Source organism: Choristoneura fumiferana, chromosome Z (assembly GCF_025370935.1).
Source record: "Choristoneura fumiferana chromosome Z, NRCan_CFum_1, whole genome shotgun sequence".
NCBI lineage: Eukaryota > Metazoa > Arthropoda > Insecta > Lepidoptera > Tortricidae > Choristoneura > Choristoneura fumiferana.
The window spans coordinates 40,276,448-40,340,206 of NC_133472.1; the positions used below are offsets into that span (position 1 = coordinate 40,276,448).

Consider the following 63,759-nt stretch of genomic DNA (forward strand, 5'->3'; position numbering starts at 1 on the left):
TTTGTTAGTAATTTTTTTTCCGCTGAAACCATACATTTTTCATAAAATTTTAAATGGTCAGCCTGTAGAACATTATAGGTTACGTTAGGTTTGTTTTTGAACAATTCTGAAAAATAAATGGTCTCAGAGAAAAAAAAGAATTATGTCAAACATTATGACAAATATTACATTATGACTAACAATTTTCGACCAGTCGATATAGACCCCTTTTAGCCCTCATTGTGCTTTCCTATCTGGCAGCTAGCTAGAGTAGACCGCTTAGGAGATCGTTACCAATTTAAATACTTCGTGATTTCCAAGTTGTGTTCGGAAAGACTCGAGTCAAGAGCCCTTTTTAGAGCTAAGTTGACGGAAAAGGCTTGCTAAGAGCTATTCATTTTAAAAGGCTAATGTTTTTAAAAAAGACTCAATCCTTTTTTAAAGCTCAAGCCTTTTATTTAAGACTAGCGTTTTAATAATTTTTGTTTACTACATTCGATCCAAAAGTTTGACCTCCTAAGGGCAAAATTACACCCGAGACCATATTTTGTGTCAAAATTGTATTCTTCTCTTTTATCCTTCGTTTTGGTCTTAGAGTCTAAGGCTAAAAGGATTGGAAGGTAGAAATAGACTTTAATATGCCTCAACATTTTTGCAAAAGACTTGAGCCTTTTATAGCGTAGACCTTTATTTCGCCTAGTAAGTTTTAAAGTTAAGGTTAGACCACGTTGAGTTTCTTGCCGGACAACAAAGGTTTTTCCGAATCATTGGTAGATATTTTTTGACGATCATGTCATAAGGCCTAAATTGAATAAATATATTTTGACTTTGACTTAAAGGCTCTTAAATAAAATTTGATTTGAGATCGAATGGGCGTTTTAGCCTTCTCGGAGTCAAGTACCAAGGCAAGCCTTTAACCGGCTCGAGTCTTTTATAACACAAAATCTTAGTCTATCAGGTGCTGTTTGTATACGATTCTTTATCATCAATCATTTTGTTAACCAGTTTCGCTAATCGTCAGATTATTCATTTACCAGCGTTCTCCGTAAGACTCATCTATTGTAAGATTTCTTGTCGTCAAATTCTTTACAAGTTTTGTCGTAAAACAAACCTAGCAAAATCGAATAATCTGAGGATTAAATGCACAATTTACGTTGTTATCTTACATTATCGTGTCTTATTTCCTGATGGAACTAAGGTTTATACAGTACAGATGCTTTTCTGGTGCAAAGGTTGTATATCGCGGTTCAACGCGGCAAGTCTATTGGGCACCTTCGCCGTATGACGAAGCGATTTATTTGTCTATATTTTATGCTGCATTTATCTGACCTTAAAAAAACTGGTAAACAAGTTGTATTACCTAACGCTGTTAGTTTTGTACTGTTCATAGATTTCCTGGAACATGTCCCGGCAATTCATCTTGATCTTCATTTTGGAGCAGAGAAGGAATACCCCGGATAGTTTGCGGTGCAGCGAGTAAATTTCCTCGGGCGGCGGGCAGAGACGGTGGCTCAGAATCGTTGGTACTAGTGCCTGAAGTTATGAGAATTCTTTAATGGTACAGTCGGTTAGCCGAGACATTTTGGGCATTATGGGACTTTTTAGAGCAAGTATTTGATGAAACGTAAGAACTAGTATAATCTTTCCTTCATGTTTTGCCTTACGTGATACATACGCGATGTTTTGCAACTGAGCAGGCAGCGGTAGTATTGCCATGAGAGTAGGCAGCGCTAGTGCTGTAATGAACGTAGACAGCGCTAGTATTGCCATGAGGGTAGGCAGCGCTAGTGTTGCCATGAGGGTAGACAGCGCTAGTATTGCCATGAGGGTAGACAGCGCTAGCATTGCCATGAGGGTAGACAGCGTTAGTATTGCCATGAGGGTAGACAGCGCTAGTATTGCCATGAGGGTAGACAGCGCTAGTGTTGCCATGAGGGTAGACAGCGCTAGTGTTGCCATGAGGGTAGACAGCGCTAGTGTTGCCATGAGGGTAGACAGCGCTAGTATTGCCATGAGGGTAGACAGCGCTAGTATTGCCATGAGGGTAGACAGCGCTAGTATTGCCATGAGGGTAGACAGCGCTAGTATTGCCATGAGGGTAGACAGCGCTAGTATTGCCATGAGGGTAGACAGCGCTAGTATTGCCATGAGGGTAGACAGCGCTAGTGTTGCCGTGAGGGTAGGCAGCGCTAGTATTTCCATGAGGGTAGGCAGCGCTAGTATTTCTATGAGGGTAGGCAGCGCTAGTGCTGCAATGAACGTAGATAGCGCTAGTATTGCCATGAGGGTAGTAGACAGCGCTAGTATTGCCATGAGGGTAGGCAGCGCTAGTGTTGCCATGAGAGTAGAAGGCGGGTGCGTGCAAATGCAAGCTACTGGCGCTGTCTACCTTCGCTTCACACCACTTGAGTTGAACTTTGCCACAGCACCGATAACAATAAAGCTCAACAGCCGCTGAGCTATGAAACGTACCTGAATACGCCTCGTGGTGCGCTGCGTCCCGAAGTCGAACTCGCCGCTCGTGTTGGTGAACACCTCGCCCATTATCATCACTGTATCCACGTGCGTTTCCTCCATGATCTAAACGAATTTGATCAATTTGATCATCAACTCCTGGATTATGAAAATATAGACACACAGTCAATGTTTAGCGAAGAGTAAGACAAATTCGATTGGATTTAGTGTTTTTTTGATCTTTAAATCTCTCTTTTAAACACTATTTCTCTATGCTGCAATACCGCTACTTGCACGTGACGTCACATGCAAGTATGTCTTTCACTGTCTAATCTTGAATTTCAAACCTTTATAACTATGCTATTATGTAAAGCAAGCTTCAAAAATGTTAATGACATTGTAAATCTGTTTTAAAAAAAATATACCTTGTTGGGTTTCTTACCGGATTCTTCTCAACGGAGGTTGATACTCTTATTCTGAATCGTTCGCCCTTTTCGCGGTGCTCCTATTCCGCATGGCGGAGGCGCTTCCGGCTTTGACACAACTCTAACCCAACCTATGTTTCTCCAACCCAAACAGTTTAGGTTAAGAGACTAAGCTATATCAATAGATTAACGGGGATGCGAACAAACAAGGAATCGATTTAGACGAACGGGGAACTAAACGAAACAGACCTCGAAAAAGGAATCGATTCATTAGAGTCTAATGAATCGATTTAGACGTATAGGGAACTAGACGAAACAGACCTCGAAAAAGGAATCGATTCATTAGAGTCTAATGAATCGATTTAACGTATAGGGAACTAGACGAAACAGACCTTAACCATCACTCACTTTAGACTCGTAGCCGGTGAGGAACTTCATTTCCTTGGACATGCGCAGTATGGCGGCGCGGTCGCCGTCCGACGCGGCCTTTATTATCTCGATGTACTGGTCCATGAACTCTTTAGAGTACTCGCGCGTCGCGCCAAAGTCCAGGAGTATTACCTGAGAAAAAAAGTAAAGGTGAGAAACAAGGGCGTCGCCAGGGGGAGCAGGGAGGGGCAGCTGCCCCAACCCTAGAGATTATAAAAAGTTGCCAAATGTAAAGCAACCAAACCAGTCCTAAGTCTTTGACTTGACTTGCTTGATCCATCATTCCTGTACGTTGAAACCGAAACTCGAATGATATTCACCAATTCCAATAAATAACTACAATTCATACTTTTTCTCCATATCAACTTGCCCTAAAAAAAGCCAATTTATATATATAAATGGTCATTTCAAGAAGCGGTCATTTTAAAAATTTGTTATTTCAAGAAGTGGTCATTTTAAGAATTGGTCATTTCAAGAAGTGGTAATTTCAAGAATTGGTTATTTCAAGATGGGTCATATCAAGAAACTTGCACGACGCAACGTAAGAACTCGCAAATTGATTCGCTTCGCGCATTCTTGCGATGTTATGTTACATCTTTTTCCTGTATATTTGTAGCAATAACCGAATGCGCACTTCTATTTAAGATCCATGTCACGACCTAGTTTACAAAAGACGTTCAGTACGTTTGACGGTCATCGATAGAATGGTCACCCGAATCGTGGAAGGGAGACAGACGCCTTGCTGCACGAAATCGCATCGCAGCAATTCGTGTCGCAGTTTTCTGCGTTGCGAATTTGCATCGCTAGCTAGCGTAGACCCTAAGCTACGGGTATGTAATGTTCGTCATTACAACGATTTGCAGATTTTCATTTCTCATAACACAAATATCAGAATTTCAATCTGTCGAAATATTGAGAATGTTTAAAAACAAAATTGCCGAATTTTTCAAATCACATTATTCACTTTTCATAATTGCCTTATACATATTAAAGTACCGTATAGTAATATTAATAATAAACAATTTTTATACAAACACATTGAGGATAATGATCGAAAAGTACAAACGCCTGGCAACAATCCAACAGCAAAGATCATTTGTGAAGCAATATTATCCGGGCTATAAAAAAAAACCTAACATCGAACCTAACCTACCCGAGTCGCTTCTGCTCCGAACGGTCTTGCTCGCTCGCACAAATCAAATTTTTTTTTTTTACATTTGGCACGCATGATTTTATACCGTCTAGGCGTCGAATCATTATTCTAAATGTTGTTATAGATTTTAATCATTATATGGATAACCGGATATTCGAAATGAAATTATTTAATGTTTATAAGCATTATAGCAATTGTTGTTATAACTAATGAAAGTTATATTATTTAAAGCTTATGCTCTGTTAAAATATGAAATTATTTTTTGAGCATCTCTAAAAAAGTTTGTACATTTGATTTGCGACTCCGATTTGGGTAAAAATTTGCAGGTAGATTTAAATAACATAGTCTACCGAAATGTCCCAATTAATTTGTATGGAAAATTTCCATACAAACCAATTGGGACATTTTGAGAGACTATGTTATTACGACTCAGTATCGTTCACTCTACATACCTGCAAATTTTTATCCAAATCGGAATCGCAAATCAAATGTACAAACTTTTTTAGAAATGCTCTTTTATACTAAATGAATATTATTATTTTTGAACATAGTAACATGAAATTATGCTAAAAGTTTGTATGACGATTGAACGGCACCCTAAGCTACCTGTTTGGTGTTGGGGTTGTAGAAGAAGTTTGCCCAGTTGGGATCTGTCTGCATGCAGCGCAGCACGAACATCTCTCGCAGGCACAGCTGCATTATCTTATAGGCGATGTCGTGCCGTGTCCCATACGGCGCGTCGAAAAACTTGTCGAGAGGCACGCCGTCAATCAGCTCCGTGGTTATCACTTCTTGGGCGCAGAGCTCGTCTGGGGATTGGCAAATAAAACCAACTAATATCATAAATGTAAAAGTTTGTGAGTGAGTGAGTGAGTGAGTGAGTATGTTTGTTACTTGTTTCGACTTCTTCTTCTGACGGATTTGGATATTTGGCAAAAAGTTAGTTTATAACCTGGATGAAAACATAGGATAGCTTTTATCCCGATATTCCCACGGGATAGGGATAAAATCTCTAAATAACAACCGCTGGCCGTAGAGTCATGAAATTTGGTATGTAGATAGCTGGACATCTGGAATAAAAAATAGCCTACTTTTTATTCCGATATTCCCACGGGATAGGGATAAAATCTGTCAAACAAGAGTCATGAAATTTGACCATGATTGTTTTTTATATTATTTGTATCGAAAAGTAAGAGACAACGCCCACTAGCAAGTTTCGTAACCAAACCGACGCCATGACGGCATGATACGGTGTAGTGGGTTAGAGACCTTAAGCACGTTGGTAGCGTATATTATAACTAATTACAAGTAGCAGTTTTTTTTAAGAAACTCTGTCCCACTGCTGGGCACAGGCCTTCTCTCGGGATGAGAGGGCTTGGGCCGTAGTTCCCATGCGGGGCCAGTGCCGATTGTAAACTTTACAAACAAAATCGAATTACTTCGCAGGTCTGTACGATGTTTTCCTCCACCGTAAAGCTCGTGGCAAATATCAAATGTAATTTCGCACATGAGTTTCGAAAAACACAGAATGCTAGCCGGGGTCTGAACCCATGATCCTCTGCTTGAGAGGCCACAGGTCAAAGTTGCACACTGTTATGCAATAGTGTGTCAACCCTGGTTAATTCTACAAATACAATGTCAACCCTTAGGCACTTGTCCCACCGCCGACGATGAGCGAGAAGCGAGCAGAGCGAGTAACTAGAAACGAGTGGGCGAGCAGTGAAAAGCGAGTGTTCGAGCACGACGGGCGATTACTCGCTCCACTCGCTCGAGCCGGGCGGCCGCCAAGCTAATAGCGATGAGCGAGTTTTATAGCTCTTGTCGCTGCGACAAAAGATGTAAAGCGAGTTCTCGCCGGCAGTGTGAACCGCCAGCGATCAACTATTAATATATATGTCTCTTTTACTCACACAGGATCTTATATCTTTTGTTCGTTTCTTGAGCGAGAAAATAGTCGATAGCCAATCGTTTCCTCGCCGGCGGTGAGACAACTGATTTAGGAAATAATTTTAACAGTTGACATTGTATTGCAAAATGACAGTGAGTTGACTCAGTATTAGGTACAAAACAGCGTCCAGTTGGGACTTAAGAGGCTACAACTTACCAATGACGTCAGGCACAAAGTACTCAGGATATGGCGCCAGGAGCTGCTTGAACTTCTTGGTGCACTCGGCCTCCCGGAAGTAGTCTACTTCCCACGATAACTCCTTCTTTGCGACCTCCACTATGTTGTCCACGAACATGCCTTTGGGGAACACGTTCCACACCTAGACAAACAAAACCGGTCAAGAGCATGTCGGGCCGTGCTCAGTGTAGGGTTCCGTAGTTCCCGACCTTGCCTTAACTTAACTTTGCCTTAGAAATCATTTTTTACAAAAAGTTAAAAACTGCTAAACGGATTAACTTGAAAATAATTTTCCTAGAAAGTTTTTATTAAGCTTAACTTCCGTGATTTTTTTTATATTTTTTAGACGTGCGATTCAAAAGTTAGAGGGGGAGGGAAATTTTTTTGAACTTTCGGTCGGAGTGAATATCCCCGAAAATATTCACTATCAAAAAATGGTTTTTGGAAACCCTTATTCATTTTTAAATACCTATCCAACGATACCCCACAACATAGGGTGGAAGTGAAAAATCATCCCCACTCAACGTGTATGGGAGGTACATACCTTACCCTAAAAAAATATTTTTATTTTCTTTATTTTACCACTTCATCGGCGTGACTGATATGTATATTACACGCCAAATTCCAGCTTTCTAGTACTAACGGTCTCGGTCTCTGAGCTTAGCCACAGACAGACAGAGATACAGACGGACAGACATGGCGAAACTATAAGGGTGCCTAGTTGACTACGGAACCCTAAAAAGGGGGCAATAAGTTATAGTCCTAGAAATTTTTAGACAGATTATCAGAACATGTATTTTTTTTGTCAATTACCCTCTTCACCGCCACAAAACAAACGAAGTGACATGCTCTGTACGCCACAGAAAAACCAGAGACAACTCAACTTGATTTTTAATTGACAAGATTTCATTTTTTTAACATCTTTTAATTACTACAGGAATCGAAAGAGTTTTGCCTCCTGAACATGGGAAAATATTTATTATAATTGATTTCTCCATATTAAAAAAAAAATACGAAAAAATTTAAAAAATATGTCTGAATTTGCCAACACTACAACAGAATAGATATGTTTCCTTTGCCTTTATCACCAGAAAAAGGAGCTGTCATCATTTTGATATTGTCTCTATGCAACGTCTACGTCAGATTTACGTGATCTTTTTTTTAAGAGACTAGACAAAAGTAATAGATCTATTGTGTCGTAGTTTTGGAGTTATGCCCTTTTAGAATAAGCAAATCTTAAAAAAAAAAAAAAAAAAAATAGTTGTAGCGAAATTTTAAAAATATCAGCGTTTTTCTCTTTCCAAAATACAGAGAACGAATCAAATTATAGTCTTAGAAATATGAAATCTTGTCAATTCCATTGCAGAAGGATTAATTTCAAGTTGAATGTTGGTCATGTATACGACAGTGGCGGGACCTGGGGCGGTTAAAACAAAAAAAATATGAACATTTATCTGTCATATCTAGAAGTCAGGCCTTAAATATTTGACATGTAAAATTTTTAATTTTATGAATAAACGAATATGAATATGAATATACCACGAAGTGCAAAACTCGAACTTCGTATGTTGCCGTCCCGCTGACGCTTATGTCATTTAATACGCGAGTGAAAGGGACGGTGCGATACGAACTTCGATTTGCGAGTTCCGTAGTAGCCCAGCAGGACGCACATGTGCGTTTGCAGCATCTGACGATGTCTGGGAACATCAAGCGATGTTTATAAATTACCTTCAACACTCCGACGAGATTGTCAATGTCGCTGTTGATGCCTTTCGCGACACCGGGGTATTGCACCTTCATTGCTACCTCTGTGCCGTTATGGAGCGTCGCCAAGTGGACCTGACCTGAGAATACCATAGAAAACCATCACCATCGTGCCGTAAAAGCCGTGGTGGCCGAGTGGTTTGCCCTATGGCCTCTCAAGCAGAGGATCGTGGGTTCAAACCCCGGCTAAATTCAATGTGCGGTAATAAATTTGAAATTTACCACGAGCTTTACGGTGAAGGAGAACATCGTGAGGAAACCTGCACAAACCTGCGAAGCAATTCAATGGTGTGTGTGAAGTTCCCAATCCGCACTGGGCCCGCGTGGGAACTACGGCCCTTCTGAGAGGAGGCCTGTGCCCAGCAGTGGGACGTATATAGGCTGGGATGATGATGATGCTGTTTCACCACCCATTGATTAATAGGGATGTTGACACCATTAAAAATAATTCGAAGACACGACTCCAGTAAAAAAACACTTTATTTTAGCCCTGAAAACCAGATTAATTTTCGATTAACTGCAAAATTGGATTTTTTGTTGCTTTAAAACAAATAAATAGTTGATTGAGTGTGCGAACAAGTGACGTCATAAGTTGCTATTTTCATTCAAACTTTATGGGAGAATTGTGTTTTGACAGCTCATAAAAAGTACGTCAATTGATTGGTGGTGTCAACATCCCGGGTGACACTCTTTCCCGGCCCGGATAATACCGGGATGGAAATACCGACCCTGTTTTTCGTGTACACGCCCATAGAAGCTCCTGTCAGTTTCTATGGGCGTGTACACAAAAATAGGGCCGGTATTTCCAATTGTCGGTGTTATCCGGGCCAGGAAAGATTGTCACCCAACATCCCTATTTTATTTGACGGATAAATATGTGATGCCGTCTCTGTCTATTCGAACAAAACAAACAGAGACGGCATCACATTCATCCGTCAAATAAATTTAACAAATGGATGGTGAAACAGAGGGTAAATTAAATATACAAAAAAATAGTTTTCATTAATTAAACAGATCCTGTTTAATTCGGATCTTTGACTATGAGCATAAAAGCTCGGCGAACCTGTACGAACTTTCTCTCGCTCTCGCGTCTCTCTTTCCTTTCATAGTTCACGCAAGCGAAATAATGGCTAGTTATTTAAGTACCTATGGACGCAGCGGCAAAAGGCCTCTCCTCAAAATGGTTCACTTTGCCGCGCCAGTCCGGGCCGAGCTGCGCCACGAGCACCTGCTGGACTTGCCAGGACGGCATGAAGTCCGCGGACTGGCGGACGCGCTCGAAGATACGCTGGAGCTCAGGAGATATCACCGTCTCGTCCTGGATACTTAGAAGCTGGCCTAGCTTCAACGCCGCACCTGGAATTTGGTATTTGTGAATCTAGGCTCTTCAATAGTTATTTGTGCAACAAGAGAGCTGAGTTTTTTCTGCGAGTGTTGATTTTGAATCTCGAGTAAGCGAATAGCGAGTGATTCATAGTTAGAATACAGAGCGCAGCGAGGGATTCAAACACAAGAGATGCAAAAAATATGTACACCTTTTCACCTCAGCAGCAAAAACATATTATAGGTAAAAAAATACAGCATGGTAAAAATAAAAACACAAACTTATCAAAAAAAAATAAAACAAACAATATCAAAAAATATATATAATTGGATTATTAAGAAAATAATTATAATAATCACATTTAGAACCTTTACAGATGATTTGCAACTTTTTTGTTAACTGGTAAACGCCTGTGCTACAAACTGACCTTTCCGTCACTTTTATTTACATGCAAAAGTGCAAAAGAGAAACCACTATACCAACTCTTCATCATAGACAGTGTATACCAAAGCCCTGGAAACAAAACAAGTGAAGCAAGTGTCATCTCTTACCTCTAACTTTGCAGAGTGTGTCCACGATTCGTTCAGCATTTGCTGGCGATAGGAACGCATTAGGTGCTTCCTCGCGGCCCGTGACGGACTGGAGTGTGTTACGGGCGTATTGGGCGACCGTACCCACGCCCAAGCCGGCGGCGAGGGAGCCGAAAGAGAACATGCGCCCGAGTCGGGACGAAGGCACTACACGAGCCTTCGAGTTCTCGCTTAGCTGTAAAACGGAATTTCGTACAGGATGGCGTTTCGAGGAAAATAATATCTTAGTAATTATTATCATTACTGTATCCGTGCCGGTCAAACTCAATGATAGGAGTAGGTAAATCTTTTGTTTTTTGCTTGAACGTAATAGCGATATCATACCCAAACAGTTCAAGAGCGTAATAAACAATTTTTATATATTTATTTCGGGGATCTCAAAACAATTCCAATGATTTTCATGAAATTAGTTATGTGGAGGTTGTCAGGGGCGAACAATCAATTAATATCTTTGTCTTATCTCTGGGAAACCTCGTGTATGCGAGTTTTAGCCCGAACAAAACTATGGTACCCAGGTACTTAAATACAACTACAACTACCTACTTTGTAGGTAAACAAATGAAAATAAAAAATACTTACTGATACTCTGATCTTTTTCTTTGCAACTGGCTTCGGAACTGCTGTGGGACCAGGGGCTGGTCTGGGAACAATGTCTTCCACTGTCGTAGTGACATTCGGGATACTTCCACTCTCAACCTTCCGCATAGATTCCACTACTCTCTCAAGAGGTGCTTCAGCATTGAGCACAGAAGGAATTTCTTTACTCTGAGACTTCTCCAAACTTTCAAATGTCCTGTTAAATTCTCTATTGAGCTCCTCGATTTCTTCCTTCATCCGCGGATCCATGTCTGCTTTTGTTTCTGATTCAGTGTTAAAATTGGGCACGTTCATTACAGCGTATTGTCTAAAGCCGTGTGCGACCACTAGAGCTCGGTCAAGCAGCTCTTTACCGAAGTCGGGGTTTGGTTTGTAGTTAGCTACGGGGTTAGTCGGACAGTTTTGTGCAAAAGCCTTGATGCTGGAGTTATTCCATATTAATCGAGAGCTCTCTTGCTGAAGCTTGGCTCCAGCCTCCACAACCAATCTCAGGCCCCTGACTATACCGATTAAGTCGTTAATGTGAGACATTGCCTGCAATTAGTTGATTAATACGTTATTTACTTACACATATTGGCATAGTAATTGGTTAAATAAAATATAGTGTAAATGTATGACAATGTCATGGAGTAGGATGGCACATTATTTAGATCAGTACTAGCAAGTTTATATTAGACTATTAGAACTATTAGATTCGGCAGTTGATAGTGAAATAAACAGGATAGCTCGTCATTAATTGAGTTTAGCATGACATATATAAATAAATAAATAAATAAATATCATGGGACACTTGACACCAATTGACCTAGTCCCAAACTAAGCAAAGCTTGTACTATGGATACCAGGCAACGGATAAACATACTTATATAGATAAATACATACTTAAATACATATTAAACACCCAAGACCCGAGAACAAACATTCGAATTATTCATACAAATATCTGCCCCGGCCGGGAATCGAACCCAAATATATATTATATATTATACTTTTTCTTCCTTCTTCCTTTAATTTCATCATAACCACACTAAATACCCAGCACAAAGCGGGACTTTTCTGCTCTAGAGCCGGAAAAATGTATGAAAATCCTTTATTGCATTGTTTTAGTTTTTAGAAACTAATGTGAACTATTATTTCCGTAGTCATTATTGCAGCTGTAATGCTGATATTTTTATGAGATTCACAACTTTTTAATTTTTTTGGCTATGGGTACAAAGCTTTTCAGCCAGGAGAATAAACAGTTTGTCAGTCCAAAAGAATGCAAAGCTAATTACCTGTTTGCCTTAGGAACACCTTGTATAAAATTCATAACTCATGGCTTAATTGCACATGCATGTAGGCGGTTAAAGAACGTTGCAAACCATCAAGGCCTTATGATCTCACGGACAGGTTATTGCATAATATTATAAAAAAATAACATAACAATGTTATAAAACTATTTCTTTTAACAGATCATAAATTAATATAATATACTACATACATCAAATAACCCTGGTTTTAGAGAAAAATGCCTGTTAGAAATAGCAGGTGTGACTGGTTTTAACGAAAGTAAATGAAACGAAACTCACCGGCGATTTATTCTCCTATTTTATATGATACAGTATTTAAAATGTTTCACAAAACTGAGGCTTCTTCCAAGTTAATGATTAACATAATTTGTAATTTGTTTACTCAAGACGAAAGTTTGAGAAATCGGTAAATTCCTCCCTCTGAACACTTCAAGTGTTTTGAGTTTGTTTGACATTGACAGATTTGACAGAAGGTCGACTGTTTTTTTATTTAATTTTTTCCAGATGGAAAAGCTAAGGAGCTAGTTCATACTAAGTACCTCAACTTTTCCAGAAGAGTTGAAATCGTGTTCAAATAGTATTACTACTTATAGAGAAAGTCGTGTTTCAAGTTTCAAACACGGACTTCATATAAACATTCATATGATGTCTGTGGTTTCAACGATATAAATAACTTGCAAAAAGTAATTATCCAAAACATAACGATTGTATCATTCTCTTTCTTTGGTGTTACTTATAATTACGACGCCCGTGATGAAAAGTGATATCGTTCGGAAGAGCTGTAGTGTCGCTCATTTACGTGTTATTGTCCCGTACCAGGCATGACGCACTCCGAATTTTAGGTATGAAGCTACAGGTATTCGGCCTCATCGTGTGGACGGACTAACTTCACAGGGCTGCCGCGCTAGTCGGATCCCCCGTTTCTTGGTGGTCATACTTGCATATCACGCCAACTAATATTTCCAGTGAGAATCGCTTATATTAGTGGTCATATTATTTTATCAGTCGCATATATTTTTAGCAGCATTTGGCAACCTACGCCTTGTTCTTAGTGGCATCTGAAGACACCTAACGAACATTATACCTATTAATGTGTAATTATATTTAGAGGGACAAAAATAAGTACAACCAGAACCACCAATACAAGCGATTCTCAGTGGTCATATATAAATTAGTGTGCCATGCCAGTATGACCACCATGAAACAGCTGTCGGATCACTGTTGTCAGTTGCTTAATAAGAAATGGGTGCAATAAAAATACTTTGGCATTTATTTTATTCTTCTTAAACCACTTTAATAAATAAATTTCCATAACCCTAATTAAAGACAACATATTTCATGAATTTAAACAATTTGTATATAATCTAATTCTGCAACCAAGCAGTAACATCGATTTAATTTAATTTATAAACTCTCAAACATTAATTTGTGAGAATCCATTCAAAGCACATACACAAGTAAATGCAAAGGGAATACAAATACCTATAATAAAACGTATAGAAAGATGACCTGCATAAATTACTGTTTGTATATCCAGACATGACAACTTTTTGTGACTCATGCTCATTGCATTGCATTAGGGCAGGGATGGGGAAACTGCGGCCCGCGGGCCATCTCCGGCCCGCGAAGGCTTGAAATCCGGCCCGCGACCATCAAACAAAAATCAAGAGAAGATTTCGTATTGTTACAAAATTTCATTCTCATTGGCAATGGCCAAATTAGTGTTTCAGAAAATACAAATCAATATTTTTATTTCAGTAAATAACATAGACAAAAATGCAACAACTTGGCCCGCCATATATTTCGTTAGTATATATTGGCACGCGAAGGAAAGTTTCCCCATCCCTGCATTAGGGCTTACGCTGGCTGACGCGGTTTGCACGGCGCGGGTGGCCGCCTGTTGAACAATAGTGTGAGCAGCGCTAACTGCGCGCGTCGCGTGCATAAGATTGTACCAGCACCCGCCCCGCAAGCGTGCGCCCGCGCCAGAGGGCCTACTCCGAAATTCGAAGTTAGTATCGCACCGTCCCTCTCACTCTCGTATTAAATAGTATAAAGGCGCGGCCCCATGCAGTCGCTCGGCGCTCGTTTCCAGCGATAAATCTGGTCACGTGACCCCATTTTGAATTTCCCGCGACTCAAATCGGTAATCGCTAGTCGCTCGTTTGCAGCGACCAATCTGGTCACGTGATCCTATTTCGAATTTCCCGCGACTCAATAAAGTAGTGTCAAGTCGCCGCGTCGAACAGCAGCGTCAACATGGCGGCCGCTCGAACAAAGAAATTACAGTGTTTGTTTGGAAATTGACGAAATGTCGTTTGTTTACAAGTACCAAAAATGGGTTTATCAATGTCAACACATTACATTGCTGCTTCCCATTTTGAAGCTCAACATTTTCAGCTTTATACCACGTGACCAGATTTGTAGCGACGAGCGATTGCATACAGCAGTAGCTCAATATTTTCAGCTTTATCGCTATATGTCACGTGACCGGATTTATCGCTGGAAACGAGCGTCGAGCAACTTGCATGAGGCCGCGCCTTAAGTGTCAAATGGACGGGAGGACACGAACTTCGATTTTCGAATGCCCCGCAGCTTGCGCAGGCCCTGGCTAGCTACTACGAAACTCGAAGTTCGTATCGTACCGTCCCTCTCGCTCTCGTATTAAATAGTATAAGTGTGAGAGGGACCGCACAGCACGAACTTCGAGTTTCGAGTTTCGTAGTAGCCCTGCTGATACCTCTACAATTTTCTGAAAAGATGGTCAGGGTCTAATGTTTATACATAAGTATCAAAATATCTTTGTCGTCGACAGTACCCAAATGTAGTATTGTAAGTATGACTGTACCACAATTGTACTTTCTCTTAGACTTTGAGGAAAATCTTCATAATAAAAACAATGTTCCATCCAGTCATTTTGTGTTTCGAATCAATAGATACTTTTTGTATTCTTTCAAGTACAGTCAGCTAAATAACTCGTTTATCTATTTTTAAACATCCTATCAAATGAGTTGAAAGTCTCTTTGACTTGGACACGAACAAGATGCCAATTATCGGAGACTTAAAATAAATATCTATCGTAAGATGCGATAAATCGAATGTCGTTCCATGGAATATCGCAATCGAGATATCGTCACTACTTTGAAAAAAGCTCGTATCTCAAAATAGATAATTTTACTGAGTGAACTTTATGAACATTCATTCAAGAGACAATTTTGTTTGCGCATTGATTTGATACGAGTTTTTTTTTAAGTAGTGACGATATATCTCGATGACACCGAGACCGGCTGGTCTAGTGGCGATCAGCGCAAGTCTCATTAACGCTTGTTGTATGCCACTATCTTAAATCTAGTAGCGTACAATTAAAAACGTTAATTTATATGTAACGTCCAATAAATGCTTATACCAATACAATTAAAAAGTTAACACACACCAATGTAATACATTCAAACAATTTATAATTATAAAGTCTGACACTACACTCCTGTCAAGTCTTTTTGTTAGGCGAGAAGAAGACGTACAGTCAAGGGCAAAGATATCGACACGGCCAAAGTTGCAAAAATATGTATACACGGCCTTAATGTTAAGTGCATAAAGTCGTGTGTACATATTTTTGTAACTTTGGCCGTGTCGATATCTTTGCCCTTGACTGTACAGTCGAGTTCATAAACTTGTGAGCAAAATTTGGATCAAAAATATCTGAACACGAGGCGTAGAAGCGTGTTCAGATATTTTTGATCAAATTTTTGCTCACAAGTGTATGAACTCGACTGTACGTGAAGCCTTCGCCTTAGTGAGAATAAGACGAGCATAACTCATGACAAACTCATTATTTTTTCAACGACTAACTGCAATTAAGGTTAGCTATAGATTGCGGGGCTACCGAAGAAGATAACCATGTGATAGATGATAGATCATTCAAACTCCGCAATGTATGCCATTCAACTCAGCGTAAGTATCGAAGATCTAATGAACAGAGAAATCAAGACAAAGTAGCAACGTATTTACAATCAATTTCTACCTTATACAGATTCGGCAAAAATTAATGTATAATGCGAGTGCGAGCAGTGCTTTTGACAACGCGTAAAGTTTCACGACTTGGCTGAAGTGAGAGTCAGAATACACCAATATGTACCTACTTATTTTATTTACATCAATAGTCAATTAATAGAACCGGTGCTATAAGTAAGTGTGCAAATTATTACATGAAGACCGCATTCGACCAATGAATTCTAACTTAGAACAGCTTAAAGATTCTGCATCTCGCTGGAACACATTTAGGACATCGTTTTCTATCTTTTCTGTTGTTTGTTGGGAAAGGGTTAGAACGTTTTGCGAATGCGAATTAGAAAACGGTACAATTTAGGAACGGAGCATTTGGCGAAGGGGACATTCTGCGAAAGGAACATTCTGTGAAAAGACCGTTCTGCAAAAATAATTCTGCGAACGAGGCCTTTTGGCTCAATACATTTACAATTTCTTATTTAACGTGAGACGTCATTTTATTAATTGATTTAGAGACGCTTCGTAATTTGTGGCGTCGAAATAGCAAATGTACCAGATCACTTGTGGTTTTTAGTTCTTAGCCTGCGTGTGGTGGCTACTGTTTCATGAAATTGAGCAAAATATTTAATTAGTTTATTATACACAAAGTCTCTCTGGCTTATGGATAAAGATTACCAATAGAGTTTCAGACCAACAGCGTTATGTTCAAAATATTATAACGATTTGCCTGTCTAAATAGCAAATGGTTTTAATTTTAACCTACGTTGTCCATATGCTAAGGACATGTTGTAGTGCAGCCAACGTCAAATATAAGCTGCCGAGTTGCTCAGGAATATCGTACCACATCACTGTTCTCAAGGAAGTGTAGTCCTACATATTTTAAAACACAGCCACTTTACATTTGACGTAACTACAAAAACGTACACAAATGCCAAAGCCGCTCAATAATGCATTTCAATAAAAACACAATAAAAAAAAGAGAACAACACAAGCTTTTAATAAATAGCCCAAAAGGAAAATACGCTAGATAACTCTACCGATAACCGAATAAGCTCTTTGTCACTGCACTGAGCGTCAGCCGGGCCATCACGCGTCACCTCACTTGTCGAAGATGACGCTGCCTTTGATCACGACGAGGATGTACTGCTAATATTTCGCAGTCAGATTGGTCAGGATCGCGTCAAAGTGGTCCTCGGGGAGGGGGGTGCAGTGGCTGGATCTATAGTCGCGCATGTACTTTGAGATCTGAAAGTTGACGTTTAAATTAAGCAATAGGCTTATGGAGACGTTAACTTACCAATGGACTTCTAGTAAATAATCATCAACGTCATATAAGCCTAATATGAAATCCATTGTTGCACATGCCTCCCCCATAGACTTGCAGTTGGTCCGGTTGGGAGTACATTGTACAATAACAAAAAATACTTTCAAGGGTTTTGCAGATGGTTCCAATTTTTTGTTATTTTATTTTTTTGGATTAGGTTTTACTTTTTTGTTAAAAAATTTCTTTATTTCTCACTTTTTAGTGATTCGTAGCCAAGGTACAACGATTCTCACAACGATTCCATTAAGCCCAAACACGGCTTAGTTACGTTGTTTTATAACAGAGTTCCGTTGCCTACCTTCCGGCTTCAGTTCGGAAGAATCATTAATTTAAAGCTTCTTCTTAGTCGCTTATCTAGGTATAATCTTATCATGATCGTTTATGGACGAGCGAGCATTACTTAGCTTTGACGAGTTCCATTGGTCATCTAAGGTCTTCTTCATCAAGTCCAGTTTACCAAATGATACTTTCTGAATGTAAATGCTTATATTAATGCTAAAAATGCCAAAATCGCCATAGGTGTGCCTATAAAATTTGAGGTTTTCCCTCGATTTCCCTAGGATCCCATCATCAGATCTTGACTTGGTGACAATGGGACCACCTCAGAAGAGTACTTTAGAATGAAAAAATTAAATTTTGAAAATTGGTCCACAATTGACTGAGTGAACGTCGAACATACATAAAAAAATACAAACATTGGAACATAGAACCTCCTCCTTTTTTGAAGTCGGTTAAAAAGAGCATACAACGCGCCTTTACTAGAGGCGTTACATTCACCCGGGCCGCAGGCGAGAGTTGATAGTTAAGTCGAGGATCAAAGGGTTGTTATGAACCATTCATGTATGTTTTTCACTTTGAATTAATTATAAATAAATAAAAATTCATTACATAACTATAACATATTATTTGTCGTCTATTGCTAATGATAATGTTGATGACATGGCCATTTTTATCAAGTCATGACCATGACTAATTAGAATTATCTAGTTTCATTTATTTATTAATATTAAGTAATATAAAAATAGAATAAAAAAATCAACTTTCACTGTTTATGGCTATTAGCGCCCGATTGCCTTAGTCTTAGGCGAAGATTTTACTTCAAAAGTTGTTTTGTCTCTTACACCCAAAATACGAATCTTACGAACAAGAGAACTAAAAAAATAGTTATTTGTGTCACAAGGGAGCAAAATGGTGTATTTACGGCGAGGGCGTACATTGAATCCCATTGTAGCCCATTGGCCCATTGTAGCGAGGGATTCTAAAGTAGAATCCTGAGCGTAATGAGGGATTCAAGTGTTAACGCCCAAGATGAAAATAATTTTGCTCCTGAGTGGCTCATACAACTTTTCAAACCGAGCATTAAGAAACTTGAAAAAAATATCTAAATATTATTAAAGAACAACCAGGATAGAAAATGGCGTGGCTATACAATTATCAAGTTAAAAAATGGCATTTGCAACACTTAGAAAAGCCTTGAACAGAAAAGTTGCACTTTGCTCCCTCTCGTCAGGGAGGAAAAGTTACTTTTCTGAAGGAGAGGTGTGAAAAACATATTTACCAATTTAAGTGGCGCTTTAGCGTTGTCATCGAGCTCAGTGCGTTCCATGGCCGCCCTTTGGCTATCCAACAGAGCCACATGCTTCTGGAGAGACTCGAGGGCCGAGGCAGGCAGCTCCGGGTGACGCGCCTCTACCAGCCGCGTCAGCAAGAAGTTGCCGCGGTTCGACGCGAGCTGCCCTTGCCTGCGGAAGCGTTAACTGATACAGTGATCGGAATAGGCGTTCAGTTGTTGTCAAATGCGCAGCCGGTCGAGGTAGCGGACGCGGCTGTTATTGCCATTTCGTTCTGGAATGGGCAGCAAGTGTTTAATTTGAGTATTCGCGAGTTCAAAGTCAAAGTCATAATATCTTTATTCAATTTAGGCTATACCACCGGTTCGGAAAACATCTGTTTAAAAGAATCCGGCAAGACACTCAACGAGATTATATTATTTTAAACAGTGTTACATACAATGTCATTTTATTATATCTGTTATTGTCTGTTGTTTACATTTCAATGCACGCATTTGAATAAGGAGTTAGGAGCTCCTGATAATTTTTTTTTAACTATGGCCGAACATACCATAATGATTGTTAATGTCACTGACCTCAAGCATATGATCTCGTCCTCGGTCCTTCGCACGAGCTGCACCGGCCCGCCGTACTGCGCGATCAGCTCCTTGATGTTAAGGTCAACGTGCGACCTGACGACCTCTTTCACCAGCAGCGACCACGACGACGGCATCTGGTTCTGAGCCAGCGGCAGCAGGTCGTCGAATGTCGCATCCAGTACCTGCCGATAAAATATTTGAGTTTTTTTTTTTGATAAAAAAACAAATTTAAAAATGCTAAAATCGCTACAGATGTGCTTATCAAATTTGAGGCTTGCTCATGATTCCTCTAGGATTCCATCATCAGATCCTAACTTGGCGACAATGGGACAACCTCGGAAGTGTGTTACTTAGAACAAAAAATATTTTTTGAAAATCGATATCGACAATTTGCGGAATATCGCGTAACAAACATACAAAAAAACACATAAAATCTAATTGAGAAGTCGGTTGAAAATTCGAAAAAAAAACCGACTGCCTTAAAAACTAAAACGACAAAAAAAATCTAGTGTTTACCAGTACTTAATGGGTCCACTGTTGAATTTCTAAGATTCTAAGGCCACTAGACTTATTTTTTAGGGTTCCGTTTCCGTACCCGAAGGGTGCCAACGGAACCCTATTACTGAGACTCCGCTATCTGTCTGTCTGTCTGGCCGTCCGTCTGTCACAGGGCTCTATCTCTTAACACGTAATAGTTAGACACTTGAAATTTTCACAGATTATGTGTAACTGTAGCCGCTATAACAACAAATACTAAAAACAGAATAAAATAAATATTTAAGGGGGGCTCCCGTACAGCAAACGTGATTGTTTTGCCGTTTTTTGCTTGATATTAATAACGGCAACAGGTAGACGCTAGAAATATTCACAGAATCTTTAGTTGTATAATCACTTTAAAAATAAAGAATTAAATTAAAATAAAACAAAATATTTAAAGGGGGCTCCCATACAACAAACTTGTTTTTTTTTGCCTAATGTTGTATACTGTAGGAACTAGGCTGTATACCGCTGGCTGGTGGTAAAACTGACCACCTGGCAGGTTAGATTGACGTAGTTTTGTATAAAAGGATAGGATTTTTTATATTGTATGTTTCTAGAATTTAACTTTAAACAAGATTGACAGCGGTATACATGCCGGGGAGCGCAGATTGCTCCCGACAGCCTAAGCGGCTGGAACCATCTATGTAAATAGATAAGTGCTACCAAGTTCCACAATAAATCTACATGATTGAAGAATAACCATTTTTATTTTGAATTGAGTTTAAAGTCACGCGCGTAGATCCCCAGTACCTAAGCTCTTACCAAGTTACAGTCCCCACAATACCTAGATAATGGTACGGAGCCCTTCGTGCGCGACTCCGGCTCGCACTTGGCATGTTTCCTCTTTTCAGTTTGTTTTAAATAAAGTCAAGTTTTTTTTAGCTTCTGCCATCGCGCTGTTGCCATTCAGTTAAAACTCACCAGCGCTTTAACTTCGGGGTAGTTGACAGCGGCCCAAGTGGCCACGTACCCGCCGATGCTCCAGCCGTACATCACTATCTGCTGTGGCTCGAAGCCGAGCTCGTTGATGGCGTAACGCATTACGGCGTCGATGGCGTTGTGCTCTTGCTCTGGGTAGGGCAGACCCTGGGGGCAAAGTTATGGCATTGTGCATTCGCGTTAAGAAAATAGTGACTCGTCGTTGTCACTCAGCTTAGCCACGCCCCTTGGCCAATTAGATCATAGTAAATTGGAAGGCCGTGTTCACATTGACCAGTTGAAGTAAGCCCTTCACACAGTACAGACGTGTCTTTTGACAATTTAAAAAAATGGATACCCTAATAAAAAAATATATTGCCGTCAATAACTACGCATTTAAACTTAAAGATGTAGAATAGCTATTTTACGACGCAATAGCTAACAAATGGAAGAAATGCTGTGAACACTGGCTCAATAAAGAAAAAATATGTAGGACTTCGACGATGTTACGGAACTCGCGGAACCGAATCCTTTTATTATAAATGTGAATAAATTTTAAAATAATTACGTAATATCTACGTATATTTGAATATAATGTGTAAACAACAAGTCTGAACAAGGCTCGGATACCGGTTAAATTTCCAAACCGTTATCATGTACTTGTCGCAAAACCTTTTCATTTTGGTTTCATTCGCGAAACCGTTATTTTTAGACAGGTTTTTAAGGGAACATTTCCATAAAGTTCTTATCAGATTAACCGGTTTAGACCAATAAAAACCGGTTTATTCCAGCGCAGGATAAACGTCGCCGCCCGCCGCCGGCCGGCCAGCTGTCACTCGTCGAATAAACCGGTTTATTTAGGGTTATAGTTAAGTTTTTAAAAACGTTTGCGTTCTTATGTAAGTTCGGAGTTAAACCGAAATAAACCGGTATTTACCGCTATTTTATAAACCGGTTCCGAGCCTTGAGTCTGAATACGCCTTTAGTCTGCCGTTACACTGCATAATGAGTCACTATTTTCTTAACGCGAATTCACTATAGTAGTAGTGTACTGTGTAAAGATGTATGTACAGGTAAAGGGAATAATGCATTTACATTGGAAAAAAGTCATCTAGATCAGAATATAACGGCACCCCAAGCACAATACAAGTAATAGGCAGTAGATCAACTTCACACTAGCGCCCGAATCAACGCACGCACACAGCCAAGCGTCATTTACACGGCAGCTAACTAATCTTTGCTAGACAAAACTACGCAGTGCCACGGCGCGAGAATAAGAATTGAATTTATAGCGATTTTGTTCCTGTCACAAACCGCCTGACTCCCCCCCCGCCCCGTATGACTTACCGTGCTCCCCGCGAATCCCGGATGATTCCACCCCAACGCGGAATACCCGGCTTTTACCGGCGTCGTCATGATCCCTATCTCGTAGAACCCGGAGTTGCCCTCGCAGCATATAACCAGGATCTTCCCTTTCGGCGACTGCGCTCGGTTGTCCACGAACATGGTGTCAATCTCGTTGCCATCAGCAGTCTTCAGTTTGGTACGCTGGCCGTCGAACACTTCGACCAGTTGCGTGCGCCCTTGGAAGAGGGCCGAGCCTGTTGACAAATAAATGAATGGTATAATGCACAGATTCACACCATCTGTTAGCATAGTGATCGGTTGTGTTCCTCTGAGGATGAACTCAGGTTGAGTTCGAAACTCGTCAGCGTAGTGCGGTGTCGGTGATAGTTGCGGATTTAGTTTATCTGTATTGAAATAATTTAATTGATGTACAAAAGTATATAAATGATGAGAATAAATTGATAGGCAATTATTTATTTGATGTGCAATTAATAATTACCCAAAACAAAAGCATACAACAGTGAATGGACTCACGGAGCAGATTGTGTACGAGCCCCAGCGAGCCGGGGTATATGAGACGCAGCGCGAACGTGTGCGTAGCGATGTAAGCCAACACTTGCACAGTCATCCGTTTGTAGAGAGGCAGGTCCCCGTTAGCGCAGGAGCTGAACGGGTGCTTTTCAAGCCACGTGGAGCTGGAAGAATGATACAATACAATGATTCTTTAATGAACACCAACACATAGTTAACAGGACAGATAACACGGGTGTAGTCGAACCATTTGATTCCTGACCCACTGTAGAACGTTCCTATGGTAAAAGAATGGCAAAACCCCTAAGTTAAATGCAACAGGTTTAAAAATTAAATTGAGGGATTCTCTTCTCGGTACCCTTGTCCACTGTGATCCAAAATAATTATGTACATGTGTGTTAAGGTTTCTTATATACATATTTTTTTTTTCTTTTTGTTACTTCTGTTTGCAAGTTTGTACAATAATGTAAAATGTGGTGGTTAGGTATTAGTTATGTAAGTTAAAATAAAATGAGTGCTTCTCGAAACGTTACACTTTGGCGAGTAACACTAAATGTAATGCATGTTGAATTGTTTTAAGTTAATTAATAGTACATTGTGTCTTAAGGGCTGTAAATACGGAATTACGAACGACAGTCTATTAGAAGACCGAAGTCGAAGACTGAGGGCTTTAATAAGTCGATGTTCGTAATTCTAGTACCGCCCGTGCGACATACAATGTTTTTCATCACATTTGCGAGTAAAATTTTATATTTGTAAAAGAAAAACTATTTTTTTTTTCAAAAACTGCCGATACCGCTGACTGCGCTCTTGGCAGAATTCTCACGAATAAGCTAGCGCATCACCGTCGCTCATGCAAAACAACAATATAGTGCATCACTTTCGCTCACGCAAGAAACAATATAGTGCATTACTTTCGCTCATGCACATATTTCGGCGAATACGCCAAGTTTACTTAACTAGCATACAACGCCGTTACGTCACACTAATGCACACAACTCAAACATTTCTCATAATAACCAATATGGCTGCGGAGAAAGCGTGCTGCTCGTATTAGTCTCCTGTCATAAATGTTTCATTCGTACAAAAATAAATGCTTGTGTATAGCAACTATTTAGTATGAAATATTCGCAATGCCCATAAATTAACATACTTAATACACACGACACATTTAAGGGAATCAAAGTCGCGGGCAACAGCTGGCCAGAATAAAACCTTTAATAGTGCTAATTCGACCTAGATGACATGTGAATGAAATTTTGTATGGACGTAGCTGGGTCTTAGAAACACAGAGGCTATTCGGATATTCCCACGGGATAGGGAAGTACAGAGGGTCTACTCCGAAGTTCGGAAATCGAACTCTGGTCCCTGGCCCCTGGCTCTAGGACAACAGTAAATATTTTTCTAAACCTAAAATTATATCTTTCTGCGACAAAACATAATTTGTTTTGTTATTTGATTAATGTTCTTGTAGAATAAATAAATTTCAATGTAAATTGAATGTAAATTTCAGTGTTTCAAATAACTAGAATTTTACCATGTGACCCCCCCCCCCCCCCCTCCTGGCTGGATCGCCCTTGACCACTATACGGCGAGTGGCCGCGTAATGTATTGAGAACACACATTAATTTATAAACAGGTAATTCCCGTTAATTATGATCATTAAATAAACATTATACCTGACGAAATGACGAATGCAGCTCTAATGAACATGTCCGACTAACCATACTAATATTTTAAATGCGAAAGTTTGTAAGTCTGTTTGTTTATATTTGTTTGTTACTCCATCGCGTCTAAACGAACCGATATCGATGAAATTCGGTATACAGATAGTTTGCGTCCCGTGGAAGGGCATAGGATAGTTTGTACCCCGGAAAATGGCTTAGTTCCCGCGGGACAGTTAAAACCGAATTCTACGCGAATGGAGTCGCGAGTAACGGCTAGTATTATAAATGCGAAAGTTTGTAGGTCTATCTGTTTGTTTGTTACTTCATCACGTCTAAACCGCTGAACCGATTTACATACAATTCGGTAAACAGATAGTTTGCGTCCCGTGGAAGGACATAGGATAGTTTTTATCCCGGAAACTTGCATACTTCCAGCGGGATAGCGATAAATTAATTTTATGGTGGATGGAGATGAAGATTTAAACCATATGTGCATGCTACGTTACAACAGAATTGCAATGTACCAGTGAAATTAGTTTCAATAAACCCCATTTGATCCCATTCGAAAAATGGCATTCAAATTTTTCGATTCAACTCTCACACATGACCGGGAATCGAACCTAGTCAACTCTATAAACTATATTATAAATTCTGCACATTTTTTCGTTGTTATATTGATTGTGTGAACCATAATCATAATTGAAAAGAAACACATTTTACAAGCTTTTATTTAACTTGTGATGGCTAAGAACAGACTTCGCTATCTCCCATAGTTTATGACTTCTCCCTACTGACCCATTTGGATTGATCATCCTGTATAATATAGTCAAACAGGTGCGCAAAGGCCTCCTTTCTTGAGCTTCACAGCTCCCGTTCTGTCACTATGTCAGGCCAGTTCTTTGCATACATGTCCAAATCGCCCCTAAATTTATACTATAAAATTTATATTGATATGAATGCATTATAAGCGCATCTTTTGAGAACGGTGGCATATTAGTCTTATTGTCTGGACAAGGTTTGAATGCAAGAAAATACATATAAAATAATTAAAAAATATATATAATAATAATAAGTACATGCCAAGCCAGGGCAGCTTGCGAACCATAAATTAAATATTTCGTCGCTTTTGCAGATGATATGAGCGGCCAAGGTGATCAAAAATATCAAAACATGAACTCTACATACCTTAATAATACAGTGCATGTTCCGATACTTTCCACCACCTTGGCCGCTTTGCAATATCTGATCATCTGATGGCGACTGTACAAATTATCACTACTTTTAAAAAAGCTAGTATCTCTATATCAATAAATTTTTTGAGTGAACTTTACGGACATTACTTTCAGCATCAATTATGCCGACAAGTTGATTTGTAAATTATATGTAGATACTGACCTTTTCTTTGGCGGCAAAGTGTATGTTGCGGGCCAAGCTTGGAAGTCAAAGTCGTACTTCCTCAAAGCATCCAGGTACACCTTCTGATCAGTCACAGGGCTAGTTAGTGCTTTCAAGAAATCCACGTATTTAGGATTCGAAGCTCTCCCGATTCCTCGGAGTATGTAAGACAGAGCGATAAGGCAGCTCAGACCGCCTACATAACGTATTATGGTTCGGGTCTCGTCCAGCGAGAAGAAGCCACGCTTGTATATGTAGAAGCAGATGAAGGGCGATGTGTACAGTCCTATGTTTAGGATTGTATTGGCCTGAAATATTATTGTATGTAATAGACAACAGAAAAAAAAATTTAACCCTAATTTTAATGATAGCTGTCTTTTCTTTTTCTCATTGCCATCTTGAAATTCTGTTTCCATGATTTGTATGTGTATTTATGTGTTTTTGATTCCAGGCTATTCTAATACTATCTTTAGGTAAAAATTAATCATAAATGTAAGTGCTTTGAGCTCTGTTTGTTACAAAAGGTATAATATAAGAAATTAACACATGCATAAGAGACAGGTAAAATCTTACCATTGTAATAACCTTGTCACTCCATTTTTCTATGCCTTCTGGTTGGTAGAGACTCTGAAAAGTAACAAATGTTTATGTTCATTTTCTTCTCCTTATTCTGAAGTAATTATTATGATAAAGGTATTTTTTTTTAAGTTGTGGCAGCCTAGTGAGAGGCATCCGTCACTCGTACCTACAGCGATAAAGTAATAATCGAGAGTGGAATTTTCATGGCATTTTCTGACCTGTCATAGTGACCTTCTCACTTATCGACTTTCGATATACATACATATAGTAAGGTATTGTCATGTATGGTGGGTAGTCTTAGTATTAGACATAAGAGGGTATGCGGAATAAAGTCAGTCGATATCCATGGTGGTTTGATTTCTATCGTATTCCCAAACATCTCATTGGCGACGGGCTAAAACGTATTAATTTATTGTTCGCGTGTGTATATTTGTGATCAGTAAAAGATTGTGAACATGGCTAGTAAAGGAAACATTAAGGAATTTAACGTTAACGCAGATAATTGGCAGACTTACGTGGCGCGGGTGCGGGCCTATTTTAAGATTAATGATATCAAGCCGGCGGATGAAACCACGTACTTTATTGCACTAGCGGGTAACGAGTGTTACGATTTGATTGCTAATCTGTGTGGACCTAAATGCCCGGATGAGCTCCCTTTCCAAGACATTGTGTCGTTAGTCGAAGGTCACCTTCAACCGAAGCCTTCCGAGATAGCGGAAAGAATGCGGTTCCGAGCTTGTAAACAATCTGCCACGGAATCGCTTAACGACTATATCCTGCGCCTGAGAACCTTAGCCAAAACATGCAACTTCCATTCAGCGAGTGCTATGGAGGAAAATCTACGGGATCAGTTAGTATTCGGAATGCGCAGTGACAGTGGGCGGCAGCGGCTGTTAACGGAGAAGTCATTAACATTTCAAAGGGCAGTGGAAATTTCTCTGTCATTGGAGTCAGCGGAAAATGAGGTCCGTGGTGAAATATCGACTCAAGTCATGGCAATGACGGCGCACGGGCGTTCGGGGCGCCGCCGCTTACCGGGCGAGTCGCGGCCAGCGCGCGGGCGCGCGGGCGCCGGCGGCCGCCCGCCGCCGCGCTCGGCGGCAGCGAGCTCGGCGAGGTGTTCTTGCTGCGGTTCGAACGCGCACGAAAAAAGTGGATGTGCGTATGCACAGGCGGTGTGTTACAAGTGCAATAAAATAGGGCATATCAGTCACGTCTGTAAATATTATAGCCAGCGAGTGCATTACATGGAAAACGACAGTGATAGTGACTCATCAAACTCAGGACTGTATCAAGTAATTACAACGGGCGGTGACGGCCCTTGGTTTTGTGAGGTAATGGTTGAGGATGCCAAATTAAGAATGCAGTTGGATACAGGTTCATCAATCAGCGCGATTTCAGAAAAGGTATTTAATTCTTATTTTTCTCATCTTAAGTTGGAACCTTCAACCTTACAGATTACTGTTTTTAGTGGTCATAAATTAAACCCACTGGGTGAGATCCATGTTAAAGTTAGCTATAGCGATAAGGTATATCAAGGTAAATTATATGTGATGCCTGGTAGCGATAGCCCTTGTATTATTGGACGCAAATGGATTCGTAAATTGGGTATCGAGGTCCCGTACATTGCGCACGTAAGGAACGAGCAGGCGCCCGCGAGCGTCATGCAAGAGTTCCTGGAAGCCTACCCGGGGTGTTCAGCCCAGGCATGGGCAGGTACAACAAAGCCAAGCTGCGGCTGGAGTTGGAGCGCGGCGCCGCGCCCGTGTGGCGGCGCGCGCGCACGGTGCCGCACGCGCTGCGCGAGCGCGTCGATGCCGAGATAGATAGGTTGCTCGCCGAAGGAGTGTTGTCACCGGTCGAAGTTAGCGATTGGGGTACACCAATTGTGATAGCGTTTAAAAAGTCAGGTGACATTCGTTTATGCGGCGATTTTAAGGTGACATTAAACCCCGTACTCCGCGACGATAAATACCCTTTGCCGCGGATAGAAGATATATTTTCATCATTACAGGGTGGCGTGTTATTTTCGAAAATTGATTTAAAAAACGCGTATTTGCAATGCGAACTGGATGATCAATCGAAAAAGTTCTGTACAATAACTACGAGCCGCGGTAATTACTGTTTTAACCGGTTACCGTTCGGGATTAAGTGTGCGCCAAATAAGTTCCAAAGAATAATGGATCAGCTGTTTAGTATGAAACATGTGACGGTTTTTTTAGACGATTTATTAGTCACTGGCTCAACGGTGGAGGAGCACAGGGCGAATTTACATAAAGTTTTTAAAATTCTGGCAGAAACCGGTTTTAAAGTAGCTAAACAAAAATGTAGCTTATTCCAAAAATCTGTTTCTTATTTGGGACACACTATTGACGCAGACGGGTTACATACGGAGCAAAATAAAATCGACGCTATGTTTAATACGGAACCTCCGCGGGATAGAAGTGAATTAAAAAGTTTTTTGGGGTTGATTAATTACTATGCGAAGTTCGTTGCAAACTTAAGCACAATGTTATCACCTTTATATGAGTTGTTAAATAAGAAAACTAAATTTGTATGGTCCGACGCATGCCAAGAGGCATTCGTTCGAGTGAAGGTCGCTATGAGGGGGGCGGGGTCCTGGCTCACTTTGACCCGGCGTTGCCGGTGGTGGTGGCGTGTGACGCGTCGCCCAGCGGCGTGGCGGCCGTGCTCGCGCAGCGCGGCGCCCGCGGCGAGCGCGTTGTGCAGCATGCCTCTCGCCGCCTCTCGCCCGCCGAACGGAATTACTCGCAGCTCTGTCGCGAGGGGCTTGCGATCGTTTTCGCATTAAAACGGTTCCACGACTACGTTTATGGCCGGCGTTTTACTTTAGTGACCGATTGTAAACCTTTAGCGGCAATATTTAGTACCAAGGCGGCTATACCACAAATGATGGCAGGAAGGTTGCAACGGTGGGCTTTACTACTGAGCGCATACGATTATGAGATTCGTTGCGTTAAATCGAACGAAAATTGTTTAGCGGATTATCTGTCGCGTCATCCCGCTCCAGAAGCAAAAAATTCGGGTAGCCCCGCCGAGGACTATTTTCTGAACTTCATCGAAGCGGACTTGCCAGTGACTTTTAGTGAAGTGGCTAATGAGACAAAGTTAGACACTAATTTGCTCAAGGTCATGTCGTATACTATTAAGGGTTGGCCACGAGATTATGATAAAGATCTAGGATATTTTTATCAACGAAAAGAGTTGTTAAGCGTCGATCGGGACTGTTTATTTTATGGTTATCGCATTATTATACCAACGAGTTTACGAAGTCAAATTCTTAAACAACTACATGCCAGCCACCAAGGCATCGTGAGAACAAAATCATTGGCGCGCGCGTATCTGTGCTGGCCCGGGCTGGACAGAGACATCGAAGCCCTGTGCCGCGCGTGCGCCGTATGCTTACAGCAGCGCGCGACCCCGCAATGTAGTGAGCTTACGAGTTGGCCATGGCCAGAAAAACCATGGACTCGATTACATCTCGATTTTTTAGGTAAACTTTTAGATCAATATTTCTTAGTAGTAGTCGATTCCCATTCAAAATGGGTAGAAGTGAAGCCGGTCGCATCGACAAGCGCCTCGGCTACAATTAAAGCATTACGCGAGATATTCGCAACTTTTGGCTTGCCTGAGGTGATCGTAAGCGATAATGGACCGCCTTTTCTTAGCGGGGAATTCCAAGTATTTCTAAAAAGAAACTGGATTAAGCACATCACCTCCCCACCTTACCACCCCCGCAGCAATGGCGCTGCGGAGAACGCGGTAGGTCAAATAAAAAAATGTATAAAAAAAGCGATTGCAGACGGCACTCCTGTAGACGTAGCACTAAGTCGTTTTCTGCTATCGCACCGTAACACTCCATCCGCTACCACGGGGAGGGCTCCCAGTGAACTGTTGCTGGGCAGGACCGTAAGAACGTGCTGGGATTTATTGGTTCCCCAAACCAAAGATGTCGTATTAAAGGCTCAAGAAATTCAAAAAAATAATTTTGGGGGTCGTTCAAGAAATTTTTGTGTGGGCGATAACATTGCTTATAAAAAGTATTGTCAAAATAAGTTTTCTTGGGCTGAAGGAAGAATTTTAAATAAATTAGGGCCTTTGGTGTATGAGGTAGGGAATGATGTAGAACAACATAAACGACATGTTGACCAAATCATTCAAACTGGAGATCATGTCGAGGAGGAGAAAGATGTTGAGCCTGGTGAGCAGTCGGGAGGAGGAGTGCCAACCGAGCCTCCGGTGGCGGCATCCATTGCGGAGCCGGTGTTGCCGCAACCGGACGCTCGGTCGGCTCGCCGCGACCGGCACCCTCCACGTCGTTTTGGATTTGAAGATATATTTCACTTAAAGAAAAATGATTAAGTTAACAAACTTCATTCATGTTTTGCGTAGGTAATAGGTATTTGTGATAGAACTACCGACAGCTAAGGATTAGTGTGTTAAGGTAGATTTTTTACGATCTTGTCTGATGATTCGATGTAGAATATATACAGTGGTGGCCACGTAATTAAGAACGATTTGAAGTTCCAGATTATTTTTAACTAAATCATGTCATGTGTAGTCGTGGGTCCTTCTTAGAAGTAACTAGTTACGTTATGAAATAGCCACATGAATAGAGCAAACGGGATTTAGAATAAAGAATAAAATTACTGTCATTTTTTTACAAATTTTGTTTTTATTCTCTTTAGTAACAAATTCAAATAGTAATGAAGCTGGACAAATAATTAAGAACGATTTATTTAACTGTTCGAAAGTTTTTTTATTTGAAACTTAGATTAACTAAATCACACTAACGTGAAGTTTGTACAGAAAAAAAAGCAATGTAATACATTTTAACTAAAATTAATAGTTAGTAGCATGTCCACGGCTTTTTATTACTGCCTTACACCGGCGAGGCATTGAATCTATCAATTTTTGACATTTCGCAAGAGAGATAGAGTTCCATTCTTCTAAGAATACGTCATACAGTTCTCTTAAATTGCCACACTGTCGATTTGAAACTTTTTTCTTGACTTCGCACCAAAGATGCTCTATTGCTCTAAGACCGGGGCTATTGGCTGGCCAATCTAAGACAGAAACTGATTGCGATGTGAGGAATTCCTTAACGGTACGTGCAGTAAGCTTGGGATCATTGTCGTGCTGGAATGTCCAAATAACCGGAAGCACGCCTTCAGCATATGGTAACATTGTTTCTTCCAGTATGTTTTTGTATTGAAATTGATCCATGTTTCCTTCTATCAGCCTAACAGGTCCAACACCATGTCCAGAAAAACATCCCCAAATTTTTACATTTCCCCCGCCATGCTTTAAAGTTACTTTTGTGTACTTTGGGTCGGATGCTTTATTTGGAGGCCGTTTTACATATCGTTTGCCATCAGAACATACCCTATTTATTTTTGTCTCGTCAGAAAAAAGAACGTATTTCCACTGTCTGACTGTCCAGTTTTCATATCTTCTTGCAAATGCAAGCCGGGCTTGCCTATGACACCGTTTCAACATAGGCACCTTCCTTGCTATCCTTCCGTGCAACTTTTCTTCCACCAAACGCATTCGAATACTGCGTGCCGAGATTGCTGAAGGGTTGTTTTCGCCAAAATATTCTTTTCTCAACTTATTAGACCCTTTAAAAGAATTTTGTTTTGCCAAACGAACGATATTTCGATCGTCTCGACGAGATGACTTTCTTTGTCTAGGTACACGCGAAACATTTGAAGTAGTTTGATACGTAGCAAAATGCTTTATGGCGTGGAAAACCATAGTTTTTGAACATTGCAGATGATCGGCTATGTGTTTATACGACCAATTCTTGTCGCGAAGTTTTAGTATTACTTTTCTTGTAGATTTATCACAACTTTTATTTTTCCCGTTGTTTTTATATGAAGCAATCGCCTTTTAGACTTTTACGGCACTAAATGGCGCCTAAATTATTCAAATAATAACCTAAAACCACAAAGCGGCGGTCGGTTCTCTATTTAAATTTGAATAAAAAATAAACTATTCAGCGTTCTTAATTATATGACCGCCCAGTAAGTAGTAATACTAGGTTTAGATGTAAAATATAAAGTTTATCTATTTATTTTTTAGCCAATTATATGTATAAATGAATTTACCGCTAGTAAGGAAAAGTTTTACGATACCGAGAGAAGTACAAAAATATACATACAGTTAGTAACACTTGTCAGTTTGAAAAAATCTTCTCTATAAAAAATTGTTCTTATTATATGACCACAACTGTATATATATATAGAAAACTTGTTTGTTGGATGAACCGTTTGGTTTGTGTATGTTATATTTAGAAGGGGAGAGTTGTCATGTATGGTGGGTAGTCTTAGTATTAGACATAAGAGGGTATGCGGAATAAAGTCAGTCGATATCCATGGTGGTTTGATTTCTATCGTATCCCAAACATCTCAGGTATGTTTGGCAAAAGGCAGCATAACATAGTAACTACTCTCACGCACTAGGCGTTAAGCTGCAATTTAGATTTAATGTGGTGCCTACCTAATTCTGTAGGCTATTAAAACAGCAACTTTCTTCAAGATCAAAGGAGTGCAACTTCTGTATGCTGTAATATTATTTTTTATGTGGTTTGACCTATGGCCTCTCAAGCAGACGCTTGTGGGTTCAAGCCCAGACCCGCATCTCTGAGTTTGCAGAATTTATGTACAAATTTACATTAATAATTTATCAAAATCTTTACAGTGAAGGAAATCATTGTGGAAACCTGCACACGCCTATAAAGGAATTCAATGGTGCATGTGAAGTTTCCAATCCACCCTGGGTCTACGTGAAAACGAAGGCCCAAACCCTTCCATTCTGAGAGAAGGCTTGTGCCTGGCCATAGGATGTGTATAGGTTAAGATGATGATGATTGATTATTTAAAATAAAAATGAAACATACAAATACTCGTTATTCCATTAAATTACTTTGTGCAGTATAAAATTTATTTGTATGAGCAAAATATAAAATAATTTGTAGAACTTACGTCTCTGGGTCCATCCTTGTAAATCTTGTACAATCTCGGGGAAAACATACACTGCCATGTTAGTTTCATTTTGATGTTGTTTTGCCTATACTTAACCAAGGTTTTTTACTCCAGTTTGATAGGTGGAAAGATAACAAGACGGCAATCTAATATTTTATATTATGGATTCTGTGATTGGATGACAAAAGAGCAGGGTTAACAAGTGTGTTATACGCGTCTAAGTGTTCCAAATGTAATTCAGTAATAAACTTTGAGATAAACTGAATAACACTCACTATTAACATAAAAAGCAATGTATCAAATTAAAATATCACTTTCTTAATTTGATGATTGAGACTTGATTGAGACAATACCATAGAGCAAGAGCAGTATTTGAGCAGTATAGAGTAGTATAGAGTAAAACGAATAAAATGATAGCACAGACTAACTAATGTAGAGTAGAATGAAAGTAAGTAAGCTAGCTGCATGATTCATCTGTGAAGTCGCCGAAAGATAGGGTGCCCCCACATGCAGTCGCTAGTCGCTCGTTTGCAGCGATAAATCTGGTCATGTGTATAGTTGTAAAAAACCCGTTAGCTACCGATAATTAACCAAATTTATGGTTAGCTACCGATAAAATGCAGTTATTAACGATTAATTATCCGACTGCGACAATGAAAAAGGATAATATGTTTTTTAATGTGTAGTCAACTCCTAGGTGAAGTGAAAAATCAGATAAAGATTTAATTTTAGATTTTATCCTACTTCCTACTAATATTATGTGAATGAGTGAGTGAGTGAGTATGTTTGTTACTTCTTCACGCTAAAACGGCTGGATGGATTTGGATGAAATTTGGCAAAATGTTAGTTTATAACCTGGATTAGAACATAGAATAAGTACTTTTTATCCCAATATTTCTACGGGATAGGGATAAAATCTCGAAATAATAACCGCTAAGTTTAGAGTCATGAAATTTGATATGTAGGTAGCTGGACAGGTGGAATAACACAAAGACTACTTTATCCCGATATTCTTGCGGGATAAGGATAAAATCTTGAAATAATAACCGCTGAGTTTAGTCATGTAATTTGATATGTAGGTAGCTGAACCTCTGGAATAACACATAGGCTACTTTTTATCCCGATAAAAAGTAACTGTCAAACAAAACTATAATCGAGATTCATATGGCGGTTTTATTTCTATGAAAGTTACCCGTCTGAACGTTAGTTCTCTGAGTAGTCTGTGGCTGTGGCTGCCTTACTCGCTCCTTCTCGCTATACTGGCCGCGATCGCCAGCAGTGTCTCGGCTGAGCACGCGCCACTTCGTCCTCCGCCGCCCGCCCCTTTGCCGTAAGTTGAAGCTGGCATCATCGTGCAATTTGCGATACACATTTCAAGCCGCTAGCGGCATAAAGCGGTAGTGTTTAACCGTAATAAGCATGAAAAGCAGTTAACCAATAATTAATTTTAAATCGAATAACCGGTTTCGCATCTATAGTCACGTGGCCCCATTTTGAAGGTGATTTTGAATTTCCCGCAACTCCTAAATGTAGCGTCAAGTCGCCGCGTCAAGTAGCAGTGACAAGATGGCTTCTTGCAGGAATGGTCTTGGTCTTGGAGGCCGATTTTTTAATCTCATAGTAGCTGTCGTGGCAGTGGTAAAAAAAAAAGAAATTGGAGTGAATGAAAATAACACTTTATGCCAAAATTGACTAGGTTTTTTTTTCCAGCGATAAATAAAGCTCAACATTTTCAGCTTTATCGCTAGACACGAACTTCGAGGTTCGTAGTAGTCCTGCAGATTTGACGTTGGAAACGAGCGTCGAGCGACTGCATGTGGCCCCACCTTTATGGTGCGATCGAGGTGTCGCTACGCAATTAGCACTAACCAAAACGCTAGAATTATAAATAGTGACATTCCGAACGCACTCGAACACGCTTACATTCAACCCACTGACTACTCAAGATGCAGAGTTGGATGGAAAACTAACTTTACTTCTTGCCTTTGATGATATTATGTTACTTAACTCTATTTTACTCAGTAGCCAATATGAGAATGATGTATATAATTTTCCTTCATTCATTTATTTTACAATCTGTAGTTTTTTTTTTTTTTGGAAATTATGGCTTGGTTACGAGACATATTAAATATAACGACCCGGATAACTCACGTCTTAAATCGAGTTTAGCTCGACATGTTTCGGGCTAATCCGTAGCCCTTCGGGTCATTATATTTAATATGAGTGAGTCTCACGGTAGTTTCATGTTCAAAATTGGTTACGAGCACGTTACGAGACCTTTAAGCCAAGTGTGGAGAAGTAAGACAGCAGCAGCTGGGCTACTACGAAACTCGAAACTCGAAGTTCGTATCATACCGTCCCTCTCGCTCTCGTATTAAATAGTATAAGTGTCAGAGAGACACGAACTTCGATTTTCGAGTTTGGTAGTAGCCCAGCAGGGCTACTACAAAAACTAAACTCGAAGTTCGTAAAGTATCGTCTCTCTCACTCTAGTATAAAAAAATGTTAGCGTCAGCGGGACGGTACGATACGAACTTCGATTTACGAATTTTGTATCTTACATCCCTCTCGCTCTCGTATTAAATAGTATAAGTGTCAGAGGTACCGCACGACACGAATTTCGAGTTTCGAGTTTCGTAGTAGCCCTGCTGTCTGTCTGTTGTGATGTGTTCTGTTACGCTGTCTGTGTGACTGACAATCCGTCAGTGGTATTGAAGCACTTGTATTATTACTTATTCTGTGATTGAAGATGAAATTTCTTTAACGGATTAAATCGAAAATTATAAATACTGTGTTCTATTTATTTAATTTTAATATTAAAAGACTAGTCATGAAACATGATTCATTTAGTGAGAATATTTTCAGCGTTCGTACTGCTCACTATTCTCGCAGTATCAGCCAGGATACACAAGTTACCTCTTACGGTGAGCAAAATAAACATATTTTACATTTTTAGTGCTGAATGCGGGCTGTTTTTCTGTAATTCAATCTCATTATCGCCCTCTATATTGTAGATTTCCTCTGAGCGACATGTAGTTTCGGCTAAATATCATCGATATTTTGTCTTTCTAAGGTTTCCTAATTATTTTTCTTCGTGGTTCGCTGTTTCGTGGTTGGTCAGTGATGTTCTGCTAAACAATGTCAATTTCATTCAATTTTCTGTTTTAATTACGTTTATTAGGTCCTTAAAACTTCGTCATAACATTTAATGTACTTCATGTTTAGTCTACAAATTTGTATGTATGTAAGATTCTATGTAATCTTTTAAGTATTGTGCAGTTTAAAAAAATCTTATTAGTAAGGCCGTAAGAGGCACAAAGCATCTGTAGTGACAGTGCCTTGTAACAAACACCAACCTGAATAATACCATTATGTGAATGGAACATATGTATTGTATTGAGTCATATTGACACAGCAAAGCAATGTAAAGTGGCAAAAAAAACCTCCACATAGGCTAATATACCATTCCTGAATGAAGTAGTGTACAGAAATAGCTTCTTTAAGATTTATTTTATCTTCACCTTCTATGTTGTATACAAATCCCATTAGTATTTTTTTACCCACATTTAAAGGTTAGATTGACTTTTATGGGTGAAAATCTAATGTGCTAAAGTGAACCTAATATTGTCGGTTGTTACAATTTTAGTTTTATAGCAATTTTGTCACAATAGTATAAATAAATCTTATGACAACTCATTATTAAAGCACTTTTAACAAAAAGGGTGGTTACAAACAAAAAGTTGTAAGTTTTGTTACATGTTACATGAAAGAGGGAACTTTTACACACACACACACACACACACACACACATTGCACATTAAATATTTTTCAGAACCCAAAAAAAAGTACAAACTTAAGTACAGTTAAGTTCATAAACTTGTGAGAAAAATTTGATCAAAATTATCTGAACACGCTTCTACGCCTTTAACAATAGTTGTGTTATAGATATTTGATCTAATTTTTGCTCACAAGTTAATGAACTCGACTGTACACCATATATTTTTTAATTACTATTATTGTCAATACTTTTTTGCAGAACCCGTGCGGTTGAGATTTTGAGTGAGAGATATTCCTATGAGAATATCAGGATTAAAAATAGCCTGTGTTATTTCAAACATCCATCTATGTAATACCAAATTTCATCTAAATCTGTTCAGCTGCTTTAGAATGGAGGAGTAATAACCATACAGGCAGACTCACAAACTTTCGTATTTGTAGTTAACACAGTTAAAAAAAACTGAGACCAAACAATGTTTTATCTTAAACATTATAAGCAGTAAACATCTTGTCAGGACTCTAAAAAAAGCTTGTATCTCAAATCATTACATAAGCTAAACGGAACTCTAAAGCATACTCTGTAAGGTTCACTTAGTGATAGCATAGATTTTGATATACGTTTTTAAAAGTAGTGAATGCTACATAGCGAATTGTTATCAAATGTTTTACTGCTTTATAGTAGTGGTGACTAATGTTATCATAATCTCCGCTAAGCCTAATTGCGAATGAATTCTTAATTAATTTGTAAGAGTATGAACTGGATCTGAGACATGTTTTTTTAACCTTTTCGCCGCCAAAAGACATCATCCATATACCAGACTTCCATATTGCAATGCCTGGACGTATATATAGGTTGTTAGCATGGAACCTGCAGTGCGTATATATGAGTCGTTGGCATCGAAAAGGTTAAATAACTGGTAAGAGAGACAAAAAATGGTGCCTTTGCTCAGCTGTGGGACACTTAAGCAGGATAAAAAAGTTTTTTTGTTAACAATTTCATTTATAATACAAGCTTTTATGCTGACTGTACTTTTTGTTGATTGTACTGCATTGTCATGCAAACTACATTGCCGTACCAAATTTCAAGTTGATGCCATTAATTGTTGAGGAGTTCCATCCTGCAGAGACGATTCTGGTTGGACCACTTTGTTGTGTCATTACTGCCATTGATTCAAGTGAGCAAAGCAGCTGTTAAAAGCTATAGTTTGTATAAAACTATTAATTTATTTTAATTAGTTTGTTTCAAGGCAATAATCCATGTTTTAAGAATGTTTTCCTCATTCTAGTCATACTTGTTAGAGACAAAATGCTGCACTTCGTGAAGAAAGCAAGCCGCTTTGCACAGTGATAGTACAGACTAATAAACTGAGTGATTTGACTCGCAGCAGCGGAAGTTTCACCCCTTAGGAACAGAGATGGCGCCACTTCTTTAAAAAATATTTCAAAAAATTCTACAAGCTAAAGTAATAAACCGATTTCAATGTTTAATATCTCAAATGAGAGCCTATTATATACGTTACTTATAAAAAAATACAAAAAAAATATTTACAAAAAACTTTTGTCAAAAAACGTCATCTAAAGTTTTTTTTTCTTACCTGATTTGTAGTTTTTACTTGATTGCTTAAAAAACTGTATGCAACATGAATGGTTTAATGCATGTACATATTACTGAGTACATAACAAGTATTTTAAAAAAAAATCCGACACCGATACCTATCATATTTAACGAAATATGACAGTTTAAATGTGAGCACAAATTTCTTTAAAAAATATTTCAAAAAATTCTACGAGCTAAAGTAATAGACCGATTTCAATGTTTAATATCTCAAATTAAAGCTCATAACATTCATTATTTACAAAAAAATATAAAAAAAATATTTACTGAAAACTTTTGGCAAAAAACACCATCTCAAGTTTTTTTTTCTTACCTGATTGGTAGTTTTTATTTGATTGCTTAAAAAAACTGTATGCAACATGAATGGTTTAATGCATATACATGTTACTGAGTACATAATAAGTATTTAAAAAAAAAATTGACACCGATACCTATCATATTTCACGAAATATGAAAGTTTAAATGTGAGCACAAATGTCTTAAAAAAATTCAATAAATTCTACAAGCTAAACTAATAAACCGATTTAAATGTTTAATATCCCAAATCAAAGCTCATAAAATTCATTATGTAGAAAAAAATATTAAAAAAATATTTACTGAAAATTTTTGGCAAAAAACGCCATCTTAAGCTTTTATTTCTTACCTGATTGGTAGTTTTTACTTGATTGCTTAATAACATTGTATGTTGTATGCAACATGAATGGTTTAATGCATACTTATATATATTTCTGAGTAAATAACAAGTATTATAAAAAAAACCTACACCGATACCCTTCATACTTCACGAAATATTTAAGTTTAATTGTGCACGCTTTTCTTACAAATAAATTTCAACGAAATCTTCAAGTGAAACTAGTACTCTGATTATAATGTTTAATGTTAAATGAAAAGAAGAACGAAATTACCTATTATTAAAAAAAATTTTTTTCCTGGTGTTACGAAAAAACATAATTACTTTAAAATTAGTAATTATTAAGACAATAAATAAAAACTATACCGTTTCCGGCATAGTTGATTCTGAGATGTAATATATATTGCTTAGTAGTTGGCGAATTTATTTAAAAATTAGCTTTTTGTGTGATAGGTAGGGCTACAGCTTATAGATATGTCACATTTGAAATAAAAGACTATGAACATCAATGTTCATCAAATATTTAAGTTAAAACCTATAAGTCCTCTTCGGGTTCATCGGCAGATGTAGAACTGAAAAGGAAAAGTCGTTTTGAAGTACTTGTGCTTTTCCAATACTACAAAATCACAGATCTTTTAGACACGGACTGTGTTGCTGTAATTACTGTTGAATTATTTTTGTGCCTAGTTGATTACCATTAGATCTAAGATTTTGTGCCTACCTGTGGAAATCAGTGGGCAGCATACTAAATAACCCTGCATTGAATATTATATTAACTTACTTTTTATTTGTACAGCCACCTTTGCAGGATTTACACTGGGCAGTGCATGGTAAGCTGACCCGACGATACCCACAACGCATGGTATCGCAGCCAGATTTGCAGCCACAATGGTCCAAGAGGCTTAATTGCGACCAAATCGCTGTAACTGCGACAATTCTGGAGTCCTTCTCTTTTGCCTTAGTCCATCCCCAAGAAGATGGACATGGTATGGACATGCTCTCTATAAACATACACTGCGTGAAGCTTACCAAGCGGGCCAAATATGGAGAAACGCTCTGAAACCAGAAGTTTCCGTACCATGTCCATCTTCTTGGGGATGGACTAAGGCAAAAGAGAGTTGGCAAAAGAAAGTAAGCCTCTTGGACCATTAAGTATTGTGGCTGCAAATCTGGCTGCGATACCATGCGTTGTGGGTGTCGTCGGGTCAGCTTACCATGCACTGCCCAGTGTAAATCCTGCAAAGGTGGCTGTACAAATAAAAAGTAAGTTAATATAATATTCAATGCAGGGTTATTTAGTATGCTGCCCACTGATTTCCACAGGTAGGCACAAAATCTTAGATCTAATGGTAATCAACTAGGCACAAAAATAATTCAACAGTAATTACAGCAACACAGTCCGTGTCTAAAAGATCTGTGATTTTGTAGTATTGGAAAGCACAAGTACTTCAAAACGACTTTTCCTTTTCAGTTCTACATCTGCCGATGAACCCGAAGAGGACTTATAGCTTTTAACTTAAATATTTGATGAACATTGATGTTCATAGTCTTTTATTTCAAATGTGACATATCTATAAGCTGTAGCCCTACCTATCACACAAAAAGCTAATTTTTAAATAAATTCGCCAACTACTAAGCAATATATATATTACATCTCAGAATCAACTATGCCGGAAACGGTATAGTTTTTATTTATTGTCTTAATAATTACTAATTTTAAAGTAATTATGTTTTCTTCGTAACACCAGGAAAAAAAATTTTTTTCATAATAGGAAAGAAAGAAAGAAAGAAAGAAAGAAAAGTTTATTTTGGCTCCAAAAATGTACCACCTAAAACTAAGACTAGAACTAGCACTAAAACACACACACTAGGTAACACTAGGTAATTTCGTTCTTCTTTTCATTTAACATTAAACATTATAATCAGAGTACTAGTTTCACTTGAAGATTTCGTTGAAATTTATTTGTAAGAAAAGCGTGCACAATTAAACTTAAATATTTCGTGAAGTATGAAGGGTATCGGTGTAGGTTTTTTTTTATAATACTTGTTATTTACTCAGAAATATATATAAGTATGCATTAAACCATTCATGTTGCATACAACATACAATGTTATTAAGCAATCAAGTAAAAACTACCAATCAGGTAAGAAATAAAAGCTTAAGATGGCGTTTTTTGCCAAAAATTTTCAGTAAATATTTTTTTAATATTTTTTTCTACATAATGAATTTTATGAGCTTTGATTTGGGATATTAAACATTTAAATCGGTTTATTAGTTTAGCTTGTAGAATTTATTGAATTTTTTAAAGACATTTGTGCTCACATTTAAACTTTCATATTTCGTGAAATATGATAGGTATCGGTGTCAATTTTTTTTTTAAATACTTATTATGTACTCAGTAACATGTATATGCATTAAACCATTCATGTTGCATACAGTTTTTTTAAGCAATCAAATAAAAACTACCAATCAGGTAAGAAAAAAAAACTTGAGATGGTGTTTTTTGCCAAAAGTTTTCAGTAAATATTTTTTTTATATTTTTTTGTAAATAATGAATGTTATGAGCTTTAATTTGAGATATTAAACATTGAAATCGGTCTATTACTTTAGCTCGTAGAATTTTTTGAAATATTTTTTAAAGAAATTTGTGCTCACATTTAAACTGTCATATTTCGTTAAATATGATAGGTATCGGTGTCGGATTTTTTTTAAAATACTTGTTATGTACTCAGTAATATGTACATGCATTAAACCATTCATGTTGCATACAGTTTTTTAAGCAATCAAGTAAAAACTACAAATCAGGTAAGAAAAAAAAACTTTAGATGACGTTTTTGACAAAAGTTTTTGTAAATATTTTTTTTGTATTTTTTTATAAGTAACGTATATAATAGGCTCTCATTTGAGATATTAAACATTGAAATCGGTTTATTACTTTAGCTTGTAGAATTTTTTGAAATATTTTTTAAAGAAGTGGCGCCATCTCTGTTCCTAAGGGGTGAAACTTCCGCTGCTGCGAGTCAAATCACTCAGTTTAGTCTGTACTATCACTGTGCAAAGCGGCTTGCTTTCTTCACGAAGTGCAGCATCCGGCCAAAAAATGGCCTTAACAAGTATGACTATTCTGGGAACCTTGAAGAGTTGCAGATGAATTGTTATTGTCCAATGTGATAGAGTAGATTCTATTAATATTAATATTATGAATGTGAAAGTTTGTATGTGTGTGTGTGTGTGTGTTTGTTACTCCTTCACACTTAAACGGCTGGACGGATTTTAATGAAATTTGGTATGTAGATAGTCGACTGCGAAGAAGGAGGGTTATGTGTTTGACGCGAGTGGGTTCAAATTTTGTAGCGCTAAGTATATTAATAAGGTTCTTATATAGTACATTACTGCAGAGGTCGGAAAAGTAAGGCTTGCAGGCCGGATAGGTATACGAGGCTGGCATGTTCTTTCACGCCGAGGCTTGTATAGTCCTTTTCTCAAACATGCACTAAAAGAAATAAAAACTCCTAGTAATCAATTTTTTATTCATAAAACAACTAAAATTGTTCCAGACTCAAATTATAACTGACATCTATATAAGTGTTTAATTCATTCTAACATCCTTTTTTTAAAACGTTAAAGTAATCCCAATGAAATCAAATTGCTATAAAACATGTAGATATAACGGACTGCAAAAATAAAAAAATCACGTTTCTAAACGAAACTTTTGAAATGACAATGGAACTTACTAGCAAAATGGCTAAAGACACTTTACTTTACTTTTGTACTTACTAGGTGCCCGATGCATATCGGGCATAGTATCGTTTCGATACTGAGATGATAACTAGTTTGGCAAGCGGGGGGATGGAAGAGCAACAACGTCGCAACCGCGCACGGGTGTGCGTGTAATAATCATAAAACTGTACCAAAAGATCCACTGTTACCCATGACCTATTATGAGTATCGCTGAAGCGTGCACTAGCGAATTTTATCATACAATTTATGTTCAATTCTGTTCATGATACAAAACTATTTAAACATTTTCCATTATTTACAGTCTCTTCGCATACGTGTAAGATTTTTGTTCTTATTACGGTTAATTTATGTTATGTCCACATGTAAATAACAAAGATGAAATTATATAACTAAATTAAAGCTAGAGCTAGTGCTTAAAACTGAATTAAACCTAGAAGTGGCCCGCGCGGCCTGGCGCCCAAAAAGCTATGAGTATTTCCTCGTTGAATACCTAAGCTGATACTTTGACAGAGACAGCTATCTGCCTTTGGTCTCTAGTTGTGTCAACTAGCTTTTACAAATATTTTTAGTGTCTATGCGCGCCAAGGCCTAATGGACCTAAGTCCACCCTAGGCTCTCATAGCTGATTGGTATAAAATTGTATGTCAAACTGGGACCCTGGTATTTTTCTTGGAATTTCTTATTTTGGTTGTTTCCGTCGCTGCGCCACTTTCACCTTTGCCTCTGCCTGTTATTTTTTTTTAAGTGAACCTATTGCCAAAATTAAATGTGTGTATTATGTATAATGTGGGACTATAGGTACATTTATTTAGAATTATTTATGTTGTTTTTTTCATTGTGTTCATGTTTGTGTTTATGTTTATTTCATTGTGTTCAGATATGTAGATCACCAAACAGCTTGTTTTTTTATTAACTTGGGTTTTAACTTTATCCAATTTAATGTAAGATAGAGTAAGATGGATGCCACAGAAAATAAAGTAGGAGTTCCGCGTCAGCGGAGCTACGTCGACACTGTTTCTGCGTCGATTAAAATCGGGAAAAAACGCGATTGTAAAAATAAACTTCAGTAATAAATCATAGTGGGACAAAAACATTATTTGGGTCGATCAACTTTTCCCTGTGCGCGGTCCCCTGGGCAACTCTTTAAAACCATGAGTTTCTCCATGTTTTCTGTGGTTATCATTCATAGAGCGTACATTTTTGTCGTAGTTACAAGTCCATTATTTAATGGACAATCTCCTAAGCACATTAGTAGCATATATCATAACAGTTTTTCAAAGAAACTCTGTCACTGTTGTCTCTTGGACAACGGGACAGAATAACAAACAAGAAAAAGTTGATCGACCCATTTGCTACTAGGAAATAACGATTTTGGGGCAATGATCTAATCAGCCCGTTTTAGTTTGTCGACATCCTTAGATTTTCCTAACCTACGGGACATGGCTGTTCAACTGTGTCCCACCCAGTGTCCCACCCAGCACAGTTCCGGCAAATGCTTTTCGCTAGATTAATCCAGTCAAATGATACATCCCTGGATTATGGAGTAAAGTGTTGTATACTGATTGAATCTATTTTGGCAGGATGATGAACGGCACTATGTGGACCTGACGACCTTCGGGTTCTTCCAAGGTGGCATCCTCGATGTTAGGATGATTAATTTTAAATTACCTAAGGCAGTGAAACGTGGGCAGGTAAATGCACTAACACCGTTCTATATAAGTTGCCCCGGGGCTTTTGTAGCTGGGGGGATATTGTATCTGCGCCGTCTGATGGCGTCCTTACGACGCCATGTTCGCCATGTTCATGTGTTGTGTGAAGACAGTCTTCTGGCGAGCACAACGTAAAATGGCAAGAAGAACATGGCGTAGTAAGGACGCCATCAGACGGCTCAGATACAATATCCCCCCAGCCACAATAGCCCCGGGTCACCTTAAAGTATAACCATTATTATGATATTTCTTTTGAAACCTCTAACACCTCGATAATATGCCGACAATGCGTGTGAGATCCAGGGAGCATTTTATTATTTATTAAAAGCGTTAATTCTGTGTGCTTACTAATAATAATATGGATATGTAATGTCCGAAATAAATAATTTCATTGGATTAATTTCAATATTCAATTAACTGTACAATTTAAATTTTGAACATGAAACTACCTTGAGACTCACTCATATTAAATGATATTGTAACGAATAACTCACGTCTTAAATCGAGTTTAGCTCGACATGTTTCGGGCTATTTCGTAGCCCTTCTTGTCAGGAGCACGCGACTCGGCGTCTGCCGCAACTCGCGCGAGCAGAGCAGAGCGGTGGCGCGTAGTGCGCGTGTTACGAAATAGCCCGAAACATGTCGAGCTAAACTCGATTTAAGACGCGAGTTATCCGTTACAATATCATTTACTTTCAATTTTACTAGCTTTGATTGGATAAATAAATAGTTAATTAATTGATTGTCTAAAAATTATCCCGTGTGGGGTCGGGTTAGAATTACACCTCTCCATTTCTTCCGTGGATGTCGTAAGAGGCAACGAAGGATATAAGTTGTATCTAGCTAGCAACCTGTCACTATTGTACAGTTTTTGTCAAACTTTAAACCTAAAATTGCTAAAAGTGGCTCCGAAGCGGTAACGTTTCGTGTGCTCTGCCTAGACTGCCTACGCCATTTGGGAATACAGGCGTGATGTTTGTGCGTGTATAAAAAATACTGTATAAAATTCAATGGTTAATCTTGATTTGCTCTTCCGCAAAGTGGTGCTGACCGCTATGCAAATATTTGTATTCGTGCAGTTAATTTAACAAATACTTAAGTAATTTGGTTTATTGACGATATCGATTCTCGGGGACCATACGGGATCGTTGTCGTGAATACCAGCAATTTATGAATTACCGACTAACCCATTTATTAAAAAAGCGGCTATGAATCTTTTACTCAAACAACGAGAGCTTGTGTTTAACGCAGCGGTTGTCCGGCAGTACGGGTTCACGCTCGACCGGACGGTCAACGACGCCATCAGTCCGTACCTGGAGGCTCACTCGGACACCTGCTTCTTGAGGGACAACAAGAGCGGCGTCATCTCCCCGCAGCATCCCGCCATCGTGTTCCTCGAGATGGACTTTGAAAATATGAGGTAACTTTCGATAGTCTCGATACAGCCTGCAGTTGTCCGGGTCGGCTGGTACGAGATGCTAAACCGAAAACTTGCTTCTTGTCGCCAACGACAACGGTGTCATCTCGCCGCAGCATCCCGCCATTGTGTTTCTCAAAATGGACTTTGAAAATATGAAGTACATAATCCGGGATATAGTCAGTAGCAACTGTCCGGGTCGGCTGGTACTTAGATGTTCAACCGGACACTTGCTTCTTGCGACTAACGAGAGGTACGTCATCTCACCGCAGCATCCTGCCATCGATTCCCTCGAGATTAATTTTGAAAATAAGCATGAGGTAACCCTCAATATAACCAGTAGCAACTGTCCGGGTCGGCTTATACCAGATGCTCAACCGGAGTACTTGCTTCGTACAAGCCACCAAAAGCGCTATTATCTCGCAGCCGCATCTTATGTCAACTCACACGGTACGATGGGAGTAGCATGGTGATAAAGAGTATCGATCGAAGAGCTTGCAGTAGGAGTCCGTATTGGGCGAAGCGAAGACTCATTTAATGACTTTCTGCCAAGTTTCTTGCGGCGCATTCTTCTTGGCAATGATGGACTTTCCGAAAGCGCTGGTAGTTTAAAAAAATGACGTGTAAAAGTGCCCATTGCGGCCTATTTACTGAATAAATCATTTGAATTTTGAATTTGAATTTTTTAAGAGGTGTACCTTTTGTGTCCAAATTGAAATTGAATTGTGAGTCGAACTGGTGGTTCCATTGGTATTTTTATTGATAAATTTGTTACTGCTCTTAGATTTACAAGTCCTTCCGCCGAAGATCACGGTATGAGCAGATTAACTGGCGTCAGCCAAACGCGACCGGACACTGTCCGCGACTCGAGCAGCAGTTGTCCGGTCCGCTAATACTGGAGAGTCGGACACTTATCCTCCTTGCTAAATTAGGATCAGTAAAAAATCAACTTTGTCTTTTCAGGTTAAATGTCACGTGCAATGGCAACGGCCTTGATGGCGAGAAGGCTGTGAATCTCTTTCAAAACAGGTCACAGATCAAGCCAGACAGAGACAAGCGACAGCTGTCTCAGCAGTTCTGGTACATCAACAAGAGATCTGCTGAGTGTATGTTGTTAAACCTTATTTATTGTACCCAAATGATTTATTGAATCAGGCGTTACATTGCGGTTGCCAATGAACTAAAAAACCGGCCAAGAGCGTGTCCGACACGTCTAGGATAGGGTTCAGTAGCCGTTACGAAAAAGTCAAGTGATATATTTGTTAAAGGTTTTGTATTTTGTACCGGATTCTTCTCAGCAGAGGTTTTGCAAACCGGTGGTAGATTAAAATGTTTTTTTTTTTAATATTCACAACTGCATGTCAGCCTAAATTAAATAACGACAAAACTTGTTGTGTATTTAGTAAGTTTGTTTTAGATGGGGTAAAAACAATCCCGGGATGCACGTCGAAGTGCTCATGCACATATCTCCCGATCACGAAAGAGACGAAAGGCGATTTCGACTACTATAACACGAGCGTGAGTATCCAAGAAACTGTGGTCGCAAAACCGTTGGTAAAAGTAGGAAAATAATATTAACAGGTTCAAACAGGTTCATGATCCGATGAGGCATAATGCCTCATGAGTGGTTTCATCAAACTACATTTGCATACCAAATTTCAAATCGATGCTATTAACCGTTGAAGAGTTCCGTCCTGCGGAGACAATCCTGGCTGGACTACGAGGATGTCACTACTAGATTATTTATTAGTCAAATTTAACTTGCAAGATTTGATTACAGACAGACAGGCAGACAACGGGACAAGTGAAACTAAAGAAAAGCTTTGTAAAAAAGAACCGCGTGGTTAACTGAGTATGTTTTTGCACTAATTCCAACCTTGTCCAAGTCCGGTAAGCAGGTTTGATATAAATTTATTTTTCACTTCTCATGCTCGCAAAGTTCGCGTTTATGCTGTATCTAGGCGACATGAAATGACTTATTATGCTCTAGTGCAAAAAAAAACTTCGTCTATGACCAAGGTAATCAGGTGTCAACAGCCACAAACAAAAAAAATATTTAATAATGCATAATTATAGAAAGTGAATAATTGTTTCGACTGTTGCTATTTCATTTCCTCGCAATCTAAGTGTAAACAGACTGTAAAACTCGAGCATTAAACCCATTTTCCCCTCTACGTGTCTATCCACCCTCGCCGTACCGGCTCGGGTGGCTATATGAACGTCTCGGGCACAATGGCTCGTTTTATGCTCTTGTTGTACAATCTACTATTTGTTTACAGTTCGCGATGTACGTAGGCTCAGTAACAGAGGAAGGGCTCTACAATCTATACTTCCACAACTGTCCGCACACGGAAAAGGGGGTCACGCCGGCTATGAATTTCGTTGTGAGTACTTTCTAAGTTGTGTTTATTTGTCACCGTATTGTAAACACCGTTAGGTTATAACTAGTGTCCGACCGAAGTTTCGGTTTCGGCCAAAAAATTGCTGAACCGTTCCCGGGCCGAAATTTACAACTTACAATCCAATATTTTTTTTTATTTATGGCGCTAGAACCATTCTACACTTCCACTGAACGTAGATATAGTTAAGCCTGCTTTGGTCGGACACTAGTTAAATTTTTTAAAATAAAATAGGGTTTTACCACAGATATAGATTTCACATCACACGTCACAGATTTAGATATAGATTATTATGTATATGGACCATTATGCATAAATTGACCTAAATACGGCTAATCTTTTAAGCCACTTATCAAAATAAAAGTATCTATTAGGTACAAGATTACAGCCTAAAATGTATGATTGTTATTCCAGATAGAAATATACGAAAGCAACGACGGTAACTTCCTTTCGGCGGGGGAGATGCCCCTCCCTGCTTTATACAGCACGATGTCGCTGATATTTCTCCTATGCGGCGTCTTCTGGACCTTCATACTAAAGACTAGCAAGCATCCTGTATATAGGATACACATACTCATGTGTGTGCTGGTCAACCTCAAGAGTTTGTCGTTGGCGTTCCATGCAATAAACTACTATTTTATAAGGACGCGCGGCGAGCACGTCACGGCGTGGGCTATACTGTATTATATTACGCATTTGTGAGTATAAATAAACAATGCCCGGATTAAATTTGTACAGTCAACCAACTTGATTTCTAAGCCATCAGAACCGTGTCCTAGTGACATTTTACTGACATTGTTATAGACAATTAATATTATTTACTATGACACGCTCCCGTGGTGTCCTAGGAATCAAATAGGTTGAGTATACAGTCACCAGCACCAATATCTTACGCCAGGGTTTCTCAAAGTGGGGTACGCGAACCCCTAGCTAGGGGTTCGCTATTCGACGGTAGGGGGTTCGCGACAAGGTTTACGTGATGGTGGCTGCAAGACTGGCAAGATGATTAAGATTGGTTTTGAATTTTTTAATTCAACTCCAAATTTGTTAAGTACTTATTTGTTTGTTATGTGTTGTTGTTTGTTTCAGTTGGTATTTTCGTTGGCAAGACGATTCTAACCTATATTTGTTACCTTTTATTGAAATAAATAATATACATTATATTATCATGATGATTGAAATAAAAACTTAGTTTCTCCAACAGCCAGTTTTATTACTTTGTTTGGGGGGTGGGGTTAGGGGTTCGCTGTCGTCTATAAACTTTAACAGGGGTACGTGGAGGCATAAGTTTGAGAAACCCTGTCTTACGCAATGAAGCTTGCATACCTACGCGTGATACGATTCTTTCTAGAGCCGGTATGATGTGTCAGACATTTTTGCACGCTCCGCTGTGGCAGAAGTTGCCTTAAGTTAGTTTTTTTTTGTTATTATGTTTTGAATTTTTGTGGTCTATTTGCCAGAATATAAATGGTTACAAGATGTCTCATTCTCATTCTTACAGTGTATAGGTAGAGTCATTCACGATGACGCGTGCCGTGGTTCTTATTACAATGTCATTAATGTCTAATTTTGACAAAAGCACGCGTCTTCGTGGATGGCACTAGGTATATACTGTCAAAATGTCACAAACTTTTTTTTGTGCCAGATTGAAAGGCGCGGTGCTGTTTGTGACGATAGTCCTCGTGGGCACGGGATGGAATTTCATCAAACACATACTCGCCGACCGCGACAAGAAACTGTTCATGATCGTCATACCGCTACAGGTAAATATATAACTAGCTTTTACCAGCTGCTTCGCTCGCGTATACGGTATACCGTTACATTTGGCAGCTGAATTGCAATGCCCGGATATTATAACATTAATATAGAAATTCCCAAAAAATATGTCGTGGTCTAGGCGAAAAAATAACTTTTTAAACTTTAGCGCATAGAATTTTCTTCGAAGACTAAGACAATCAGACGCCAACAGCCAGGAACAAAAAGTTCAAAAAACAAAGTTTTCCTTTTTTATCCATGTTTTATATATTATAAAATTAATAATACTAGATAATTCTAATTAGCAATGTATGAAAAATAAGAATAAAAAGTTAATGAAAATTTATTTGCACTGCTGCTGTTTAGTATTAAATTCCTCGCAATCGAAGTGAAAACCAAAGTATATACTTTATTTATAAAACTCCTTTTACCCTCGACGTAACTATCAACCCTCGCCTGCAGCTCGGGCGGGCGAACCACTCGGGTAAAACGACCCGTTTTATGCACTAGTACAATCTACTATTTCAGGTGGTAGCGAACGTGGCCGAGATAATAATAGCGGAGAGCGAGGAGGGCGCGGCGGAACACAACGCGTGGCGGTACACGTTCATACTGGTCGACCTCCTGTGCTGCGGCGCCATCATGTTCCCGGTCGTGTGGTGAGTCAGCCCACTTCCCGTTTATTCATATTTTGGTTTACCAACAGGTGAAAGGGCATTTTCAGAAAAAGGTGTACTCTGTACTTTTTTTTAAACCTAACAAATTTTGGGTTATTTCTGCTCAGAATCACGAGCAATTGCCAGTTTTGTGACGCAGTTTTGTGACCATATATGTTGTATGGACAGTCACAAAACTGACTAATAAATGTTGTGTGGGAAATTAAGAATAATTAAGAGCGTTTATACCTGCTGAGCTGGCAACGTTGCATTTTTGTTAGTTTTTCTCGATTATTCCATAAAAAATTAATGAAAATTAAAAATGTTGCCTTCTTGATAAGCTTTTATTTTCTTTAAAAACCGGTTAATAAACATTAATTCGTTTTTAAAGAATAAAGGTAGACATTAACTTATTAATTATTATTTTCTGAAAATCCCCAAAACACTATAAAATGTTTGATCAAAGTTTTGACGAGCTATAGTACATTGTTGTAGAGGCTGTAAAGTAAGCAATAGACGAACGAGTTAGTTTGAAGGCCGACCCGAAGGGGAGGCCTTCGATAATACGATGTTTGGCTCTACGCTTGGCTCCGTTCGATGTTCATACATACACATACATACATAAAATCACGCCTCTTTCCCAACGGGGTAGGCAGAGACTACATCCTTCCACTTGCTACGATTCTGGCATACAACTCTCGCTTCCTCTACGTTCATCAATCTTTTCATGCATGCACGTCGGTTTAGAGTACTCCTGACCCGACCTTTCTTCAGAACGTCCCCGATTTGACCGTGGTACGTTCGTCTAGGCCTTCCTCTCCCAACGTTCCCATTCACGCTCGTCTTATAGATCTGCTTCGTTCGATGTTTAGTTCATCAAATTGAAAAACGGCGAATGCTTGATGTACTCTTGCAAGTAAATCAAGTTTATCAGCATCTTGAGGCTGCATTTCCACCAAAGATGTTCTATCTGTTGCGAGGAATATGTTTTTTACTACCCAATAGAAACAAGTCATTTACCTATCCATTTACAGCACATGGTGGAAACGGATGGGAGGGGCGAGGCGAGGTAAATGAAGCGTTTCTATTGGTTCATGAAAAACGTATCCCTTCCTTATCACATTTCTTTTGGAAACTCAGTCTATACTTGAAACGTTTAAGTAATTAACTAAATGTAAACAAACTTCAGCTGCCAGATTTGGTACATTCAAGGATTTTAAACATTTTACTTATCCATCATTGTAATACAAACTAGACTAGTGTATTTCAATACAGAAATGTAATTTTTTAGATAGTTTAATGGGGGAGTTTCAATATTTAAGACAGTAATTTTGACGTTGTTTTGTTTACATTTAGTTGAATACCAATCCAAACGCAGTCTAACTGATTGAACGTTGCTTGGTGCAGGTCGATAAGGCACCTGCAGGACGCCTCCAGCACTGACGGCAAGGCGGCGATAAATCTACGCAAGTTCAAGCTCTTCAGACACTTCTACATAATGGTCGTCTGCTACATATACTTTACGAGGTTCATCGTCTATTTGCTCAAGGTAAGCCTACTACGCACACACACACACACACCCACACGCACGCGCGCACATACACACACACATACGCACGCGCGCACACACACACACACACACACACACATACGCACGCGCGCACACACACACACACACACACACACACATACACACATAGGCACGCGCGCATACACACACACACACACACACACACACACACATACGCACGCGCGCACACACACACACACACACACACACATACACACATAGGCACGCGCGCATACACACACACACACACACACACACACACACACACACATACGCACGCGCGCGCACACACACACACACACACACATACACACGCGCGCGCACACACACACACACACACACACACATACACACATAGGCACGCGCGCATACACACACACACACACACACACACACACACATACGCACGCGCGCGCACACACACACACACACACACACATACGCACGCGCGCACACACACACACACACACACACACACATACACACATAGGCACGCGCGCATACACACACACACACACACACACACACACACACACATATACGCACGCGCGCGCACACACACACACACACACACACATACGCACGCGCGCACACACACACACACACACACACACACATACACACATAGGCACGCGCGCATACACACACACACACACACACACACACACACACACACACACATACGCACGCGCGCGCACACACACACACACACACACACACCACACACACATACACACATAGGCACGCGCGCATACACACACACACACACATAGGCACGCGCGCATACACACACACACACACACACACCACACACACATACACACATAGGCACGCGCGCATACACACACACACACACACACACACACACACACACACACACACTAAAAAAATGAATACTTAATTTTGCATGATTTTTTTTAACATTGTCTGAAAATACACTTATTTCGTGTCTCCATTGACGTGAAAGATCTAACATATACGAAATCTACATATTTGGGTTCGTCTTCGGCGTCTCTAAAAACTGGTCGAGGGTTTTCATTTCAAACTAATTAACACAAAAGCTATGGCCAGAAAACCAGTTCTATAACCGAATATATCGAAAACAATGAACTTTGAAGTAAATATGGGATACTATATTGCTTAAAGCCGTTGTTGTTAATAGCTAGCTACAAAAAACATTAGATAACTAAGGAATACAGATCGAAGGTCATTGGGGCATGGGGTCCCCTCAACCACCTCCGATGTGCTCACAATGATAACTTCACGATAAACACTATCAGCCTTATTCATAAAAAGTTAGAGCCTCCTTGAAGGCTCCTTGAAGGCCCGATGCTAAAAAACATGATTCATAAACGTCTGTTAGCGCTAATCAGTCGATCAAGGCTCTGCTAAAGTTAGAGGACCGTAGACCCTCCTTTATCTCCCTGCTAAGTCACAAAATGGCCGCCACAAGTTTGAACAGCTGACTTTGACAAGAGCAAAAAACCATACCGAAGACATTTATAGTGAAGGCAGGGCTACGCAAAGATTTAAAAAAAAAAACTGGAAAATTTATTTTCAGGAATTTGTATTTAAAAATCCTCTAAATTAGCAACAATAATATTAACAATAAATATGAAAAATAAATAAGATGATTAACATAATTATGGCTTTTTGCACAACATAAACATGCGGATCGGAAATGGCGGGAAAACAAACATCTCGATTTTTATTTTTTTTCCTGCTAATTTGCTGTCACTGCTGTCAATTTTTTTTTTTAATTATCGATTAGGCCATTTTTTGTCTTTGATTTGTCAAGGTGGCCAACATAACGCGTCTAATCCGTCTATCAGCAGCTCAACAACTAGCAGACTGCTAGCAAGTGTTTATGAATCATACTTCTTGACAACCGTCTATTAAGCTTAATCAGTCTGCTAAGTAACAGACCGATCAAACCTCAATTAAGGATTTTTTATGAATAAGGCTGTATATCGTTGCAGATAACAGTGCCGTTCCAGTACTCTTGGATAGACGAGATGTGTCGCGAGCTGGCTACGCTGGTGTTCTTCGTGATGACCGGCTACAAGTTCCGACCGGCCGCCGCCAACCCTTACTTCACGCCGACGCCGCTCGACGATGACGCCCTAGTGTGAGTCATGCCCATTCATCATCCATCACATCCATGAGCCGTGGTGGTGGAGCAGAGGGTCGTGGGTTCGAGCCCCGGCTCGCACCGCGTGAGTTTTTCGAAATTCGTGTGCGGAATTTTACATTTGAAATTTACCACGAGCTTTGCGGTGAGGGAAAACATCGTGAGGAAACCTGCACGAACCTGCGAAGCGATTCAATGGTGCGTGCGAAGTTCCCGATCCGCACTGGGCCCGTGTGGGAACTATGGCCGAAGCCCTCCTGTTCTGAGAGGAGGCCTGTGCCCAGCAGTGGGACGTATATAGGCTGGGATGAATCCATCACATATCACCCGTAGGACGTCCACTGTTGGATTATGCCTCCCCCATGGACCGCCACTTATTTCGGTCTGAAGCGACAGGCGGTTCAGACAGGAGATTATTATGAAAATCTTTGAATGCAGTTATTTTTTTTAAAAAGGATGCCCTGTATCCGTACTTATATTATAAATGCGAAAGTGTGTGTGTCTGTGTGTGTGTATCTGTCTGTCTGTCTGTCTGTAGCACTGTCGCTCTTAAGCGCGTGGACCGATATGAATGAATTCTTAGACATGTTTCATCAAAATCGGTTCAGCCGTTTTTAGTCGGTTCAGCGGTCAAACTTATAACACCCTTCTTTTTGCGTCAGGGGTTAAAAAATACAGGGACGTATGTGACGTATTAAACTATAGCTACGCTCAGTTCAGTACAAGTGAAATTAAAATTTGGCGTGTTAAACAACCTATTAAAGAAAACTATTAGTTAAGTTCCATTATTGTTGCGCAGGTTATCAGAAATCGGCGTGCTAGAGGGAGTAACAAAGATACCTCACCGCGGCGAGAGGAGGCGAGACGACATGATGCCTCTCATGCAGGACGGCTACAATTCCGATTAGTTAAAACTAGACACTTAAGTTGCTATGCGTCTTTAATAAAGTCTGCGCCAGCCAGATAGATGATAATGTTCATTGACATATTAAATAAATAGTAAATTGTGTCTTAAGGGCGGTAAATAAAGAATTACGAACGAGAGTCTATTAAAAGCCCGTTGTCGAAGACTGAGGGCTTTAATGAGTCGATGTTCGCAATTCCAGTGTCACCCGTGCGACATACAAATTTATTTAGGGGGTTGCAACCAAGTTAGCCTGCATGTTAGGACACTTTAGGAGCAAGTGTGACGAAAATGTGTCTTGACTGTCAGAAAACCTTTTATTTCGTTTTTCAATGATCGAAATTCATACCGAAAATGTTGTGTCTTTTTGAAACTATTATTGCGAAATATACATCGTCTTGTTGTATATTGTCACTAGTGTTTACAGGCTACATACGCTTAGGCTGCGTTCCACCAGAGATGTGCGAATGATGTAACCACTAGAGTTATGAACCAATAGAGCTGTGCTGTGCGAGGGTAGGTAAATGAAGCGTTTCTATTGGTTCATGATAGATAAACGAATTTCGTCACTACTTTAAAAAAAAACTCGTATCTCAAATTAGATAATTTTTCCGAGTGGACCTTATGAACATTACGTCAAGGTTCAATTTCGTTGACATATTGATTTTAGATACGAGATTTTTTGAAAGTAGTGACGATTTCTCGCAACACATCCTCGTACATACCTGATAGAAATGCAGCCTTATAGCGGAGTACCCAGATATTAGTTAATAGGGTCTTGACTGAGCGAGCCGCAAGCACGTTCGACATGATTTTGTTTAATAAAATGTGAATAAAATGTAGAAGAATTAATAAAATGTAGATAGATAAAATAATATTGACGAAAATTGCGACATAAATTTTAGTGACCTAGAACTAAGTATTTGTACGCTTGTTTGCATGCTGAATACATGTGCTAAACTTATTTTTCATCACACTTGCTCGTAAACAGTGTCGTAACATGCAGGCTACCTTAGTTGCAACCCCCCAAATAAAACCCTCGACCTTAATGTGCTTGTCATGAAACCCGTGGTCGGTAAATGAGTCATTGCGCGTACAAATTTTCTTGTCATGAAGCCCAAGGTCGGTCAATGAGTCAATGCCCGTACTGATGGTGCTGCGCGCGCTGCTGCAGGACCACATGCACACGCGGCTCAGGCACATGCTGCGGAAGGGGGAGGGCGGCGCTGCCAAGAGCGCAGCCTAAGGTATCGCCAATATTTGGAACAATTATATTTTTTCTTTTAGAAATAAAAAATTTACTCGCAAATGTGATGAAAAACATTGTATGTCGCACGGGCGGGACTAGAATTACGAACATCGACTCATTAAAGCCCTCAGTCTTCGACTTCGGGCTTCTAATAGACTCTCGTTCGTAATTCCTTATTTACCGCCCTTAAGACACAATGTACTATTAAGATCATTTTACTGTATTCTTACAAATAAATGTTTATGAATTTGAATTTGACACGAGGCTCTAATTCTTACAGAAAATGGCTGCCTCGCTAGGCGACTCGCTCGGTGGCTGACCGGCAAATGTAATGCCTTGATCGCACGTACCGAGCAAACGGGCGGGACAGTAAAATGTTTCTCGGCCGAGACAGTGATGTAAGCGAGTAACTGTTCACATATGTTTTGAAATTAGGACACTTAGGGGCTGTTTCACCATCCATAGATTAGCGTTAACCGACGGTTAAATGTGATGCCGTCTCCGTCTATTCGACAAAACAAATAGTGACGACATCACTCGTACAGAGGACGTTTACTCGGTACGTGCGATCAAGTCATAAATAATTCCATTCTATGCTAGGCTTTAGTTCATAAGGAAGCGTTCAAGTATTACGTAACGCAATTTGGGGGGAGGGGGGGGTCTTATAAAACGTTACGGGAGGGGGGTTCGAACAACGCGTTACGTCACAGTTTATTTGTAACAAGTACATACTATAATGTCCTTAAAACTGGGAAATTCGCATCATCAGTTGTGGTTCTTGGTCTATAAATGCTCTCATGCTCAGTTGCCAGTGTGAGTGTGCTAAAAAATGCCGACTTAATTCGGAAAACGGTCAAAATCTCCAAAAAGTGCGTTAATTTTTACTTGAACGCCCCCCAATCCATCATTGTACAGACACAGTTAAACAATAAAGTTTATTTCTGTTTCTATTTCTATTCCATTTGACGCAGACTTTGTCCAAATAGTTGACGCGGTTATCAAAAGGCGATGTTCTTTGCGTCAAAAGTAACTATACACCTCTGTCAAACGACTAAGTATTCATACGACATTGATTATTGACCGGCGAATCACTAGATGGCGTTAATATCGAGAGGGCCGTGTGACCTTACAGCCTTGCTTGTGATTGGCTCGTTATTAACCAATCTCAAACGCGACGCAAATTCCAAAGTTGTCTAACGAACTTTGCGCCGACTATCCTATCACAGATACACTCATTCATACATGAGGTTCTGTTATACTTGAATCCAAAATTAGGCGAACTAGATTGACAACTGAAAATGTTACCAGACAGAAAAAAAAATAGGTATTGTAATGCAAATTGCAATGCACGCGGAATGAAAATGTTTGTCAGTTTTGGACTTTATTTTCATAGCTTTAGGCCTGAAAACGACAAAAAGGATAACAACAAATAATAACGTAACGAAAATTTCACAAATCTTCGTTGATACTGCAATACCGCGTAACGTAACTAGCTTTTTCCACAAAGGATAATTTTTACTGTCAGAACAGTAGCCTACTAACATTGTACTGATCTGACAGTGAAAATGGTACCTTATGGAAAATGCTAGTTACGCGGTATTGCAGTATCACCGACGAAATGCCAATAAAACAAAATGGCGGATGGTGTCCTTCCCGATGTTCAACATTTTTCTCGGAATCTTTCAAATAAAAGATTTCTTTTATCATTATTTCGTATTGACTTGCTAAAATCGATATTAAGTTTTTTTTTAAATGTCGATATTACAGCACTGGTGTAACTGTGGCAACATTTGTGTGCAATGAACTGTCAAGTTGGTTCGCCTAATTCTGGAAAAAGTTGTATGAACTATTAAAGTTAATGATTATATCACATATATGTATACGCGATGTGAGTAATGGTGTGCGCTTGCTGGAATACAAATGTCGATTTACTTTAAGCTCAGTTTAGTAGTTTTAAAATGAAATGTGCGATACTGTCAGGCTTAAACCAGGTTTAAAGACTAATAACCGCATGTTTGACGAAATTAAATCTAGAATTAGTTTATACACATGGTTTAAGCTTTGCGGTAAACTGAGTTTAACATTTAATAAAATTTACTGTGGGTGAAGAAAAGTTTGACTGTACTGTCAGCAGCAGAAGTAGACGAGCAATTGTGATGGCCAAGTGGTAAGAGAACCTGACTACGAAGCTTAGGGCCCGGGTTCGATTCCCGGCCGGGGCAGAAATTTGTATGAATAATACGAATGTTTGCTCTCGGATCTTGGATGTTTAATATGTATTTATCTAGATAAGTATGTTAATCCGTTGCCTAGTATCCATAGTACAAGCTTTGCTTAGTTTGGGACCAGGTCAATTGCTCTCAGATGTCCCATGATATTTATTTATTAATTTATCATTTTGAGCACCGTAAGCGCACATCCACTTCTGCTGCTGACTGTCCCAACTTTAATAAAAGTAGAGACGAAATGAAATTAGTTACGTTAATGTACAGTCGTCCCTTGACAGATGAAATTGGTGTATGGATACTTTTTACGTCTATAGGTTACTTAGTTAGTTTTTTGACATTGTAATATAAAATTTAATAGATGTAGGTATTAACTTTTTACGAATCCCTTTCTAGCTTCGCATCTGGCCCTATTCTACGAAGTGCCAAACTCGAACTTCGTATGTTGCCGTCCCGCTGACGCTTATGTCATTTAATACGCGAGTGAAAGGGACGGTGCGATACGAACTTCGAGTTTCGTAGTAGCCCCTCTGATCAGTGTTCATTAACCGACCTCGAAAAAGATTTTGTTAGAAATAGGGTAATGGCACCAGTCATGGACAATAATGGTTTTTTTTTACCAAATTTTTGTAAGAAACAGATCCTACTTTTAAACTACCTAATATTACTAATGTTCAGGGGTAGATCAACCTTTTTAGATTATTACCATGCTTAGGAGATGAGCCATGAAGGAATTGCCTTAAAACTGTCACAACTCCTAAATTGTCGTGGATTTGTACTTCATAAATTCATATTTCTAATAACTAAGGTGACCCGGGGTTATAGCAGCTGGGGGAATATTGTATCTGAGCCGTCTGATGGCGTCCTTACGACGCCATGTTCGCCATGTTCATATGTGTTGTGTGAAGACAGTCTTCTGGCGAGCACAACGTAAAATGGCTGAGAAGGACATGGCGTCGTAAGGACGCCATCAGATGGCTCCGATACTATATCCCTCCCAGCTACAATAGCTCCGGGTCACCTTAACTCATCAGATGTTACTATGACAACAAGCTACACTAAAAAGTTCATTGAACTCTTTAGATAACTGATAACCATAGCTAGTAAAGTTCATGAATGGTGGGTTATAATGCATTGAATCTTTGTTGTCAATTACTAGGTACTACTGTGCTCAACATGACAATTATCTATGATTGGTGCCGTTACCCTGCACAATATTGTAATATAACCCGACCAATCTATGAGGTCTGGTTTTAAGATTAATATAACCGTATAATGGAATTCACTTGATAAAAAATCAGCAGTGCAAAATAAATCGATTTATCACTATTAAAATGGATTAATAAAGTTGTTTTTATTTACTATCGACTGTATTTTTACATCTCCTGCCGGTGCTTTAGTTAAGCAGCGTTTTCACCAGAGATGTGCGTAGATGTGGTAGCGAGGAATGTGGTTTTCATGAACCAATAAAAACGATTTATTTACACATCCTCGCTTAGCACCGCTCTGGTGAAAACAGCTGAGTGGATTCCTTGAAACACACGTCTTTTATGTAATAGCAGACAAACGAGTAGACTGTTTACTTGAAATCACATCACATTTCTAGTTGAAAAGCAGCTTTATAATTTGTGCCAAATGTCACAGGAATTATTGTGAAATACCCATATACAAGAATATCAGTTGAAACCTTTTAATCTCAAACCATGCGGTTGCGTGTGCGGCGGTATTTAAGATTTAAGATTTCATGTCTTAAGTCGCCCTCTTAGCGAGTTTTGTGGACCAATTGTGAAGTTAGTTTCAATCAGCCTACGACGTGTTTATTCTCATGGAACTTATTCGAAACATCCATCAAGCCCGAATATTTAAAGGCTGACCAGAATTATAAAAAAACCTCGCCATATTGCGGAAAACCAATAGAACTAATTTCTTGCACTGGTAACACTAAATCCAAATGTCATCTGTCTATCGCTGTCAACGTTGTTTGCGCGTGGTATTTTAAAGTGTTATTCTTTGTTTTTGCGTGTTAAAATGCCGAAGATTTTTCGTAGCATAATATGAAACGTAGAAGTGCTGCCCTCGCGTCAGGTTTTTTATATTCCTGGTCAGCTTTTAGATGTGATAAAATTGATTTGATCTGACCCCTGCAGGACTACTACGAAATTCGAACATCGTGTCATTCGGTCCCTCTGACACTTATGCTATTTAATACAAGAGCGAGAGGGACGGTGCGATACAAAGTTCTATTTTCGAATTTCGTAGTATCCCTTTGTTAATTTCGTGGCACGAGCCGAACGGTGAGTGCGAACATGATAAACACATTCGCACGAATACCATAAACGTCCTTTCAAAAACTTTAATTATCAAATAAAATTACGAACCAAAAGAACGTGAAATATTATAAGTACCGAAAGTATAAAATAAGCTAAATTGAATAGTCCTTTTTTATGTTTGTATTATTAAGTGCCAGCGCCAAAAGAAAGACAATATTAATTTACAAGGCTTTGTTTATTTACCTTCACCTGTCCTAATAGTAGGGAAGCCCACGATGCTAAATCGGGATTTACTCGAGCGTCATAGAGACCTATTGGGTTGCGAAGCTTAGATCATAAGAAGAAAAAAATGTCATATAATATATACCTTTTCATCGGTGGGGGGAATTGTTATAGATTTTCAAAAATGTAAAAAAAAACTGTTGCATGGACATACTCGAGCGCGTCAGATATTGATATCATCCATGTCCTACGTATTTTTAAAAATGTACGTATGTTAATCTGATTGTTTCCATGATGGGGGTGGTCGTACGTAAGGGTTGAAAATGAAAAAAAAAAAAATTTAATCGGGCGCGTCAGATTTTCTAAGGGGATGTTAAGAGATCCTAAAAAAAGGCTCTTATATAATAATCTGACGATTTGGATGTGACGCAAATCCGTAGCCATTATTAGAATGTGCATAAAAAATTCGCCATTTTGAAATCCTCAAGCGCGTCAGATTAAGATATATATGGTTCATCTTCATGCCCTAGACGTGCTGTCTCATAATCTGACGATTATCTGGAGGGATTCGCCTAATCTGACAATTAAAAAATTTTTTTTCTTATTTTTTTTAAATCATTGAACTTAATTTATTGAAAAGCTCAGGAAATAGCATGCAAATAAAAAAGTGTATGTTTTTTAAGTAGAATACTGTATTTATAAGAAAATAATCATAAAAAATTGAACTTTTTTGAATATTTTTTCTCAATTATCATCGTCATCGGTAGAATCATCTTCTTCCTCTGACTCGATTCCAAAAATACCAGCGCACGGCAGCGGCCACACAGTGAAACTTGAGTAAACAATAAGAACGAAATTTCTGCCGTAGTGTTGTCGCGGCCGTTAATAAATGCCATCCTTGTCTATTTATGAACGCATTCTGCAAGAATAAGTAAGCGAGATATAGGTCTACCAGTTTGTATTTGTTAGTGAAATACGACACCCGCCATCGACCGGGAGCCGGTCGCTTGCCACTCTAGGGTTTTTGACAGCGTGCCGGGAGCCGATCGCCTGCCAAACAAGGATGTGCCGGGACCGGACGCTTGCCACTCCAAGGGTAGCAAAAACGTTGGAAATACGTTGTAAACAATATCATGCCACGAACGAGTCTGTGTGATCAGCTGTGATGGCGTCTTGGCACCAGAAATCAGAGTGGGGACGGAGCGAGAGAGTAATAGATAGAGAAAGAGTGAGAGAGGAATAGAAACGCGGAGAGGGGAATATAGGCATCACGTAGCTGAATGCAATAAATTTATCAATGAATGTTTGTTATTTCGGCTTGTGGAAACCGTCAGATTATATATTTTTCGTAATTCTTGAATTATTCCCTTCAAAATAAAAAAAAATTTAACCACGCTCGAGAATGTCGAGATGACGTTTTTTTTTTACAACTTTCTAGCCCTACCCCTTCTTTACGTCACTCTCAAATTGTCAGATTAGTGGAATACACACGTTTAGTATGTGGCTAACTCATCCTACCTTAATCTGACGCGCTCGGGAATTTCAGATGATGAATTTTTTTTTACTAATCTGATCCTTTATCCTTGACGGCGGCCATGTATATGGGGCTCATAGTTGGTGGAAGGACTTAACCGGGTACAAGGTATCCCCCTGTATATTAATCTGTCGCGCTTTAGTAAATCCCGAAATCCCCTCTTGGGCTCCCCTACTATAATGTCTGTCTGTAATCAAACTCGTTCACCGACGACACCGCTGAGCTGAACGTAACTTCCAGGGGTGTCGTTGAGAAAAATAATTACTTATTAGATTTATGATGTTTAAAAGTTTCGTGATTATCATTCAGTCAAAGTCAAAATCTTAATTCAATTAGGCTGTAAACTTATGAATGTCAAAAAA

General features: G+C 39.2%; 3 protein-coding genes across 4 annotated transcripts in view; 1 reads left to right on the plus strand and 2 right to left on the minus strand.

The window, feature by feature from the left end:
* Nucleotides 1-12,572, minus strand: part of Coq8 (ubiquinone biosynthesis protein COQ8, mitochondrial) — a 14,657-nt gene extending 2,085 nt beyond the window's left edge. The window contains exons 1-10 of one of the 2 annotated variants that reach the window (XM_074100009.1): nucleotides 12,409-12,572; nucleotides 10,823-11,103; nucleotides 10,205-10,418; nucleotides 9,476-9,685; nucleotides 8,294-8,409; nucleotides 6,545-6,707; nucleotides 5,047-5,249; nucleotides 3,267-3,419; nucleotides 2,452-2,559; nucleotides 1-1,512 (exon numbers count right to left, since the gene is read on the minus strand). The exon at nucleotides 1-1,512 is cut by the window's left edge and continues 2,085 nt beyond it. In XM_074100009.1, coding sequence (XP_073956110.1) covers nucleotides 1,336-1,512; nucleotides 2,452-2,559; nucleotides 3,267-3,419; nucleotides 5,047-5,249; nucleotides 6,545-6,707; nucleotides 8,294-8,409; nucleotides 9,476-9,685; nucleotides 10,205-10,418; nucleotides 10,823-11,089 — 1,611 coding nt within the window. In that variant the 5' untranslated portion in view covers nucleotides 11,090-11,103; nucleotides 12,409-12,572 and the 3' untranslated portion in view covers nucleotides 1-1,335. Of the gene's footprint in view, nucleotides 1,513-2,451; nucleotides 2,560-3,266; nucleotides 3,420-5,046; nucleotides 5,250-6,544; nucleotides 6,708-8,293; nucleotides 8,410-9,475; nucleotides 9,686-10,204; nucleotides 10,419-10,822; nucleotides 11,375-12,408 lie in introns of both variants that reach the window. The other variant, XM_074100000.1, reaches the window with a different exon arrangement.
* A 3,817-nt stretch (nucleotides 12,573-16,389) lies between these two features.
* LOC141436912 (phosphatidylserine lipase ABHD16A) lies at nucleotides 16,390-33,982 on the minus strand. Its single transcript, XM_074100035.1, has 10 exons — nucleotides 33,867-33,982; nucleotides 33,592-33,759; nucleotides 26,579-26,632; nucleotides 26,006-26,313; nucleotides 22,947-23,107; nucleotides 22,413-22,666; nucleotides 21,069-21,233; nucleotides 19,605-19,789; nucleotides 19,017-19,200; nucleotides 16,390-17,379 (listed from the first exon to the last, which is right to left on the minus strand). Exons 2-10 carry the CDS (start codon nucleotides 33,658-33,660, stop codon nucleotides 17,281-17,283), a joined length of 1,479 nt encoding a protein of 492 aa, XP_073956136.1. The 5' UTR covers nucleotides 33,661-33,759; nucleotides 33,867-33,982; the 3' UTR covers nucleotides 16,390-17,280.
* A 2,303-nt stretch (nucleotides 33,983-36,285) lies between these two features.
* On the plus strand, nucleotides 36,286-60,733 carry LOC141436903 (protein GPR107). Its single transcript, XM_074100022.1, has 12 exons — nucleotides 36,286-36,515; nucleotides 44,937-45,047; nucleotides 46,331-46,485; nucleotides 47,446-47,588; nucleotides 47,900-48,000; nucleotides 48,762-48,866; nucleotides 49,296-49,579; nucleotides 50,527-50,644; nucleotides 51,165-51,295; nucleotides 52,700-52,841; nucleotides 54,842-54,990; nucleotides 55,793-60,733. The coding sequence occupies exons 1-12, from the start codon at nucleotides 36,429-36,431 to the stop codon at nucleotides 55,899-55,901; spliced, it is 1,635 nt and encodes a 544-aa protein (XP_073956123.1). The 5' UTR covers nucleotides 36,286-36,428; the 3' UTR covers nucleotides 55,902-60,733.
* Nucleotides 60,734-63,759: the final 3,026 nt, after the last annotated feature.

Coding starts and splice junctions, on each gene's coding strand:
- LOC141436912 (XM_074100035.1), bottom strand. CDS start 33,660: ATGAAACTAACATGGCAGTGTATGTTTTCCCCGAGATTGTACAAGATT. Junction 19,201..19,604: donor GACGAGATCATATGCTTGAG/GTCAGTGACATT, acceptor ACGCTTCCGCAG/GCAAGGGCAGCTCGCGTCGA. Junction 17,380..19,016: donor CTAAAGCGCCACTTAAATTG/GTAAATATGTTT, acceptor GTCAACTTTCAG/ATCTCAAAGTACATGCGCGA.
- LOC141436903 (XM_074100022.1), top strand. CDS start 36,429: ATGATTCATTTAGTGAGAATATTTTCAGCGTTCGTACTGCTCACTATT. Junction 46,486..47,445: donor ATGGACTTTGAAAATATGAG/GTAACTTTCGAT, acceptor TTGTCTTTTCAG/GTTAAATGTCACGTGCAATG. Junction 47,589..47,899: donor CAACAAGAGATCTGCTGAGT/GTATGTTGTTAA, acceptor AGTTTGTTTTAG/ATGGGGTAAAAACAATCCCG.